Below are 72089 nucleotides of genomic sequence, written 5' to 3'. Positions count from 1 at the left end.
CTGGCTTGGGCAGAGTGGGCCTGCCTCTAACGAACAGTAATTTCTGAGTTGAGCATTTGTGTGTTTATTTGTTTACAAAATCTAGCCCCTTCTATATAACAAGTAACCTTTTGCTTCTGTTAGAAAACCAGAGGCACGTGGCGTGTTTATTCCCAGCTTCTTGCCTTTGATCATGGCTATTGTCCCCTCAGAAAGGCTCCCCCTCCTCCTTTTCTACCCACATGATTTTGTATTTTTCTTCTTTATATTCTACATTTTCAAAATGTCTATATTGTGTATCACTTGCTTTTAATAATTTTTGAAAGAGGTAGTGTTTGTTTTTTAATGTTACACTGTTTTTTCAAGCCTGGCTCCTGGAAGTCTTTGCTGACCCCTGGAGTCCACACCTTCATTTTCCTGATCTTCGCTCCAGAGACAGGAGCTTCTGGTCAGTTCTGCCTATAATTAGAGGCTGCCCTTCATTGTCCTCCAGTGTAGGGATGTTCAGGCCCCTCATCTCCACTGTAAACTCCTTGTGATGATTTTAAAATATATCCACAAATTCTCAGTGAAGCCTAATTCTCCTTTCCTTGAATGTGGGCTGTACTTAGTAATTCGTTTTTGATGAAGAGAATGTGACAACAGTGATGTCATGTAACTTCCAAGACTAGGTCATAAAGGCACAGCAGCTTCTTTTTGCTCTCTCTCTCTCTCTCTGTGGGAAGCAGCTGCCATGACATGAAGACACTCAAGCAGCCCTATGGAGAGGCCCACATAGTGAGGAACTGAGGTCTCCTGCTGATAACCAGCAAGAAACTGAGGTTTGCCAACAACTCCATGAGTCATTTACTAGAGAATGAAAGAAATTTCAGAATAGGGTTTTCTGATGCTAAATTCTAAACTTTCTTCCATCTTAAAAGTGGATCCTCCAGCCCTAGTCAAGCCTTCAGATAACTTTCGTCCAGCTGACATCTTGACTGCAGCCTCATGAGAGACCCTGAGCCAGAACCTCTTATCAATACTTGCTAAATAGCAACTGACCCATAGAAACTGTGTGAGATCAGAAAATATATATTGTTGTGAGGTGCTGAGTTCTAGGGTTGCACCATAGATACTAATAGGCTCCGTGAGGACCATTTTGGGGCATCTTTCACAATGTCTTTCACAGCGTGGTCTCCTAGTAGGTATATATTAAAATATTAAACATTTTTCAGCAAATTGCTTTGACCAGGAAGGACTGCCTGATCCTCCAGGGCATAGGAAAGTTTGGAGAAATCTATAATTTGGAACTTTAGGGCAGCAAAGAGAATATAAAATGGTGAAATAAGGACATGGCATGATTTAGCAGTTTACTAGTTTCCTATGGCCACTCTAACAACTTATTGCAAACTTTGTGGCTTAAAACAAATTTATTCTCTCATAATTCTGAAGACCAGAAGTTGAAAATCTGTTTCACTGAAGTCAAGGTGTCAGGAGATCTGGTTCCTTCTGGAGGTTCTAAGGGAGAATCCATTTCCTAGCTTTTCAAACTTCTAGAGTTGCATTTCTTGCATTCCTTGGCCCACAGCCACTTCCTCCATCTTCAAAGCCATCAGGAAAGCATCTTCAAACCTCTCTCTGCTACAGCCTTCACATCACCTTCTCTCTACAAAGACACTTGTGACTACATCTGTCCACTGAAAAAAAAAATGCAGTGCACAACCTAAAAGTTGAGAATCATGTTTTATTCGGCAGACGTACTGAGGACTTAAGCCAGGGAGACAGCCTCTCAGATAGCTCTGAGGGACTGCTCTGAAGTGGTCAGGGAGGAACCAGGATATATAGGGGTCCTTGTAAAGTAATCCAGGTAGTCAGAACATGGAAAGATTACTGTTAAGTAAATAAAGCCAGACATCTCAAGTTAATGAATTTAGTGCTTTTCTATGTATTGGAAGATACAAGAGTTTGGGCTCATTGAAATCATTCCTTTGATATGCACCTTAACTATCTAGGACCAGCATCCAGTTTTTCACCATCCTGAATCCCCTCAGGGTGCGCTGCAGCTGGGGTGGCTGCAGTGGCTGATGCATTGATGGCCACAACATCCTTTGTTTTCCGATATGGCAGGCGACATTCTTCATCCACACATCTGTCCCACCTGGGTAATCCAGAATAACTGCCCCATCTCAAGATCTGCAACTTACTCATATTTGCAAAGTCCCTTTTGCCATATAAGGTGACACTCATATTCTGGGGATTAGGATCATTAGGACCATCTGGGGCTGACGACAAGCAGAAATACCCTACTTCTAAGGTCACACAGATTCAAATTCAAATCCTCTGAGTATCAATTGTATGATGTTGAACAAAAACAGTTAACTAAGCCTACGTTTTCCTCATCTCTATAATGCAGACAATAAAGCTTATTAAATGAATAAGATATGTCAAAGCACCTGGCACTTGGTGGTTTCTAAATAAGTGCTGGCTTTTCTCTTCCTCCCTTTTATTGAGTATCAAGGAAGAATAGCACTGGGCCAAGAAAGAAGAGGACTCAGAGACCATAGGACTTGTAACTAGTTTTGTTGGCACTTACTATTTACAAGGCAGTTTTATACCTACTATCTCATTTGACTATCTCTTCCACTTTACCAAATAAAGAAAACAGAGGCTCAAAGGAGTTAAGTGATTTTCCCAAAATCAGCCAGCTAGTAAGTGTCATCACTGGGTTTTCTGATACTAACTTCTTAACTTTTTCCTTTATACCCCAATGCATTTGAGTAGGGCCTGCAAAAATCAGAACAGCTACCCAACAAAGTATGAAATGAGGAAAGAAGGACAGCAAGGTAGCGTGTTACCGCGAATGCTCGGAGGGGTAGTACGTAAAATCTTGGAGAGGACAGAAGGGAAGAGCGATCCTGAGAAGATAGTGTTCTCCGAAGGCTGGCTCTTGGTAAGCAGGAAGATACAATCCACTCTCATTCTTTTCCTCTGACAAAGGCCCAGAAGAGCACTGGTAAGCGTTATCTCAGACCCTTGGTAATAACCTTCAGATGTGGCTGATCTGTGTGGCTTATCTCGAGAGTCAAAGGCCAATCCGGGGACAATTCCATGGTTCCTGGAGGGAATGACGTGGGATTGCACTTTGGTGGAGCCAGACCCAGAAGGTGGGAGAGCTGCTCTGCCCGGGTGAGGACTTACACTGAGAGGAGAGGGTGGCTTGTGACCCCCTAGGGTGACAATAACAAAATAAAATTAATAACAGAAACACTTCACACTTAGCCCTCAACATTGACAAAGCACTTTAACCTACATTTTCTCACTTGGCCTCACAAAATCATGCTCAGAGAAAGAAATGGATATGATGAAAGAGCTATCACTTATTGAGGGCTTAATATGGGCTGATCACAGGATCAGGAGCCCTACAAGCATCACACAAACATAATCATCTCGCGTTCTCCATGAGGCAGGTCTTCTTATCTCCAGACCCGAAGCTCAGAGAGGTTAAGTGGCTTGCCCAAGACCACAGCTCCCAGGAATCAGAATTCAAACAGGACAAGGTGCTTGCTAGCAGAGGATTTTAAAGGAGCACGTGCCTGGCACCAGTAAACACTCTGTGAGCAGCAAGTGTTATTTGCTGCTGTCAGTATTCTTAGGAAGGCTTTGGCCCATCCCCTGTCTAAGGATCACTCTTCCACAGGCTCCTCTGGGAGGAGACCAGTCCTCCACTGGGACCAACTCTTTGTTCTGGAGTTAGGTCCAGTTACCCATTACTGGCTTCAGGCCCTTCTCCATTAAAAAGTGCCCACTAGGAAAATGAATGTACTGAGTTCCTACCTGTCATCACACTTCTGTGTAAACCATTTACCAGAAGGAATACCCCATAGGAAGGCTAGAAGGAAGCATTCCTCTCCAGCCAGCAGAGGATTTAATGAGAGAAAAGAGAGAACCCGAGGGGCCAGCACAGTGCATTATACAGCGTCTGCTTACAGGAGCCCTAGTTGTGGTCTGGAGGGCCCCATGTGACCATCACTCCCCCAGAGGCCACCCCAGCAGAGGGCACCATGGCTACCCCTCTAGTGTAGCTGCAGCTGCCTTTGGAGCTTACTCAGGAGCCTGGTTGGCCACTGATTGAACAAATGGACACAAACCCACCACTAGTCTCCCAGCTAGGCCAACTCCAGTGCAACCAGCAGGGGTCACATCTTTCTGCCTTGTTTCTCCAGAGAAGGATGAAATCCTCGGGCTGCTGCTGAGGGACCCCACCCAGCCCCACCTCCCTCAATAATCAATCCTACTTCCTGAGGGACCACCACTTGGTCCTTATCCCTGGCTCTGCCCCAGGGCAAAGCGTGGAAAGGTCAATTTAAAGACAGGAGGTGGAGTCGGAAGAGCTAGGCTTTGGGGCAGAGTGAATCAAATCCAGGCCCCACTTACAGGCTTTAATTCAATTAATGAATAAATTCATTTGCTTCATTCATTTCTTTACGCCTCCCTTTCTTCCTCTGTAAAGTGAGGATAAGACTTCTGATCTCCACCTCAGAAGTCTTTTGTGAAGGCTGGTAGAGTTTATGAATGCATGGAGAACAGACAGCGGAGGGCCTGTCACATAAGTGTCCAGTAAAGATACTTGCCCACTTCCCCTTTCCTCTGAGCAGGGCCCCAGGTAAAGGGCGGGGACCCCAGCCTCAGAGCGCTTGCTGCCAGCCCTAATGGTACCTGACACACTTCAGTTGAGCCTCTCACTTGAGGAGGGGTGATCCACAGTGGGATAGGACAGAGCCCCAAACCCTGAGACAAGGACAGTCTGGACAGAAGCTGGACATATGCTGGGCTCTCACTCACTACAGGGTCCCTGGACGCCAACCAGGGAAGCATCCATAGGCACCCACATTTGCATAGCATATCATAAATCTCAAAGCATCTTCACCTACATCATCAGCTTTGGCTTAATACCAGATACAGCATAGTATTAAGCAGATATAGAGCAAGTATGTCTTTTATCTTTCTCATTTTACAGATGAGAAACCCAAGGTTTCACCAGTTTATATAAATTACCTGAGGTCATGGAGCTAATGAGATGCAGAGTTGGGGTTCAAACCCACTTCATATGGTCCCCAGCTCAGTCCACCACACCCTGTCAATGAGCATCTTTCTGCCAAAGCTGCACCTGAGGCTGAGAAGGAAGCGACAGGAACCTGTTCAAGGTTAACCATGGCCTCTGGGCTGGAAGGGCTTGTCTGGGGGCTGACCCCTCCAGAGTGGTTTGTTAATTTAGTGCTAGCTCGACCCCTTCCATTAGCTGCTGGACAGAGCCAGGCCCAGGGGAGATGGACAGCAGGGCTTAATGGAAATGGGGATGCTGGTGACGATATGAACAATCTGAATTATGGTCTCAATTTGCACAGAGCCTGATGGATTTGCAATAATTCCAAACCAGGTCAAGTGTCTGTGTCTCCTCTTTTGCTGATCTCACACAAAGTCCCTCCATTTGTCAGGCTCCGACTCGATCTCTCTGGGTAGCTGCCTGCCCCTCCCTCCCTTTGTTAGCCGTGCTCTCCACAGCTCCCTCCACAGTACGCTGACCCGAGGTCACCTCTGCAGCTGGGCCCCGAGGGACTGGGGCTGCAATTAGCAGGGCTTAGGGACCAGGGAGCTTGGGGATCATCCACAGAGACTGACTGCACTCCTTCCCAGGACCGCATCCTGTGGTAGTTTTGAAGACAAAGGGACAGCATGATTTGGTATCTTAGGGGTTCATTGTGTGTAGGTGAAATATGGTTATAGTTAATGGAGTCTGGGATATGGCTGAGGCCTCCTGGCAGTGGGAACTTGGACGGCAGAAGCCTGGAGCAGATGCCGGAACTTCCTCCTGGCCAAGCCAGGACTAATTGACATATTCTATAGTTACAAGAATTCTTGAAAACTTGAACGATCTTATGACATCTTCCATCTTCCTGCACTCCTGCAGCAGGGGCCTTTGAACAGGAGGAGGGAGGGTGGTGGGGTTGGGTGGAGGACAGAGGCCGGGCCGGCAGGCTTGCTGCTCTCAGTCTCGCATGTCTGGTACGAGCCTGGCTAAAGTGGTGGAGGAAAGCCCTCAGGTCATCTTGACCAACCACCTAGCAGGTTTGCAAATTTTCTCCGCAGTTTCCCTAGCAAGCAGCCATTCGGGCTTGCGGCTGAGGGCTTTGGTACCAGGGAGCTCTATGGGGTAACCCAGGCCAGCTCTAACTGTTCAAATAGTTCTCCTTCTATTAAGGAAAAAATCTCCCTTTGGCTTCCACCTTTTCTTATCTATAGCAAGGGTGAAAACGTGGCTAATAAGGTACTTATTAATAATTTTCTTCTGGTGTGCTTTGCTTAGTGATAGTAAGATAGCCTCCTCGGGCTTCCCTGGTGGCGTAGTGGTTGAGAATCTGCCTGCTAATGCAGGGGACACGGGTTCGAGCCCTGGTCTGGGAGGATCCCACATGCCGCGGAACAACTGGGCCCGTGAGCCACAACTACTGAGCCTGCGTGTCTGGAACCTGTGCTCCGCAACAAGAGAGGCTGTAATAGTGAGAGGCCTGCGCACCGCGATGAAGAGTGGCCCCCGCTTGCCACAACTAGAGAAAGCCCTCGCACAGAAACGAAGACCCAACACAGCCAAAAATAAATTAATTAATTAATTAAAACAAAAAAAGATAGCCTCCTCCCTTTCTTCTCCCAGGAGCACTTCCTTGGTCTACTTAACATCGTGGGAAATGGGAAAGAGCTCTAGACTAGCATTCAGAAGACCTGGGCACTGACCCCAGCTAAACTATGTATAATGTTTGGCAAATCTGTTCATGGGTCTGTCCTTGCCCTCTTAACTCTTTTTTTTTTCAGGGGCTTACCTCTTTATTTTTTTAAATTGAAGTATAGTTTATTTACAATGTTGTGTTAGTTTCAGGTTTATAGCAAAGTGATTCAGTTATTCTTTTTCAGATTTGCCCTCTGAACTCTTGATATAAATTCATGGATTTCTGGATGAGCCACAATTGCTGGATAAGCACCTACTATACACTTGACTCTAGTATGTGTGTTGTAGAAGAGACAGGACTTAAAAAAATAACAACAGTTATTATTACTATCATTTAATGAACATTTATTATATGCTAGGAATTTTGCTAAACACACTACATACATTATCTCTTCCTTTCTCGTGTTTCCACCCTCACAGGTAAAATCCATTATTATCTCCACTTCATAGATGAAGAACAGAGGTCCAGAGAAGTTAAGTAACTTGCTAAACATGACATAACTGATGAGTGGTAGAGGTGCAATTTGAGCTCAAGTTTGTCTGGTTCCCAAAATATGCTCTTAACCACTATGCAAAGATACCATCCCATCCTCATGGAGCCTAAAATCTAGCAGGGGAGAAAAAACTAAACCGCAAAAAACACTAAGATATATATCTAGACATATATAGAGAGAGATATATGTATACACACACAAATATTGAATCATTATGTTGTACACCTTAAACTAGTGTAATGTTATGCATCAATTACATCTCAATGAAAAATTTTTAAGTAAAAAGTTTTTTAAAAACCACTAAAGGCAACAAAAGGTAATGAAAAGAGAAAGTAGAATTAAAGTTGAGGTTAAACTTCAGTCTAATAAGTGTGCTGTGCTAAAAACCAGTAGCAAATATATATAATAATATACATGCATATATATACACATACATATACAATAAATTGATATATGTACAAAAAATTGATATATATGTATACACACACACACAGTGAATGAATGACTCTCTAGGCAGAGCAAGGCCAAAAATCCCAAAGAAAACACAGGATTTGAGAAATTTCCAGGGTACTATTTCCAGGGGATTAAAAAGAACCAAAATGGGAACTCCTGTGCAGAAAGCACACTAAAGAAAAGATGAAGTTTTCACTACCCATTCATCCATTTATTTACTCAACAAATGTTCTGAGCACCTCTATGTGATAGGCATTGTGTTAATAATACTGTAACATTCAGTCCTTGCCCTTCAAGGAACTAGCTTAGAAAGAAAGTCAGACACTCAGGGCAGTGGAGTAAAAAAAAGAAAAAAAAACCCACTAGGTTAATGAAGCAAAACAGCAAAGAAGATGCTACTCTGTGCTGTGCAGACAATAAATGCTTTGGCCTTGAGAGAGAAGAGAGGGCGGCATGGGCCGAATGAACAAAGGAAGACTTTTTGGAGTAAGCTTTGAAGGAGAAGGAGAGAGCGAGGCAGGAAAAGGACATGCATTTAGTGAACAGTGAGTAGAGCAGAGAAGCCAAAACAGGGACTTAGTGTGTGGTGGGCAAAAGGCATAGAGAGAATGTATCGAGCCACATCGTGAAGGACTTTGGATGCTGGGGTAAGGGATAGAAATGTATCTCCTGGGCATTGTGGATGAAGAGCTATCCAGCTGGAGAAAGGCTGGAGGCAGGACGGCATGATGGTGTGTGGAGCAGAGAGCCCCTGCCCCACCTGCAGAACACAGCCTCCTTGACACTCAGCTCTGGCACTGAGCACCCACCGCAGTAGAATCTGTGAGACAGGGTGTGGATACTCCTTGAATAAGGAGATCCATTAGACCAGCTCATCTTCTGGCTGACAGAAGGTTAAGAGAGAGAATGAAAAGGACAGAGAGCCAGGGGAGGGTGGGACAGAAGGCAGTAAGGCATGGCACAAGCCAAGCTCTGTGCCCTGGGAAGGCTGGGGGAGACCACAGCCATGAAGACTCTGGGTACCAAATGTAAAATAGATAGCTAGTGGGAAGCAGCCACATAACACAGGGAGATCAGCTCGGTGCTTTGTGACCACCTAGAGGGTTGGGATAGGGAGGGTGGGAGGGAGATGCAAAAGGGAGGAGGTATGGGGATATATGTATATTTATAGCTGACTCACTTTGTTATACAGCAGAAACTAACATACCACTGTAAAGCAATTATACTCCAATAAAGAGGTTTAAAAAATTAAAAGAAAAAAAAGAACCAGACCTAGGATTTAATTGTCAAAAAAAAAAAAAGACTCTGGGTAGCCACAGGTGAGTTCACCAGAAACATCCTGGGGTCCAAATGCTCCCAAGCTGAGGAAGCCAGGGAAACTGCTTTGTACAGCATCATGCCCCAGCGCATTCCTGAGCAGTGGGCATTGGGCAGGTGCTCTATAAGAGCTGAGAGGCTCTCCTCCCATCTAAGATGGGGAACAGCCAAGCCAACTGGAGCATCTGTGCAGACACTGCAAAGGGCAAGGCTGGTTCCAGTTCTCTTCCAGCAGGGCTGAGGGTGGCAGGGGCGAGCTGAGCAGCCGGTCTGGTGGCTGTTCCAGACTGTCAGCCTCGACAAACCAAACAGGAAATATCACCCTCTGGTTCGAGATCACAGTTCTGACCCAATCGCTAGTGAGCCCCACATTCTATCTGTCCTGCCAGACGGAAACTGTGCCTGATGGACCAGAAACAGCTGACATGTTTGTTCGCTATGGGAACACGTAGGACCTGGGAGGTGGAGGAGAGAAGAGATCACAGGACTTCGGCAAAGCCCCAGCCCAGCAGAGGTCAAGCACTGGGGAAAGGCACTCTTTAAATCATTCCTTGGAGGGATCTGAATGTCACTGGTTACTTCCTGACAAGAAGAGCTCCATGAAACCCTTGTAAATCATTTGTTCAGTGCTTTACAATTTACAAAGGTCTTTCATTGATGTTTTCCCACTTAATCACCACCTTAGCCCTTTGAAGTAGATTAAACAGATAATATTCTGCATTTCACAGATGAGAAAATGGAGAGTCAGAGAGGGCTGTGTCTTGCCCAAGGTTACACAACTCATGAGTGGCAGTGCTGGGCTTTGATCGTGGCTTCTTCATTCACAGCCCTTGTTTGTCTATTAAACCATGTAATCTATCCTACAGTGACTGTTGGATTGGAGGAGGCAAGACAAAACCTAAAAATAAGAACCCCAACTAGTCACTTTGGGGACACACTAACCTTCCATGAGAAATAGTTTAAGCAGTTTTAGGGTCACCCACTTATATCCCATAAAGGAAAAGACTCAGATCTGAAGGTGAGCTGAGAGCCATGAAATATATTGAGTGGGCTGGGCACAGTATGTATCTTTATGTAACATTCGTTGTATATTCATCCATGCATTCTACAGTGTTTCTAAAAGTCAGGCACTGTACCAGGCAGAGGGGCATGATGAGAAAGAGAAGAGAAGACAAGGTTCCTGCTCTCAGAATTTAAATTCTAGTAAAGATTATGGAAAATAAACAAACAATCAAAAAACCCATCTGCATTATGCTAAGTACAACGAAGTAAAGAAATAAAGGACTAAGGTAGATAATGAGCAGGAAGGTGGGCATGTTCCTTAGATACCGCAGTTGAAGGAGACCTCTGTGAGGAGGTCTCATTGGAAAGATGAGAAGAAAGCAACTATGTGAAGAGACCATGGAGATAATTTGAGGCTCACAGTCTGGGGCAGCTGGCCGCACCAGAGGAGGGAGACTTGGCAGAATGTTTAAATGAAGCCAGATTTGCTAGAATGAAGAGAATGGGAGGTGGGGCAGATTGCATAGGGTTAGCTTAGCCAAGGAAAAGAGTTTGGATTTAGTCTCAGTGCAGTGTATTGAAGGGTATTACACAGGTAGAAGGCGTGATCTAATATATATTTTATAAAAGTCATTCTTGTTGCTTTGCGGGGACTAAAGAGGGTAAAGTTGAAACGGGAAGCCTAATTAGAATGGTAATTCAATAATTCTCTTGGGAAGTGATGACAGTGGGGATTGGGAAGGCAATGGAAAAGAGGTAAATGAATGCAGAATATATATTGGAGGTATAATTGACAGAATTTGTCATTGGATTGGGTAGATGGGGGTTAGAGTAGGGAAAGACTCAAGAAAGATTTCTAGAATTCTATTTTAGGTAATTGGATGGGTGGCAGTGATGTATACTGAGATGGAGAAGAGAGGTTGAAAGCAAGTTTGAGTGACGAGGTGGAAGTGAAGTGTTCTCTTAGACATGTTAACTGTGAGACGTGAGTGGGACACTTGGGAGAATATGGGAAGTAGGGATTTGGATATGCAAGTCTAGAGTTCAGATGATAGGGCTGGGCTGGAGATAAAAATATGGTAATTTGATAATTATCAGAAGATATGTGGCATTTTACAATCATGGGGATGAGAGCATCTAGAAGGAGAATGAAGAGAGGGGAAAGAGGGGATCCATGATCCAGCCCTAAGGAAGTCCAGCATTGAGAATTCCAGCAGAAGAGGAAAATCCAGCAAAGGAAACTAGAAGGAGTGGACAGTGGTGTAGGAAGGAAACTAGGAGCTAAAAATCACAGCGTTCACAAAAAGTTGCATGTTTCAAGAAGGAGGTGTAATCAACGGTGCCAAATTCTGCTGGAAGTTCAAGGTGAAGATTAATGTGGCCACATAAAAACCATCAGGTGACCTTGAGAAGAGGAGTTTCGGTAGTGTGGAAGCAGAAGCCAGATGGGAAAGGGTTGAGTAGTAAATATAAGGTGTGAGACTAAAACAAACAACTCCTCCCCCCAGCAAAACAAAACAAACAAAAACCAAAAGACAAACAAACAAACAAAAATCAGGTTGGTAGGATCAAGGAAGGTCATTATCATTTTTATGTTTTGTAAGTTGGGAACATGTCTTACATGATACGAATGATTTGGTAGAGTGGGAGAAAATAATGATGCAGTAGAGACAGAGGATAGATAACCAAAGAAATACAATCTTTGAAAAAGTGAAGGAAGACAGAACCAAAATATCTGAGGAATTGGCCTTTAATAGGGAAGAGATATTTTCTCCATTGCAGTACGAGGGAAGGAGAAAGTTGTTGCTGCTGCAGGTGGATTTTCAGGTTCAATAGGGAGTTAACATCCAGTAGTTTCTATTTCCTCAACAAGATTGAGGTCTTCAACTGAGAATGGGTGTGGAGTAAGGGAATGGGTTGTTGGGAGAGAGAAGAAAAGGCGTGAAATGATTATCTTCAGAAATGGAGAGTAAGTTTACCAGGACAGTGTAGGATTGCCAGGCAGCAATGGGTGCCCAATTGAAATATATCATCATGAATTTAATTAAAAATCAGTTTGTTTTGTGACTTTCTCCATTACTAGTCAGCTGCTCGGGAGCAGGCACAGAGAAGGCACAGTATTTAGAAGTCCAGTAAAGGAATTTTGTAAGACAAGTTCAGTGGAGGGAGAGAGGAGCAAAGGGGTTGAGAGTATTTGTCAAGAAATTATGATGATGGACCATAGAATCTAGGCTGGACAAGAAAGGATGTAAAGCTAGGCAGGTACTAATAGAAAATAGGAAATGAATGTGGTCAAACGATTAAGGGTCTCCTTGAAGTCAAAGATTCATGATAGAGGAGGTATCTAGAAAGATGGAGCGAGAGGAGATGGATTGGAGAATGGTGTGTTTGATATCGAGATTTGAGAAGTGGTATAGTTCCTGTTAATTGCAAGGCCCAGAGTATGGTCATAGGAGTGGGGGTGGGCCGAGGAAGAATAGAAGAAAACGTGGCTGGACATGAGAAGGTCAAGGAGCACAGAGGTCAGAGTTTTGAATGGCTCATCCCTCTGCTGAAGTTTGCTTATGCTTTGTTTAGAGGCAAATGGAAGATGTTTACAAATACATACCTTGAAAAGGACCCACCATCTTTCCAAGATGTAAATGTCCCATTTGAGTTAAGAAGCACATGTATGATCTCCTCCAGTGTTGATCAAGCTTGTCCTTTACGGCTATACAACTATCAGTTGTGGTGCTCTTTACGGAACATCATGAAATATGGACATATTAAACTTAAAAATAGCTCAACATAAAATGTTCACAATATCAGACACCATCTAATGCTAGATTCTAGTTTAGATAAGTGGAGTAACTGGTGTCAAAGGCTTAAGAGAATGAAATTTAAAGTAGAGAAAATTCTATCCATTAACTTAATTTTTTCCACATATTGGGAAAAGACACCCATCCCGCATTGCTCCTTTTTAGCTTGAGAATAGTGTATACCTGATGCTCTTCCCAAAGTGTCTCCAGGACTCAGAGAGGAAAAGGAGGGACCCCACGGCCTAGAAAGGGGGAGCACTCTGAGAAGCTACCCCCCGCCAAGGATTTAGTGATAAAGGGAGATAGAGCTTCTTCCTCTGGGTCCTCTGAGAAGGGAGTCTAAGGAGGGGTTCTGGAAAACAACAGGCTATCCATTTACATTTCTACACAGATCGAGGAATAACAGAGCAGAACTTCAGAAAATTGCCTGAATCTTTACACCTGGCACATGTTTGTAGGTTTTATTACCCAAATTCTTTTTTTCCATTAACTAGTGTTTTAAAATCCCTTAAAGTGAGAAACATTGTGTATATGCTTCTGAAACTGAGGAAATAATCTTAGAGGGAGCTGGAGAATGACTTTGGTGGGCTAACTTCAGTCATTTATAGCCTGTTTCTATTCTCCTCGGTCCACTCAAAGGGCTTATCTGACTCAAACACTCTGTAACATGAGGCAATTAAAAATGGAAAAGAAGCCTATTTGTTGCATGCATGGGCAAAAGGAAAAGACAGAAAAGGCACCAGTCTCCCAGTTCTCCTTGTCTATTCTGAGCCCCTGGGTAAATAAAAGACTCACAGATCTAGGCTTACAACAGACCTGACGGAAGAGGCTGATGAGAACCAGAGGAGAAGTGTGGAATCTCAAACCCTCATCCTGACAGGAGGGGTCCAATGCCACCCCCAGCACCCAAGGACATGACCAGAGCTCAGACCTTCTCTCCGCCCCTTCCTCAAACCCAGACTCTTATTTGACTTCTGGAGATGTTCAATAAACCAAAACATTCTTCTGTTAGTCATATGGACCACAGAAAATTGCTTTCAGCTCATACCTTGGGAGCTACCACGTGAACCTTGGACAGCGGAATGGCCTTGACTTCTGTCTTTTCCCAAGAGGGGAAATATCTATGGTAGAGATCCCCATGTAGAGAATTCACGGGTGAAACTTCTTCAGCTTGTTCCTCTTAACCCCCAAGGTAAGATGATCACAACAATAATTAGATTTCTAAAAGAGATCGTCTACTCAAGAAAGAAAACCCTGAGAGGGAGAATAGGCTGTGGCAGCTGTGAAAAGGAACAAAAAGCCAGCTGAACCCTGGAGTCTGTGAGAAGAAAGGGTAGCCAGTCTGAAATGAAGCTTCACCAGCAGAAGGCTTCTTGAAGTTCTGCTGACAATAATGATGATGGTAATTTGTGGAATGTATAAATCTGAGACTTGGGGAAATAGCAGGTAGCAAATTTGAAAAGAAATGCTTTTCCAACCCCTCTAAAAAAAGGATATTATCACTTGATGATTTGCATTGTCTAAAATGCTCCTTGGAGGAGCTAAAGGAATTGAATATCTAAAACTTGAAGAAAGGGGTAGAAATGTAGAAAACTCTTGGAAGGTGATGAGAGTTGAGATAAATGAGGAAGGCGCTCTTCGTCCTTCTCCCAGTCAATCAGAGTTCACTGCTACCGTGACCACCAGAAAGAAAGGGGGTCACCTCGTCCTTTGCAACTCTATTTCTGGGTTCCTGGCTTCTTGCTTCAAACTTTTTCTCAGCCCCTCATCCAAGCTGCTTCCCGTGTTCCGGTCCAGGTTGGACACTAATTGTGTGACTGATCTTACTACAAGATGAGAGTATTATAGTCATATTCAGGTCATATGGGTTTAGATAGATTCACTTCACAATCTGCTCAGGCCACCAATAGCTCAGGTTTTAAATTAACATTAAGACTCATACACATTGTAGGAGTACAAACCCCGTACAGGCTTTTTAGAGGGTAGCTTGTCAGTCTGTACCGAAAAACTCTTGAAGTGACTGCATTCTCTTGGAACCAGCAAGTTGTGTTCCAGGAATTCATAGAAAGGAAGTAATCAGCACGTGCCAAGAGATCACATAGCAAGGTTGTTCCTCTCAGCACTGTTTATAATCGTGAAAACTTGGAAATAGATTTAGTATCCAGCAAAAAGGGATTGGTCAAATAAATTGTTCACATTCAAAAATGGAGTGTTAGGCAACCATTAAAAATAATATTGAAGGGAAATACTTATTAACTTAGAAATTGCTTCATTAATTGTGTTAAATGGAAAAAAATCACAAAATGTTATTTACAAAACATACCATTTTGGTAATCTCTACTTAGATGAGTAGAAAAAGATAAACACTAAGATTTTAACAGAATGATTGCTGGGTGGTGAGATTCTGAATGTTTACAGTTTCTGTTTCCTGCTTTATCCGTATTTTCTAACTTTTCTGCAGTGAACAAGTATTGCTTTCATAATAAGGAAAAAATATTTATCTTAATAAGGTTTTCCTTAAAAATTTAAAAGCACTTTCTAAGGCAAATCTCCCTTCCATCCTCCCCCCTCACTCCCATTTCCCATCCCCAGAAGCAACCTCTGTTACTAGTCTCTTGGGTAACTTCTCAATGATACTCTGTGCACATAGAAGCAGGAAAAAAAAAGTGTTTTTCAAAACCACACTAAATTAAACCTTAACCCAGGGAGTCAGGAAAGACTGGTTTCTGAGAAAGGAAATGCAGCTCAGGTTACTCTTCAAACACCTCTGACAAGCAGGGCTGAGACCAGGGTGAATAGAGTAAGGAGCGTGCGTAAGATGCAAAATTAAAGAGAGTTACCAAATCCTCAGTAATCAAGATAAAGAATACGCTGATGCAATATTTTAAACGTCAGAATCAATGCAAGAAATCCATGAAGAACAAAATAAAGACAGGACCAATATTACTATTTTTCCCTTTTGCCTCAGGCTCCAATATGGCTCCATCTGGCGCTGTTCCTGTCAGTGACACAGGAAGGAGAGAGAGTAGGAGAGAATGTTGGGGGACGGGAGGGAGGAAGGTGGGAAAGAGACCACCTACACTGAGGATTCACTCTGGGTCAGACACTGCGGCTGCCACTTTCTGTCCCTTATTTTAGGGGGTGGAACGATCTCAGCTCCCCCAGGAGCACTCTGGCCTTCCTGCCCCATCTCTCACTCTTCCAACAGGGAGACACCTAGCTGGTGGGTTTGGGAGAAGAACTGTGCCCACATAACTAGCCTCTCCTTGTGGGCCATTCCTCCTTGCAGTAAGTTTTCAGGTGCTGGGCACAAATACCTCACTTTCTCAGGGAATTACCTCCCTCTGTGAAGAGGGAAGGTCCCTGGCAGCCGTGTTCATATAGTATGGCTTCACCTCCTGGTCAAAGCAGATTCAACCGCAGAGGAGACCTGACCTCACTGCGTTAGTCAGAGTCTCTGTAGACATTGGAGGTAAGATCCAAAGTGACCTAGTTGGTCTGTGTGAATTAGGACAGAGGGAGAGCCAGTTCAGTCTGTGTGGCTGGCTGGACCCGTAACAGTGAATCCAGGGGTCCGGAGAACCTTCCATTCACCATGCAGGGTACTTAGCAGGTGAAGCTGGTCTGCAACAATGCAAACATGAAGAGAGCTGCAGGGGCAAGTGACAGGTTCCTTGTGATTTCCAGACCCTTTGGAAGCCCAGCTATGTTTCTGCCCTTGTCCTCCATGAGATGTTCCTGTGTACTTAAAATAAATGTCCCTTTTCAAAGTTGAAGCTAGCTCAAATTGTTGCCTGTTAACTTGCACCTGAAGAGTCCTGACTAATACAATGTCCAGTGTTAATATCATGATTATTCATATTTGCAGTCGTATCATGGCCAAGACCCTGCATACTTACCTGTCTGCCAGATTGCTTTCCTGTGTTCCACAATTACACTTCCCATCCACAGAGTTTTTCATCCTCTACTTCTTTTCAGTTATAAATTCATACCTTATGAATTAAGTAGGACTGCTTTGCATTGATTATTTCCAAGGTGTATTAGTCCCCATAAGCAGCACTGGCCACTGCAACAAACAACTCAAATCCGAGTGGCTTAACACAGTTAAAGTTTATTTCTCATTTGCACAAAATCTAGTGTGGATATTCCTAGTTGGGGATCTGTCCTAGGTGGCTCTTGGCCAAACGGTGTTTCAGAGATCTGGGCTTCTTCCAATATGCAATTCCTCCATCTTCTAGAGCTCCATACCATTCACTTCTGCCATGCGGTTGGGGACAGGGTAGAGACCATAGAGGATTACACTGAGTGTGCTATGGTAAGAAGGTCTAGAATCGGCACACATCATTTATACTCATATTCCATCCACCAAAGTCAATCCCATGGATTACGCAGATGCAAAGGGAGCTGTGGGATGCAGTGTAGCTGTGTGTCTAGGAGGGAGAGGACAGCAGATTCTCTACCGCAGGGAAGAGGACAATGTCTAACTCTAGGGGAAAATGTGCTGTTTCTGGTTCTATGACCCTGGGAAGGTCATAGCCTCTCATTTTCCTTATCCTGTAAAATTAGGGAGTATACATCCGTTGTTCAAACTATGTCCTTTGGAACCCTAGACTTCAAAACAGGTGCCCTACAAGGAGTGGTGTGATGGAGCCAGCTGGTACTGGCTTCTAACATGGATTGCTAAGTTCTATGAAATTTTGTTAGCATGTTGTTAAATGAAGCCATTATTAACATTAAATCACAGGTGTACAAACTTATAATTCTATTTCAAGCAAAGGTAATAAATATTCAGAATTTATCACTCAATTATTTTATCACATCGTATTACTATCTTTGTTCTTGAGGTTGTTTACATCATTTTTATGTTTATGGTGAAAATACTACACAATGATGTGCTTCTGAGCAATGCTCCCAACTTCACATCCAGTGACATCACACTGGTAGCTTGAAATCAGTGCAAGTATTTACACCATGGAAATCTGAAAATGCTACAAATCAGGGCTCCCCCTCTGCAGAACCAGTTGGAATCTACCTACTAGTAATCACTGCCCAAGGCCACAGAGGGTGGGGAGCTGGACAAAGCTGTGAAAGAGAAACAGGGCCAGAAGTACCCAGGGCCGTGCCCCCTCCCACCCACTGCAATCAGAGCCAATGTGGTTCTGTTAGCTTTACATACTGGGCTCCCATGTAAGCTTTTGTCTGATAAGAGTATCCTACTGCTTAAAAAAAAAAATCTTTCTAAGTTCCTGGCTACAAGATTTAAAGGTCCCTTCTTGCTCATTCATTCTTTCCTTCATGCATTCATTCAGTTAAGCATCATTTACTGATGCTTAACTTTTACACTGTACACAAGGGAACAACTTATTTGAAGTCAGTTATGATATTAACGTTCCACTCTGTTCCCAGGAAAGGGGGGAAAAAAAGTAGAATTAACATACACTGCATGCCTATAGTTTAGATGCAATCTCAAGTCACTCTCATCATACCTACAGAAAAGGAAAAGGAAACCTAAAAAGTTAAGTGACCCAGCCAAGGTATCCATAAGGAGCAAGCAGCAGAAAAGACCCCAGGGTTAGTTACTGCAGAACGAGCCCTGGGTCTGGAGCCCAGACTACCTGACCCCTCTCCAATGCTCCCTCTCCATTTTCCCCGGGACTTTTTTGAGAAGTGGGGCCAGGGATCAGGGGCTGGACAGCAAATCCAGGAGCATCGAGAACTCTGCTCTGCACCCACTCTGAGCCTCCAGCCAGCTCCAGAAGCTTTCCCCAGTCTCTGTTGCTCTTGTCCTCTTTCACCCCAGGCCCACCACCCACCCTAATCTGGGGACCCCGGACAGCCAGTGTAGGGTGTGGTTCTGCCCTCCAGGCATTCCAAGTTCCTTAGGTGACTGTTTTTGCATTTTTAGGAGAGGGAAGTTTTGTAATGAATCCACTCATGCACATCCAACTCACATTACCCCCTTCCCAAAGATACAACCTGTGGAAGAGGATGCATCTCCTATCTCTCTCTATATATAGAGAGAGCCTATATATATATAGAGAGAGAGAGAGAGAGAGAGAGAGATTGGTTTCTTTTAAGGAATTGGCTCACACGACAGGGAAGAAGGGGCTGCAAAGTCCAAAATCTGTAGGGTTGTTTGGCAGCCTACAGATTCAGGTAAGAGCTGGTGCTGCAGCTCGAGTCCAGATTTCTCAGGGTAGCAGACTGGAAACTCATCCAGGGTTTCTATGTTGCAGTCTTGAGGCCCAATTTCTTCTACTTCTGGAAACCTCAGTCTTTGCTCTTAAGGCTTTCAGTTGATCAGATAAGACCCACCCACATTATGGGGGTCATCTGCTTCACTCAAAGTCTACTGATTTTAATGTTAATCACATCTAAAAGCTACCTTCACAGCAACATCTAGACTGGTATTTGACTAAACGATGGAGCACCAGAGCCCAGCCAAGTTGACCATCACAGGGGGGTTTCCACCTCAGAGCCCCTCTGCCCTTTGCCTCTTACAGTGGGGTAATATGGACTTCTCCACCCTAAGATTTGGAAGAAGGCATTTGAGAACAATACCCTTAATTATCATTGAATATAAAGGAGCTTTGCAACTAGTCTAGAATAGGAGGGGGAAATTTTCCACAAGAAATAGAGATGAAATTAAGTTGCTAAAAAGAAATGAGTGTTGTTGGAAGGAAATTAACCTCTATGAATTAGGACATTAGGGGCAAAACAAACCATTGCTCCAAATGGGTCTTGCCTCTAACCCCTGCCATCCCCTCCCCCTGTTCCCCATTCATGGAACAAGAATTCACCCTTTCCTCCCCACCCACCCCTGTGGAGCCAGCAGTCACTGAGGCCACAGTCCACCACAGGCAGCCTGCAGAAAATAGGCCAAAAGAACACAGCTATCTAGCTGCATGGTCACCCAAGACTTAAACCCCGCCAGGGAAAGGAAATGCCGAATTCACACGGGCTTTGTTTTCTCTGTAAAAAGGGGGAAATGTCCAGGGAAAAAGAGGTGGAGCCAGGACACCAGAGGAAGAAAAGATTAAAAGAAAATGGTGGGGAGGGAGAAATGTCATGGTCCAAGCTGGAAATCCACCCACAGCCCAGGAGCGTCCGTATGGAGGATGGATGACATCGTCAAGAGTTCAGCTGCAAGGATTAGCCCCAAGTGTGGGGGAGGGGCAACAAACGAGGGTTACAGCCCCCCATTCCTCAGTAAAAATCTGCTAAATCTGCCTCCTGGCCAGCAGGGGGTACTCTTTAGGAACAACGAGGGAGGGATATTTAAAACAGGCAGCAGAGAGATGGCACCGTCCTTTCTTCCTTCCGGGGGAGCAGAGCAGCAGCTCCCCTGGGCAGAGACAAGCACAACCTGTAGCAAACAGCTCAGCTGGAGAAACGACAAAGCTCATCACCCAGCTTCCCCCTCCATGGAGATTGAGGCCAGACAGACACAGAGGGACAGAGACAAATGGAGAGCACCGCATAGATTACAAATGCAGCTGGCCAGTGGCCATCACCAAAAGAGCCTCTAGATCAGTCAGGATCCCAATAGAAAATGCAGAGCACACTCAAATCAGGAAGATTCAAGGAGGGTTTAACAAAAGACTATCTACAAAAATGTAGGCAGGAAACAGAGGAAAGAGAAAACGCAGTAACCCGGAGGAATAAGGGAAGGGGCAGTGCCCATAACCTGGAAGGAACAAACCAGCAGAGAGGGCTGCCTTGATATGGGCAGTGGTCTAGGAACGTGGCCAGCCCAAGGCAACCCTGCAGGAAAGAGGCCAGTGATAAATGCTCTGACCTTACACTCTCCTTTCCCTCCCATCAACCACTGGGGCTCCCCAATGGCCAAACTCAACGGAAAGCTAGAGGGCAGGGAGCACATTGATGCTGTCCATCAGGTCGGCCCCAGGGCATGAGAGCAGCGCAGAGAGCTGGGGAGAGAATCTGGAGAGCAAATGGAAAGTATCTCACTGTCACCAGCATCCATGAGGGATCCCTGTGTGTTAGGGATGCTGTGAGAGGCAACCAGTACACAACAACAGATAACTGGTCCACAGTCCTTTCTGCCTTCTACTGATCTCAAAAACCCCTACATACATGTGTAAGTGTGCCACATGCACACACATACACACATGCACACACAAACATACACACATGCACACACATATATGCACAGAGACACATACGCATATGCACACACGTACACACACATACACACGTGCACACATGCACATTCCACAGTCACTCACAGCCTGCAGAGGCCCCTTCAGCTCAAAAATTACAGGAGATAAAACCAATGGAATTTAAATTTAGGCAAGGAAAAGAAAACAGGAATGATGGGCAGACTTCTCTAATTGTTACTATTTTTAGAAAGCGGACAGTAAATGACAGGAAAGAGAAAAGCATGCCCCCTAAGAGCAGGGAAGCTGACCAAAGAGGTCACTTCATTGTTGGAAACAGAAGGGAAAGAGGCTGAGGAGGGGTATTGGGAAGTTGGGACCAGGGAGGCTGCACTTCCCCAGGGAGGGTGAGGGCAGTCCTGCCCCTCCTCCTTTTCCCCTCCTGCCCTCTCCTGCCTTCCCCACCCATCTTCCTCTCCCATCCCAGAAACTAAGTATGGGCCGGGAGGAAAGCGCGCTGGGCCAGATGGTGGAAGTTGGCCTGGATTTCCACTCTGACCACACAACTTTCTAGCTGTGTGACCTTGGATGTATTCCTGAGGGCCAGCTCCAGACTACAGGGTGTCTCTCTGCAGATTAGAAGACATTCCCTTCAGGCAGGTAAATAAGTGAACTTTCTCTGGTTGGACAGAGTACCTCAGGGTTCCTGACGCGGCAAATGGTGCGCAGCTGGATTTCCACCCGCTACCCTTTCTCAACAGGGCACAGCTGCCCACTGAACGCGGCAGACAAGTGTCTCTCCACAGCTGTGCACCTCAGCTTGTCTTCTCCATATGTGGGAATAACATCTACAGAAAAGTGAGACCCAGTGCAAGACATGAGGTGAGAAACAAGGGTTTAGAAGTAATTCAGGGCCTGAGGGTACGGCCTACCCAAGACAGAGACCGGGAGGAGCGCTGGGTTCTCTGTCTTACGTGAAAGGCCAATGAAGGCCAAGTTCACTGAAATCCTAAAGGAAGAAGTTGGAGGATTTAGGGATATCCAGTGACTGAATTCTAGGCTACATCATAATCATCATCGTTATTGTTATTATCATTAATTTCTTGATATAGAAGCAGAGCTGCTCCCAGCACTTCCTAATCATTGCGAGTGGAGGCCAGAAGATCTGGGGTCCTAGCCCTGCCAATTACTAACTGATCTGGGGTAACTATACTTCCCATTTCCTTATTCTGAAGAAATAGGTAAGTAGAGTACCTTTTTCACAGAGGAAGTATAAGAATAAAGTGAAAGAATACGTATGAAAATGTTTTGTGACTCACATAGCATTACAAGGCTTCTTGTAGTTGCTGAATGATAAAACGCTATTTTCGATGACACCTGGGCTTTGTTCCAACCTCCACCTGGGTCTCTTGCTCAGTTTTTTAGGCACTTCACTGTCAGCTTAGGAAGTGGGTTTCCATTGTCTGCCTTGAGCTGGTCCAGGAAAAAGAAGGCTTATGTTCCAGCGGGAAAACTTTAGGGTAGACTTAAGGGAGAACTTCCTCACCGTGCAGCAGGTGAGTAAATGAGAGAGTGGACTTTCTGGGAGAGAGGGGAAGGGTCTTTCAGAGCAGCAGTGAGCCCCTCATCTGCTGAGGAATGTGATTTAGTAGTCTGTTTGGATTGACTCCGGGGACACCCTGAGCCATGGAGATAAGAGCCATACTTACGCACCCCTTCTAGGCTCCTCTCCAGGCTCCAGAGGTTAATGTTTCTATTTAAATGGAAATTGAGTGCAAAATTATTAGCAACTCTTCAAAAAGAACCAAATTACAAGGGACTGTTCTTTGTACAGTACAAACAGAGCTGCGACGGATATTCTGCACCTTAAATACTAAGGTGATTCCCACTGAAGGTCACTCCTCCATCTGCTGATTAACTGAACCCCAGGAGATGTTTTATTTGGAACACACAGACTGTACAGCCAGGAAACTCCCCTCAAGCCATCAGATTCTGGTGGGCCAAGAAGGAAGGTCAAATGCAGACCCTCCAAGAATATCTGCAGAGCACGGGTCACCCCAGCCTCACCTCCCAGGGCAGTGCCTGGCACTGCAAGTCAATCCTCACTATTTGCAGATTCCGCATTGTCAAATTTGCCTACTTGCTAAATTTTTCTGTCATCTCCTAATTGAGACTCATGGCACATCCACGGCCACTCCCGGACACGCACGCAGGGAGCAGTGACAAATCTGAGTGACCTGGCGCACACAGTCCCAGCTGAGGTGGCACCAGGAGAGGCTCGGCGTCCGCGCTGAGCTCATACTGCAAACAAATGTCCTTTTCATGGTCTATTTAGTGCCACATTTTCATATTTTTGTGCTTTTGCCCGTGTGTGTGTGTGTGTGTGTGTGAAGTCACCATTCAAATGGCACCGAGCCTCGTGCTGAAGTGCCATCTAGGTTCCCACGAGCAAGGAGGCTGAGCGTGCCCCACGGAGAAAGTCCCCATATCAGACGAGCTCCGTTGAGCGTGAGTGATCATGCTGTTGGCCGTGAGTTCAGCATTAGTGAATCAAAAAATATATTAAATAAGGTGTCTTTAGAAACACACAGAAAACAAGGGTGTGTATTGAATGGTGGACAACAGAGTGGTGACCAGAGGCTGGGAGGAAGCGAACCCGGTACTTACGCAGGAACTGCAGTTCATCACTCGCTAGTTCAACATCGTGGAGACTTTACAGACCCCGAGACTGCAAAGAACAAGAACCGACTATAGTAGGTGCTCCTTAGTAGGAATTATATCTTCACAGGGTGGTCTTGGGACTCAAACGTGGAGGTGCTGTTCTCAATAAAAGGCAACCCTTGCTGGTGGGTTTAAAAGACCTCCCCACCCATAAAGAGGCCTTGCTTCTCAGCCCATTTTTTTCCCCCAGGCTCAGATCTGCACAGCCCAGTACAAAGTATGAGGCCCAACAGGATCCACAGTGGGTTATGTCTTGAAGGCTTGGCCACGCAATCTCCTCTTCGTATGCATGCGGGTGTCCAGGGCACTGATGGAGAAGGGGTTCCATGATCAGTAACTAGGGCAGAATCCTCGCCTCTGTGGCTGCAGGGACCTCCCCAAAACCCAAAGAGTGGCCACAGCATTGAACTCTGTAAGAACCCAAAGTTCAAAACCCCAGGAAGGGAGGGTGTCACCAAAATCAAAGTGCTGTAGGGTAAAGTCCAGTCCTCAAGGGGCCCGGAGCCATGACTGTGCTCGTGGGAATGAGGGCAGGAGCCAGGGAGTGGCCTGCAGGTGGCAAGGGGACTGCAGATGGAGAGGGCCGAGAGCAGGCAGGAGTGGGAGCCTGCCGTTATGAACCCTGAACTGAGAGCTGGCGAGGGGAAGCTCCCAGAAGGGTGGGGAAGAACAGGAGTTGACCTTTTTTTTTTTTAAACTTTGGGTTTATTTATTTATTTATGGCTGTGTTGGGTCTTCGTTTCTGTGCAAGGGCTTTCTCTAGTTGCGGCAAGTGGGGGCCACTCTTCATCGCGGTGGGCGGGCCTCTCATTATCGCGGCCTCTCTTGTTGCGGAGCACAGGCTCCAGACGCGCAGGCTCAGTAATTGTGGCTCACGGGCCCAGTTGCTCCGCGGCATGTGGGATCTTCCCAGACCAGGGCTTGAATCCGTGTCCCCTGCATTGGCAGGCAGATTCTCAACCACTGCGCCACCAGGGAAGCCCCTGACCTTTTTAATAAAAGCAATGTGCTCCTATAAATGCCATCGGAGAAGGAGGGCTGTGGACACGGAAACCCGAGGCTTTAGAGGAGACTACGCTTGAGAGGGGGAGAAGCAGAGAAGGAGGAAATCCTTGCCAGCTCTCATCTCCCTGAGCAATTGCTCTCACACCACACACAGTACCCCCATCCTTAAAACAAGATTCCCATGTTAATTAGACCCACCCTCCTTAAAAGACAGTTTAGCGGGCTTCCCTGGTGGCGCAGTGGTTAAGAATATGCCTGCCAATGCAGGAGACACGGGTTCAAGCCCTGGTCCAGGAAGATCCCACATGCCGCGGAGCAACTAAGCCCGTGCGCCACAACTACTAAGCCTGCGCTCTAGAGCCCACGAGCCACAACTACTGAGCCCACGTGCCACAACTACTGAAGCCCGCGTGCCTAGAGCCCGTGCTCCGCCACAAGAGAAACCACTGCAATGAGAAGCCCACGCACCGCAACGAAGAGTAGCCCCCGCTCGCTGCAACTAGACAAAGCCCGCGCGCAACAACAAAGACCCAATGCAGCCAAAAATAAATAAATTAAAAAAAAATAAAAAGACAGTTTAGCAAGTGTTTTTGTTGATCAAGCTTGCCCTTTGAAGGAGTCTCACCATTGACCTCCAAGAAGTTTATCAAAACATTTCTAATAAGTTCATGGAATAGTCTTCTTGAGAGATGTTTTCTCCAACTTATCACGTTTTTGGTGATGTTTTCACGCTCTTTAGAGACTGTGGTCCAGGAAATGGCCCAACTGGCCCGGCTTTCTCAGGGTCTGGCAGCAGGGCCCATAGAGCTAGGGGAGGGCCTGGATTGCTCACTCAAAAAGCCCCGTCCACATCGGCTTCTAGATTCAACCATATACATCGTCAGGCTGGTTGCCAGGTGCTAACTCCAGATGAGGGCGCATTAGTGTGTGACTTAAGGCCTGAGGAGTTGCCTTCTCAATGTGAGTGTCTTAGCAAATGTATCCTTTCCCAACCAGGACAATCATTATCTAGATGATCCTTCAGTGGCTTACCAGCTAATCAGAATCACAGGGACTGGGGCCCAGGATTCAGCTTCTAGAAACATTTGGATGGCTGGTGGTTTGTAGTCCAGACACTCTCACCATTGGCCTGGCCCTAAGTTGTCTGCTCCTGTATCCCTAAGGCCCTTCCTGCCAGGCTCTCTGCAGGGCGGCTCTACTCCAGGAAGCCCTTGAGAAGCGTCTCTCAATGAGAACTTGCCTATCTGCTGAGGATTAGAGCTCAATTCTGGGACAATGGCTTTTCCACAGAGAGTTCCAGGAACCAGAAAGCTAATTAGAAGCATAAATATGCTTGGATATTTTTTAAAGAAAAAAAACATTTCCACAACCATTCCTACTAAAACCTATTTGAGGTAAAATCAGAAATTAGGACCATTGGAGAGAGTCCAGCAATTCAGTTTGTGATGGACCTGTGTGTAGAGAGGGAATGACACGCAGCCTCTCTTCCCTCTTTTCCGTTCTTTCTTCCTGATTCTTCCCCTTCCCCTCCTCCTCCTGCTCATCAACCTTTTCCTTCTCCTTCTCCTTCTCCTTCTTCTCTGTTTCCTCCTCCTCCTCCTCCTCCTTCTACTTCTTAGTCTTCCTCTTCTTCTTTCCTACCTCTCCCCATCTCTCTGTGGTTTGGAGGAATTAAAGTGTAAAACTGTGGGCACTCAGCTGGCTGCCCGCCTCCCATGGCCTGTCTTCTCTCCCTTGACGGCAGATCATGAGGCTGCAGTCGCTTTCTGAAAACTCTAGCGACACCCTCTCCAATTTCGGGAAATTTTGCTGGCTCCACTTTCCACCTTTCACTTTAAAAGTTTCTTATTTTCATGTAATTTCCCATTTTCTGCCCAGCAGCCTTTTATCTGGATTTGCCATCTCTTTCCAGCTCTTTTGGGTTCATGGCTTGGCTGGGTGACCTTGGCTCTGATTTCTGTTCCTTTCCCATTGGATCTTCTTGGGTCACTTTCCCTCATCTCTACTGTGCCTGGATCCAGGGCTGTGTCACAGTACAGGCATCAAGGTGTGTGGTGGCCTCAGGAAAGCGCATATGTGAAGATGGCCCAAATACTCGAACTTTGTAAGGCTGGTGGGACACACATAAGATGAGGACTGGGGTTGGGAGAGAAAGGTTTGCCAGGCTAATGTTTTGAGCCCTGAATTAATATTGTTTTAAACTAACTCAATGTAGGGATCGTCAATCCACACGGCACAGGCGTGAGGGATAAGAGAAGGAGAAGGGAAATCATGTGAGCTGGGCTGAAGAAGTAGTTTGGGATTCGGGGTGTCAGAGGCAGCTGTGGGGAGTGAGACAACTGAAGAGGAGAACAGGGGACTTCTGAGGATGATTCCTGTGGGTTGTGAGACAGATCCCTCAACATTCCTTATGAGATCTAAGTCAAGATTTTAATTATTGTTTGGCGGTTGGAACACCCTTCTCTAAATGCAACTCTATATAGAAACTAATCCACACGGGACCATGGCTTTTTTTCAGGTTGTATCAGGATGGAGTCTAAACTCCTTAACATGGTTAACCAGGCCTTACACAGCCTTAACTCTCCCGAGTCACCTGTCACCTTTATTCCAGTCATAGTTTACATCCAGCCAGATGCAACTTATTTCAGCTCCTTTAACAGGCCAGGCTTTTTCTCCCCGGATCTGAAACCATCTTCCCCTGGCCAATTCCTATGCAAGGTTTTAGCTTAGGTGCCACTTCCCAGCTCCCCAAACCTGGGTTCCATGCCTTTCCTGTGTCCCCCATAGCACCCTGTACCTCTCCAACATAGTTTTCTCACATTACGTGATAATTGTGGGTTGTCTTCTCCACCTGATTACCAACACCATGAGGGCAGGGATTGTCTGTCTCGCTCATCTCTCAGTCCTCTGTGGTTAGTAGGGTCTGATACATAATAAATGCTCAATAAATAGCTACTGAATGAAGGACTCTAATGCAAAGCTTCTTCCAAGATATTGCGCTAACTCTTGACATTCTACAATCCCCCACCCCCGTTGCCACTTCTGTCTCTTTCCTGACAGTTTTCAGTCTCTAGAGTATAGAGTTCACCCCCTCCTTCTGCTGGAACAGCAAAAATGTCACCCTGGGGTCTCCATCAGCCTGAGCAGCCTCAGTGGAATGAGGGGGTGTTACACAGTGGCAGCATCCTCTAACAGGCAGGACGTCACCAGCCAGGTGTTCACATCTCCGGGACTGCCTCTGCCTAGACTAGAGGCAGAACTTAACTTCAAAGAGGATTTTTTTCCCTTTTTCTAGGATTTCCTTTCTCAGGCTGGATCTTCCTTCAGTTCCCCCAAATCCTTGCTGTGCCTAGGATAGGATTCATTCATTCATCTCAGTAAACAAACATGTATAGAGCACTTATTGCATGCCGGGCCCTTTGTCTCGAGTGACTTGCAGTCTACTAGGAGAGGCAACCACCTAGAGACACAATTAGAAAACATATGAGCTGCAACTTAGGAGCCCTCCTGCCGCAACTAAGACCTGGCGCAACCAAATAAATAAATATCAAAAAAAAAAAAATACATGGAAAGTAGGGGGTGCAGAGGAAGAAGCCTAATACAGCCTGAGGGTGTTCCTCCAGCCTCCTGAGACTTCCCTGGGTGATGTTCATTTTATTCTTTCCCAATCAAGCCTCTTCTCTCCATTCATTTCCTTTTTGGTGATTCCTCACATTTCCTTCTGCCCTGGACACCTGGGCCCTCCTGCCCACCAGCTTCCTGGTTCTTCTCTAAATAGTAAGGGCCTCAAATATGTCAAAGTCCTCCTAGAAGACATTGTCTTCAGTCTCAGCTCCTCTATGCCCCGGTCATCCTTTGCTCACAAATGAGTGACTTAGTTGAGCTCCAAATTTAAGCATCTGAGGATGATGTGCTGTGTGACCTAGGAAGGGGCTGCCACCCTGTCACTTGGATCTTCTATTTGTATGCAAGACCTAACACAGATATCTCTACAGCAGAGTTTTCCTAATCCTGATGTAGACTGAACCCTTGAAGAGAGAAGGAGACTCCAAGGCTCATGTTTGAGGTGTCAAAATACTTTCTAGGGCAAGATCCTGGTGAGGGAGTTTAGCTGCATAGACTTTGAGGTCAGGCTGCTGAGCTTTAAATCCCAGCTCTGCTGCTGAGTGGCTAACCATTGGCTGAGCTACTGATCCTCTTTAAGCCTGAGTTTCCTCAACTGTAGAGTAAGGGTAATAATAGCTCATCCTTCATGGTGTTTCTGTGAGGATTAATTGAGATAATTTATGTAAAGCCCTCTGTACAGTGCCTGACACATAGCATCAATAAATATCAGCTTTAGTCTCAGAAGCTTCTTTCAGATGTTGGGTAGCACAGTTCCCAAGCAAAACTCTGTAGGAGCTACATCTTGATGGGAGAGCCCAGAAGGTATTTTTTAAGAGAGATGACATTGATGGATTCAGTCCCACTTTGGGACTCCATGTGCTGCCCTCCTCCTTTGATTTCTTGCAGGTGAGTCTTAGCTGGTGGCCCAGCATTTTACATCAAACAGCTCTAGGGGAGACACAGTCTAGAAAGTCTTCTATTCCAGCCTAGAAACCTGGGGCTGAAGGGCAAGGACCATCCAAGAGTGACCAGCTGTGAATCCCACCATCTGTCCCAGGAGACAAACAGGTAAGACCCTGGACATTGTTGCTGCAACCTCCCCTGCAGCAACTGTCCTCCCATCACTGCCACCAGGAACTTGTGTTTCCCACTTAAAACTTGGCCCTGGAGGCCTCACCTCCTCCATGTCCTACTCCCTGCTCCTCCCGCCTGCTTCCCCCAAAACAGTCAATGCATCAACCCCCTTAGGCAGCACCCTTGAGTAAAACGGAAACTGCTCTCCCACAAAGGTGTGGGTGCACACCTTAGACAGGGGGTGATGTGGGCAGTTGCCAAGGTTTCTGTCTGCCCGGCACCTTCTGAACACCCTTTTTACATTTGAGGAATTTCCTACCCTATGGATTCTGCCTCCCAAAGGTAGAAACTAGAGCAGTCAACCTCAGCCTCCTTTGTAGCTAAGACACAGCAGGTGACTAAGGGGCAACAGGGATGGCCAAGGTCACATTCCTGGGCCAGATGTGGCATTGACACCGAAGGCAGCAGTGGTGGCGATAATTAGCTTCCTGGCAGTGATGCAAATTGCAGCATCCAGTTGGCAGCAGCAGCAGTAACAGCAGTTTTCTCATTAGGCCAGTTCCAGAGCCTGTAATGGAACATTGTTCTGGAAGTGTAGCCTCAGGCCTGGTTCTCCAGGCTCCACTGATTCTGTGAGACACCCAATATCCTTGTACCAAACCTTTCCTGCTTAATCAGCCAGAATTGGCTTCTATTGCTTGCAATGAAGAACCTCGATTCTTACAGGTGAACATCACATGATGACAGTTTAGAAGTTGAGTTTTACTGAGATCTCTTAATAAATCTGTTCAGTTCCTTTAAATTCCTTGTGCCCCTGGCACTGCCCCAAAGGAAAAAGACTCAGACTCAAGTGGTTTCTAGGCAAGAAGAGCAGGCTGTGGGCCTGCACTGTGGTCTGAGAAGGAATGAACAGCATCAGAGCATTTGTCAAAACAGCTTCTTCCACGGCAGGGGGCTGGGCTGCCTTGGTTGAGGTGGTTCCAAAAGCAGCCCCCAGGGGCCACAGCTACAGGCTGAGACCAAAGGTCTCTCCCAGGCAGCGGACACACACCAAGGAAAGGGACAACGGTCACACCTGAGTCCAGAGCTTAAGGGGTCTGGGACACCAGGCCGAGGTGAGGCTGGAAGAGTGGTGGGAAAGACTGAGAAGCTCAGGCCAACACAGCGGGATGTGTTTGTGATTCCTTGCCTGCAACTCCTCCTGGCCAGAGCTTGGAAGCTGCCACCACTTTAAGCCCTTAAAGGGTCCTGGCACTGCTAACAGAAATGCTGGCAGCGTGCCTGGTTGAGCATAGACAAATTAACCTTCCCAGACTCCTGGGGAGCTGAAGAAGAAAGGCATGGCAGGCCCTGGGGCATGTGTCTACAAGCTCCCTGCTAAGGGCCTTCCTGTTTCCTGAAGACCCTCTGATCAGGACAACTGTCTCAGAGAGAGCTGGCTTCTAGGCTTAAGGACAGAGGGGAGATGAAGACACGGGGCGGCTGAAATGTGAACTGTGGGTTTGGAGCCCCCTGAACAATCTCTCCCAGGCAACCGCCTGGCTGATGTGCAAAAAGAATCAAAGCCAAGCCGAGAGAGGGAGAGGGATGAGAGCCCCGATGGCAAAGCGTGAGGCCGTGCACCCTCTGTGCCAGATCTCCTCTGGTTTCAGGAGCCGAGAAGCGTCCTTTGCTGTTAAAGCTAGTTTCATAGAATCTTATACATGTTTCAAGTTCTGCATATGCTCACCACTGATGTTAGTGGGGATGAGCCATCATTTCGTGAAAGTTGGGCCATTGTACTTCTTCTGGCTAGAGAGGCATCTCTTGTTCATGCTTTACCTATGAGCACCTCGCAAAAGAGCCAACACAATCCAAACACCTACAAAAATACCAGCCTAAGGTCATGCAGCGAGTCTCAGCCTCTTGGAGAAATTGCAGCATTAAGTCTGCAGAAGGCTCCAGTCTAATTCCGTGTAGATTTAGTCAGAGAAAAGATCCAGGCCTCTTCCTCCCCTCTGGCCCTTGCCCTTGACCCTGGGAATCCCAGATTGCCAGGCTTGTCTCAGAAGATGCAGGCAACTGGCTGACTGCCCCTACCAAGTCCAGCACTGCAGCAGTCACATCAAATGAGGCCCCCGCCATCGAATTTTCCTGGCTCCCTCCCACCTTGGACCATCCATTTTCAGGGCTCAGCTCCAAGCTGAGCCACACTCCCCGCTTTCTTTCCTTGGGATGCTGGCACAGAGCTCCAGGCCTTAGCCCAGCAACAACCTCGGCTTTGTTATCCTGGGGCATGGAAATTTCCCTCCCTGAGAGCATAAATCATCCGACTCATTAACACACAGACCACCACAGTGCTGTGTCCTCTACTGCGGTCCTTGACAAGCCCCTGGAGGGTCTTCCCTGACTCCCCAAAGACTCATAGGGTCAGAAGGGAGGTCATCCAGTCCAACCTCCTACCCAGGACCCACCTTCTGCGACCCTGACAGCTCCCAGCCTATGAGGGAGTCACTTCCCCAGAGGCAGCTGTTCCACTGCTGGCTTTTCAGCTGTTAGAAAGTTCTTTCTCCCATTGAGCTATAATTGATCTCTCGTCCACCCCATTTCCTTTTCTGTCTCATCAGAGATGTAATTCATTCTCGTATCTATGGGACAGCCCTGAATTTATATGAAAATAGATTTTTGTTTCCTTAAAAAAAAATTCTCCACCAGCTGAGCAACCCATTTCCCCTCCTATTCCTTATGGTTTTCAGACCCATAGCCATTCTATTCACTCTTGCCTGGATACTTTCCAGTTTATACACACTGGACTTAGTTGTAGCATCAGAACCAGGAACTACTCCAGGTGAGATATTTAAAAAGTAAGATCCACATTAGTTAATTACATTTTGATCCTTCTCTATCTCCCTCATTGGCAGAACTCTAGAGCTTGAAGAGTTGGTGAGGCAGAAATGGCTAGTTGCCTCCAAATATCTTTTTCCCCTTCTTTAACTTAACAGAACCTAATTTTTTTTTTTTTTTTGCTAGGCACATTGCAACCCAGGTAAAATATTTCAATTGCAATCATCCATTGAAGCTGTGTCACCATGAAACTACTTTCTAACCAAAGAGATGTAAGCAGAAATTACATAAGAAATTTCCTTGGAGCCTCCCTAAGAGTGAGAGGGCAGACTCTTCTTTCTGCCTTCTTCTCCATTTTGTTTCTAGAACTCAGAAGCGATACCTGGAACTCTAGTCTAGTGGTCATCTTGGATCATGAGGACGAAAACCTCACATAGGAGCAACTAGATAGAAGGAGCCTCGGCTCCTGACAACCCTGTGGAGCTGTCACACCAGGACTGCCCAACTCCAGATTCATTTTATGCAAGAAAGAAACTTCTCTCTAGCGAAATATGCGAGGATTTTCTTAAATATGCATTCAGACTTAATCCTCAATTTATCACCTTAAAATCACTATAATGGGTTATATATTTACCCCAAGGGACTTCTCAACTAGATAATTCTGAGAGCAGGAAACTTAAGCTCTCATCATAAATTCTTTTATTTTTTTAATTTTGTCTTTTCTTTTTTTTTACACTTTGCTGAACACTCAGGGATAACATAAAGAGATTAGAACAAGAAAGACCTTAAACCAGTTTTTGTTTCCTAGGACTTTGGTAACAAGGTACTACAAACTTGGTGGCCTGAAACAATAGAAATTTGTTCTCTCACAGTTCTGGAGGCCAGAAGACTGAAATCAGTATCACGCAGTTGAGATCAAGGTGTCAACAGGAACTTCCTTGCTCCCTCCAGAGGCTCTAGGGGGGATCTTTCCCTGGCCTCCTTCAGCTTCTGGTGGCTGCCAGCATTCCTTGGCTGTGGCCCCATCACTCAAATCTCTGCCTCTGCGTCAAACCTCCCTCTGCTTTTCCCTTACAAAGATATGTGCGATCGCATGTCAGGCTCACACAAATAATCCAGGGTAATCTCGTCATCTCAAGGTCCTTAATCAGTATGCAAAGTCCTTTTTTTGCCTTATCAAGTAACATTCCACAGGTTCCAGGGATTAGGACGTGGGTATCTTGGGGGCCATCATTTTAGCCTTCCACACCTGGATATTAAGCATGGCTCCTCTCAGAGCTTAAGATCTATGACCACAGTGATGCCTTACAGAGGTGTCCGTCCCCCAGCCATTAGCCTGCTTCTACGCTGCAGAAACAAGCTTACCATCCTGCACAGTGTCCTGGAGCACATCTCCCACAGCCAGGGTGTGAGTTCCCAACTCCTCCAGGCCCAGAGAGAGGAATGTGTCCCCCATGCTTGCCCCTGCCCGCTGCCTCATACCCTACTGCTAAGTCAGAAGCCCACCCACCCCACTGTCATCTCCTGTACCAGGATTGGCCTCTTCCTTGGATGATTGACAGTGAGGTTACCCAAAGCAATGTGGTCCAGTCCTAAGGCTCTAAAAGTAAACCAGTCACCTTGGAACACAGTGCTGAAAGATTCACCTATTAATTTATTCAAAGAAAGTGGAAGCAGTTCGGTGGCAAGCCTAGACTGGATGTGGAATAATGTAGGTTTGAGCTATAACTTGGTCATTTGCCAGATACTTAACCTCTTGGTTTCCTCATCTGTAAAATGGAGATAGGAAGGATAATAACACCCACCTTGCGGGTTGTTGTGAGAATTTTTTGTAAATGTGTGTGAAGCATGTAGCACCATGCCTGGCTCCCGGGAGAAGCTCGAAAAATGGAGTTTATGCTTCTTTCATTCTGTTTTCCCTCCGATAGTTGACTGAACATCTTACTGATGTTGGAGATGCAGTCATGACCCAGACAGTCTTGCTCCGCGGGAGCTCATGCCCCAGGTCTGAGTCCCATACAATTCACCTACAAGGGCATGAGTGCTCCGTCGCAGATTAAACACAGTCATGGGGAGGAAACCATTTGCTCTTGAGGCACTTGGCTTTTCACCTTCTCAAAACAGGTAAGCAGGGCTTCCCTGGTGGCGCAGTGGTTGAGAGTCTGCCTGCCGATGCAGGGGACACGGGTTCGAGCCCTGGTCTGGGAGGATCCCACATGCTGCGGAGCAACTGGGCCCATGAGCCACAACTACTGAGCCTGCGCGCCTGGAGCCGTGCTCCACAGCGAGAGGCCGCGACAGTGAGAGGCCCGCGCACCGCGATGAAGAGTGGCCCCCGCTCGCCGCAACTGGAGAAAGCCCTCGCACAGAAACGAAGACCCAACACAGCCAAAAATAAATAAATAAATTTATAGAAAAAAAAAAAACAGGGAAGCACAGAAAAATTTACAGAAAGTGCATTTGTGTACATGGCCCCCCAGTGCAGTAAGATGTCCTGGAGCTGCTAGAACGGGCACCCGACCTTCACAGGATGGACCCCAGGCCACTGCATATTGCACTGACCCTCTACTCATTATTCATACGAGGAAAGAAGCCCCCAGTTTAGGAATTTTAGTTAAATGCTAAAAATTAGAAGTAAATTAATTAAGATATAACTTAAAAACACAAGCCTTCCCTCATCAACAGTTCCTAAGACAGGATAGGCAGCATTAATTGTTGCAATTAATTAGGCATTAAACTGATAATGGGTACAGCTGCTAACAATTAACAGCTAATTATGTCAAGCACTTTAACCATTTCACAAAAGAAATGGAAATTGGCGGGAAGGGAGAGGGAGATGAAACAAGAGAAAGCAGTTACCTTGCAAACAAATGAGATGCAGTTAGCTCCAAATGCGGCTGGATCCTGCTGTAGAAATGACAGAAAAAGTTAATACCAGCCCTGTCCCCAGCGAGGCAGAGCTGCATGAAAGCCACACGTGAGTCTGCATTTGACCCGAGGAGACCTGAACCGAATTCATCTGAATAGTGAGCAGAGCGGGCCTGTGCCAAGCTGCCGCCTCAGTACTTGGCATATATTAACCATGTAATCCTCATAGAACTTCATGGTAGTTATAATTTTTATTCCCTTTTTATGGGTGAGGAAACTGAGGCCCTGAGAGATTAAGTGACTTGCCCAAAGTCACACATTTCTAAGCATTAGAGCCTGGATTCCCACCCAGGCACATTAGCTCCAGGGGATACTCCCCCCCCCCGAAAATGGACTTCACCAATTTGCTGAACTCTTAATCAAACCCAGAGAGCAATGTTTTGCTGAATCATGAGCGCAACCAGTTAATTTTCAGACAAAAGAAAAAGCACATTCTAAGCAGTTCAAACTGGAACTGAGCATTTTTGAAGTGTTAAAGCTGACAGAAATTCATAAAGTCAATCATGTCCAATCCAAAGCAGTATTGCATTTGTGCTCTAAAATGTAAGGGCCTCTCTCCCTCTTCTCCATGAAACCTGTTATCCTGCCGGAATCAGCCAGGCAGCTCCTTGGAGGACCAAAAGATTCTCTTTCCCAGCGGATTTTGCCATAAACATCAGTGGTTGGTTTTTACTCTGGGCTTTTGTTTCCAACAAGCTTTATCTTTATCATCTCATGGGAGAGGAAAGGGAAGGGAATAGAAGGATCAGGCCAAGCTAGCCACCCACCCATACACACACACAGAGCTTATTTATTTATGTATTTTTTAATATAAATTTATTTATTTATTATTTTTGGCTGCGTTGGGTCTTCGTTGTTACGCGTGGGCTTTCTCTAGTTGTGGCGAGCGGGGGCTGCCCTTCGTTGCGGTGCACGGGCTTCTCATTGCGGTGGCTTCTCTTGTTGTGGAGCACAGGCTCTAGGGGCGCGGGCTTCAGTAGTTGTAGCTCACGGGATCAAGAGCGTAGGCTCAGTAGTTGTGGCACGTGGGCTCAGTAGTTGTGGCTCGCGGGCTCTAGAGCACAGGCTCAGTAGTTGTGGCACACGGGCTTAGTTGCTCCGCGGCATGTGGGATCTTCCCGGACCAGGGCTTGAACCTGTGCCCCCCTGCATTGGCAGGCGGATTCTTAACCATTGCACCACCAGAGGAAGCCACTATTTATGTATTTTTTAACTTTTTATTTTACATTGGAGTATAGTTAATTAACAACGTTGTGTTAGTTTCAGGTGTACAGCAAAGTGATTCAGTTACACATATACATGTATCTATTCTTTTTCAAATTCTTTTCCCATTTAGGTTGTTACATAATATTAAGCAGAATTCCCTGTGCTATACAGTAGGTCTTTGTTGGTTATCCATTTTAAATATAGCAGCACACACCTTATTTAGATGATATACTTAAAGAGGAGAGAGTTGCAGCAAAAAGGGTCAAGTCTCCTTCTCCTTACTTAAAGCCAAGAAAGATAAGGGGCCTTACATGGTGTCTCACAGGATGGCAGATAAAGTCAGGACTGAAAACTTACAACCCCATGCTCTATCGGTCCTCAAATTTAAGCCTGTGTAAGAATCACCTGCAGAACTTGTTGAAACACAGATGCCTGGGTTTCTTCCCCAGAGATTCCAGTTCAGTAGATTTGGGTGAGGCCCAAGAAATTGCATTTCTGTGAATTGGGCGATTGGGATTGACATGTATACACTGATGTGTATAAAATTGATGACTAATAAGAACCTGCAGTATAAACAAACAAACAAAACAACTAATACTAAACTTTCATTGGGTTATTTGTATGGAAATATGTTAATATAAATGTTTCAGACATTACATGAAATTTCTAAAAATCTTGTATGTTCTGGTATAATGTTATAAGTCATAATCCTAGTTATTACTTTAAAATGTATATCTCAGAAATAACTAATTTTCTTGTCAACTGCATTATTATGAACTTTCATCAAATCTTTAACCGTGGTCATTTTTAAGTCTTTTGTCATTTACAGACAGTTCTGGGTGTACTCTGATGCTTTTGTAAATATGTTCCTATAAAAGGGTTTCATCTTCAGGAAATTCATGGAAAAGACTCTGACAAGTACAGGTTTCTGGTACCTGACTGTACTGCTGAACTGAATGAATAAGCATTTTCAGAACTCTAATGAAAAACTGATGAGCTCATAAAAGTGCTAACAAAAGATCAAGATGAAAAAAAAAAATTAATTACATGGGACTGAGTGAACTGATGAGGATGAGTATAATTTTTGTGACTTTCTGGTTGAATTTAAAAAAAAGAAAAAATCCCACAAGAACTCAGAGGCAAAGAATATACAAATCAATTTTCACTGCAAAGTAAAGGAGCTGTTGCAGTGGAGGATTACTGGACTGAATGTCAATATTATGACATAGTATGAGTGTGTTTCATGTTTGGTAATTGCAATCATTGTTGCTTTTGTTGTGGTCATCCATGTACAATGCTTGGTGTCAGTCTATTTATCTCTTGTAAAAATAAAATACAGTGTGTGTGAAAAAAAAAAAAAAAAGAAATTGCATTTCTGATAAGCTCCCAGATGCTGATCAGCTGGCCCACAGACCACACTGTGAGAACCACTGCTCTATCCTACCCCATTTCTGGCCACCAGTCCTTATCACAAGCCGTCAGACCACATCAAGGCTCACTAACTGTCCCCAGAGTGCGATCCTTTGCCCAGTTTGGGCCAACAGGCACAAGAGTTTGCGTTGGTCTCATTGATTTGGAAGTTCAAATTATGGTACTTGATTGTGCTTGACCAGGACCTGTTTTTAAACAGAACCCAGGAAAATGAGACAAACAGGCCTCCTGTTCCCACTCCCCAGCCCCACCTCCTGTCGCATGTAGCTTGAGGGTGGGAGGAGTTTTCTGTTTTCTGGGAGTGAAAAGGAAACAATGCCACGTTAGAGCGTTACCAGGAGGACTTCGGAGGCCACAGGCAGCCCTGCCCTTAGTGATCCCGTCCTTGTCTCCCTCACCGGGACTCCCAAGGGGGCTGAGACCTGCCTTCTCTCTCCCTGAGGCAAGCCCTTCAGGTCCACCAACAATCCTCAGGACCTTCTCTGGTCCTCCCCACCCATCATCTTTCTGGAGCTGGGATTAGGGGCTACCAGAGCCCCAAGACTAAAACCAGAGCTCTGGGGGCCACCTCCAGGGTCAGGAGCAGTCTTTCCAGAACACAATGTGGGCAGGAGGCTGGAGGCTGGCAGAGTGTATCATCTTTGTGCTGGCTGGTTTCAGGCTGCACTTTGGGGCTATGGCAGATGAGTTGCCTGAAAACATAGACACAGCTGAGGTAAAATCACCAGTCTTCTGCACCCCCAGTTCCCCCTCTTTTAGAATTTGCACCCTCTCCCTCAAAGGGGCTCAGAGCTCCAGTCTTGTTGTGGTAAAGGGAAGTTTCTGATAAAACTCAGACAATGGACATTGTGAACTTCATGTGTGATCTTTGCTAGGGTTACTTAAAAAGATTACAGGTGTACCTTCATACACTTTCAGGAGAAGTAGAAATTGTTCCCTTCTCTCTGAAGAGAAACATGACAAAGTGTTTAAAAGACCTTTAAATGCGTAATTCTGCTGCTAGGAATCTACTCTCAGGAAATAATTGGACAAAGTCTCCAAGATGACTGTGCAAGGACATTCATTGCAGCATTATTTATAACACCAAAAAATGTAAACAACTTAAAGGCGTGAATAAAAATAGGAGTTTGGTTAAATGAGCCATAGGAAATATACTTTCTGAAATATTATGCAACTAATAATGATGTTGTAGAAGAATCCTTATAACACAAGAAAATGTTCATCATAATGCTGAATTATAAAATGCAGCCTATAAAACAGTATGTATAGAATACTCTTTTTGTAAAACAGTATGTGACTCTGTGTGTGTGTGATTGTATGATTTCTGGAGGGAAAAAAAAAAACACTGAAAGGGCCTATACCAAGAGGCTAATAAGCGGTTATTTAACATGATGAGTATATAGGAAATATCTGGATTTTCTTCTGTACTTTTCAGACTCTGTTGAACATACAACAAAGTCTTAAAAAAATCATAGAATCAATAAAATAATTACTAGTGATATAATTTCAGGTGACCTTAATGGGCCATGATAAATATTTTGGGGTAGAACCTTCCTCTTGTTTCTGAAACCTATTCCCATACAATTAACTTAAAAGAATAATTATAAATACACAATGATTTTTTTTAAATCTGCATGCACAAGCCAATGTGCTAGTGTAAGTATAAGAAAACACATCTTCCGTACATAATATACATATTCATTGGTCCCTACACCCCTTCCATCCCCCACTCAGGCAAAACAGATTTTTTTTTCCTCCGAAATGTCTCCTAGCAGCCAAACACAGGCACTGCTAATGAATATTAATTGACCTAACATCTTGTCGTGATGAAACTGTGCACATTTCCCTGTCTCATTTGGTTGCTAGGGAACCATGTGAGACAGCCATGGGGCCCTGGGACCTAGACCTGTTAAGTGCAAGGCAGGGTTAAACAACAAATCAGAAATACTCCGCCTGATTAATTGTGTATGCCAGCAATGCTTTGTGTGTATGTGGTGCTGTCAAAGAAACAAGAAACAAATAAATATCAATAGGCAGTTTGGCAGTGGGCTGGCAATCTGGTGGAGATGGGGGTAGACTCTTGACATACTGCAGCCCCCTCCTCAGGGGTCCCCTGGAAATATCCTTTCTTCTTGAGTCCCCTTCCTAGGGATCCACTGGCACCACTGTCCCTCCCTCACCATTCTTCAAGGTCTAGAGTGGAACCATGCAATTGGTGCTGGAGACAACACCTGGGAAGCGGAAGGAGGGAGTGTGGTCGTTGGATGTAATGACCCTGAAATTGTAGGCATCATTTCCCACCATCCCAGGGATCATATCAGATGCAAATAAGCTGCTGAGTGAACCTGGCCTGCTTACAATTTTCCTTCCGCACCTGCCTCTGGCTCTTCTTCTTTCCTCCTCTCTGTCTCTCTTCCCTTCTGCCCATTCAACTAGTAGAGAACTTCTCCTTACTGGTGTTAGTCCCTGATCTGACCACCTCGTCCCCCTGTGCTGCACACAAAGCACACTTCATTGCCCTGGCTTCTGGAAGACAAGCCTCACGGAGCCTCCCTCACTCCCTAACTCTCCTACTTCTCCTTCTTCCTCTAGTCTTATCCTTGGAAGCCCTTACTTTGCACCAATTTTCCTGACCATTCTTCCTTTCCTTTTGACTAGACATCCTCCCTAGAAATAAAGAAGTCCTTGTGCTTGGGTCCCTTCCTGTGATATGTCCACAGGCATGTCAAAGGCTTTCGCTGTTCTGTTTGGCAGGCTCCCTAAGGGGAGGGTTGGGTTCCAGGCTCAGCATCTGCAGGCTTGGCTGGGAAATGGAAGGGTGAGCTCTGGTCCCTTGGAAGTGGAAGGGAGTGAGGCTGGGGATGGTGGGGACTCTTATTGGGGTTTCATCTGGTTTTCACTCAAGTCCCTGAAACCAAATACAACTATGACGATTAATTTCCTTCCAAAGACTGTTCTGCAGTCCATATAAATAGTTATTTAAAATATGTCCAGGGACTTCTCTGGTGGCGCAGTGGTTAAGAATCCACCTGCCAATGCAGGGGACATGGGTTCGATCCCTGGTCCAGGAAGATCCCACATGCCGCGGAGCAACTAAGCCCGTGTGCAACAACTACTGAGCCCGCAAGCCACAACTACTGAAGCCCGCACGCCTAGAGCCCATGCTCCACTACAAGAGAAGCCATCTCAGTAAGAAGCTGCACACTGCAATGAAGAGTGGCCCCTGCTCACCACAACTAGAGAGAAAAGCCCACGCGCAGCAAACAAGACCCAACACAGCCAATAAATAAATAAATAAATATATTTTAAAAAATATGTCCATATAAAAATTATGTTTTTTCTTTCTATTTCCATCCATTTATTCATTTCACAAACATTAATTGACCACTTACTCTCTGTCCAGAATTTTCTCTGGGCCCTGAGTGGATTCCATGGTGAATCCAAACAGACACAGTCCCAGTTGTTATGGAGCTTAAAATATTTTGAGGAAGCAAAAAAGCAATCAAATACCCTCATATATGGATATAAAATCACAGCTGAGGTAAGCATGATAAGGAGAGGCATGTGGAGCACGGAGGGAAGGGCTGCTCACCTCATCTTGGGGACCAGGGACGGTCCTGAGGACATTGACTCCATTTCTTGAGCAATATTAACCTCACCATCACTACCCTCCCTGACCTCATCATGTTTCTTCTTCCTGGGTGGAGAGGAGGATGTGGGGTTGGAAAGAGGCTCTTAGCCCTTCTAAATCAGAGAGAAAAATGAACTCACTTGTTTTCTTCCTCTCCTTCTCTCCTCTCTCTCTTCTATAGTTGAAAATGTTGAATTCTCACAAAGATTCCAAAGGAAAATCCACGTCATTAAACACACAGACCACTTTCTACAGAATGGATCCTGGTGGCTGCAGGTTTCTTTATTGGTGAAGGGCGTGTGGAGCAGAGGTGATGGGTGTGTGTGTTCAAGATTAGAGAAGCCAAGAAGTCAAACGGCTCTGTCCCAAAAGGAGAAGGGTAGAGAGGGATCCTGAAGGAAGGAGGGAAGATCCCAGAGCGAAAACACAGGGACGGAGAAACCAACAAGAGGCCAGATGCTGGTGGCCAACAGGGGAGACCAGGGAGAGGACATCAAAGGAGAACTTGGGGGACAGAGCAGCTGCTGCCTTCTCCAGTTTCTACTACAACATCTTAAGCACAATCTATGTTTCCCAAATACCTTCTGGAACAAATTTGGGAGGAAGAGTTGAGTCTACTTTAAGGTTAGTTTGGAAGGGCAGAAGCTGCCCTCTGCTGCAGCTGGATAACCTCAGTATTGAAAGGGATCCAAAGAGGATCCAAGTCTTCGCCAGGAATCCTCTCCCCTATTTCTCTGGATAGACAGCTGGCTTCTGTTTGAACACAAAGTGACTGGGCAATCACTCCTTCCTAAGGCAGCAGTTCTAATGCTGAGGATGCTTTCCTTATAGTGAGAGCCAATCTACCTATGACATCCATCCCCTGGGCCATGGTCTTCACTGGGAAGTTACATAGACTAGATTGGTTCCTCATCATGTGAGAACCCACTAGATCCATAAAGACAGTCTTCTCATGCATATCACTGCCCTCATTCATCCATGTATGCATTCCCTCTCCAAATGCTCCCTGCAAGCCTGCTCTGTGATGTGCAGTGACTGGGCCTTGGCAAGACAGCCGTAAAGAAAGCCAGACTTGCCCCCAGCAGCCCAGAATTTCCTGTGGGAGTCAGAGAGTGCGTGGACAATGTCAACACACATTAGAAACTGAGAGAAGGGCCCATCCTTCTAGGGCATTTTAAGAATCCACTAAAATGAAGTTAGCTGTATTTTTATGAAGTTATTTTTAGTGTACAAGGTTCTAGCTGTAGCTTTTCCATCCCAGGCCGTGATCCAGAGGGGAGCATTGTAAATGAGAACAAGAGGGTCCAGCTGGCTAGAAGGAGGAATGCCAAGCTGGTGGATAGATTCTGCCATCTAGATCCAACCACCCCACACACAGCTGTTAAGAGGCAATCCCTTGAGTTGTTACCTCAAGAGATTAAGTCTCCAAAGAGGAGTTGGGGAGAAGGGAGGGAAAATAGCTCCCTGGCCCTCTGGTCAAGTCAACAAGGAAGATGGCATCTCTTCAGTCCATGTCCTGAGTTCCCCCCTGGCCCCTCAGGACCTCTGATTCTTACAACAGAAGCATCCCACCAGGCACCAAGGAGCAGGACGTAACAGCTGGGATTTTTCTACGCTGGAGACACTTGGGGGCTTTGAATTGGTTCTCTCTCAGCTCTACCTCAGGAATTTGAGGCACAAGCTTCTTGGCTGGCCAGGTTGCAGAACTGGTAGTCAGCAAAATAAGAAATGCCTGGAAAATGACCTTGATTAGACACAGGTTTACTAAACTCTTGCCAAGTGGTTCAAGCCTCCCTCAGTTTGTCCGACTGGCAGGGTTCTGAAGGCCCAATAACCTTCAACCTAGTGAAGCAGGCACTTGGTTCTGTAGGCAGCAGAAGTGCCAAGCGTGGACCAACCTAGCCACCAGCAGAGACCCATGGCCCGCGGAGGCTAGACCACTGCCCCCAACCACTGCTGCCCTTTGTTGTCTTAGAAGTTGGAATCTAGGACAACAACATACTCAAACATTTCTGTTGATTCCATTATTTGTTTTGGCTTTGGGAATCAACCATTAATTATAGAGTCCTGGGGCCCAAAGTGATTTTGAGATAGCATCTTGTCTTTACGTCCTTACCGAGCCATCTTAAACAGGGGAGGATCTGTCCTCCACTAGCATAAAAGCAAACAAATGTGGGAATGTAAAACAGTGTGGCCACTTTGCAAACCAGTTTGGCAGTTCCTCACAGTAATAAACATAGAGTTTTGACCCATCTATTACACTCCTAGATAACTACCCAAGAGAAATGAAAACATATGTCCACAGAAAAACTTATATGTGAATGTTCATAGCAGCATTACTCATAAGAGCCAAAAATGGAACCAACCCAAATATCCATCATCTGATGAATGGATAAACAAAATGTGGTATATCTATCCAAATAAGGGAATATTATTCATCAATAATAGGAATGAAATACTGTTACATGCTACAACCTAGGTAAACCTTGGAAACATTACGCTAAGCAAAAGAAGCCACTCACAAAAGGTCACATATTGTATGATTTCATTTATGTGAAATGTCTAGAATAGGCAAATCTATAAAGAAAGAAAATAGAGTAGTGATTGCCTATGGCTGGGAGGCAGGGAAAGCAGGGGTTGGGTGCAGAGTAAATGCTAGTAAGTATTCTTTGGGAGGTGATAAAATATTCTAAAATTGGGTTATGGTAATGATTGTACAACTCTGTAAACTAAAAACCATTGAACTATGTACTTTAAACAGGTTTACTTTATGATATGTAAATTATATATCAAGAAAACTGTACAAGAAGGAGGAGGGGGACAGGGTGGGGGGAGGAGGAAGAGAAGAAGAACAAGGAGAAAATTTTAAAGCCACAGAGGATAGTTTTCTGATGCCAGGGGCAATATACTCTAGTCCCCAGATAGTGCATGCCTCCGTGTGTGTGCGTGTGTGTGTGTGTGTGTGTGTGTATGTACTCCCTAGGCCCAGTCAGGAACACTCCCAGTATAGTAGACTGTTATTATTTTGGTGGCCACCAATAAGCCATGCCTTCTTGTCATCACACCCTCTTTGTGTAGTCCCCTCCCACAGGAACTCTGGGCTCAGCCATTGTCTTGCTTTGATCAATTGGACATTAGCAAGAATGACTCAAACAGGCTGAATTAGTGCTTGCACACTGAGGCTTGTCCTCTTGGAATGCTCTCACTTGGATCCCTGAGCCACTATAAGAATAGGTCCAGCAACACAGAAAGACCACATGGAAAGAGAGAGAATGCCCCAGCCAGCCCCCAACCACTCCAGCTACCCCAGCTGAGGGGGGAAGCCATGGAGTGAAGAATTCATCTTGGGTAGTCTAGACCCAGCAGCCATTCATGGAACCAAACAACCACCCAGCGAAACTCAGCCCCAAGTGCAGAATCATGAAAAACAAAACATCGTCATTGTGTAAGCTATTAAGTTTTGCTGTGGTTTCTTATGCAATAAATATCAAAGTACCCAGAAAGACCTGTCAACCTCCACTCTGTCACTCACTGATTTGATGATGGACTTCACTCTGATGCCCTTGAATTCTATGATGGATCTAAGGAGAAGCACAGTTTTAATGTATGTGCAACGTGCCATTTGTCACTGTTGTTTAGTGCAATTTAACACAATATTTGTCTGATTGGCGTATCAGTTACTTTGCATCACTGAGAACTGGCTGTACCGGGATTCTGTGCTTGGCAATGAGAAGATTGATTATGGTTATTATACTAATGGCTGGAAAAATGAATTTCATCAGGAAAGTTGTTTTGTAGCTGCAGTGACGGGCCTTGTGTGTTTACTCATGAAACACCATACTGCACACTGAGTGCCAGTCCTAGAGGACCCTGGGTCTGGGATGCTGGAGCTGATTAGACACACCTGCGATGAGGGATTAAAGTGCCACCAAGAGACAGAAACACTATTTTAAACCTTTTCTCCAGAGTCTTCTCACTTTTCCCATTGACTGGATCATCTTAACAAGCAGAGTGTTTGGGAAAAAAATTTCATCTATCTCCACTGCTGGGTGGCCCTACCCTCAAAAGACGACATGGGTAGGAACTTCCAGAAACATGTGACTTTCCTAACAGTCCCGAGTCATCTGTTTGCCTGTCCTGTGATTGCTGCAGTATGTGTCTGTTTTGAAAATATGAGCAGTACACATGTTTTCTTGTGTAATGAAACATTTTGACAGTTAATACTGTGCCAGATAAAGGGTTTGGTTTGGAGTCTATTTGAAAGGTTGGAATTTAGATGGATATTTTAAAAGGTAAACCTGGAAAATCTGAAGCTACAAACAGTGTTTTCTCTCCCTAGCAGGTCCTCATCACCCAATTCAATTAACTGCCTCATTTCCCACTTTATCTCATCACAGTTAACAGTTTTGCACCAGAAGTGCAGGGTCTCGGTAGAAGGGAGATTATCTTTGTGCTAAATTGAAGGCTTGTTTCGAATTCTTGACCAGCAGTCGGAGGAACTGCTGGTCCTCCTTGGACCCAGCTTCTCCTCGGCCTCATTAGACTACCCGAGACCTCCCAGGACCTTTACCACTGAAGAGAGAAAATGAGATTTGCCGGATGGTTCTTTGCAGCGGCCGAGCTCTCACGATAACACAACATTAATGAAATTCACCTTCCCAGCTCTTTAATTGTTTCTAGTAGCACTTCACTTACAATCAATGTTCTTCTGTCCCCACTGCAATTTTCTTGTTTTGAAAAATAATAGTGTGACACATGCTTCTATTAGAAGACATAGGACTGGCCGCACTCCTTAGCACCCCGTGGATCGGCCCCACCTGAAAATGCGCACACACCAATGATCAACAAATGGAAAGGACATAACAGCTGAGGAGTCTCTGTAACTGAGTTGCATAATGAGAGGAAACAGAAGAAGAGCTTCTGTTAATAATGACACAGTAATTGGAGGTCACCCAGAGAGAGCCCTGCAACACTCAACATTCACATTAGCTTTGCACAAAAACCATTGTAGATCTTTCTAAAGGACTAATGTGGGCAGTAGTGAGGTTGTTTATCAGATTTATCTGGTACCAGCAGAACGTCCTTCCACCCTGGGGTGAACTGGGCCAGCCTAAGGCACTTCACCATGAGAGAAAAATTTTTGATTGGAGTCAGGGGGTAATTAATGCAAAGTCCAATTGTACACCATGAACTCCAGAGCCATTTTTTAGGCATTTTCTTCTATACAAAATATATGCAAGTGGTTCCCTCCTAAGGAACAGGGAGCATTATATCCAAGCCAAGGGCGGGACTGACAGGCCTGGGGGGAAGGTGGGGTGCAGCGGGCAGATTCTAGGAAGTGTGTCCAATTGGATATATGGGTCTCATCAATCCCATTTGAAAAAATAATCCTAAGCTCTTTCCCTCCGCCCACCCCTATCCCCTGGGCTGGACTGAGGGAAATTCATTATTGTTTAATGAGTCAATATCAAATTCTAATAAAAAGATAATTTTTTAAATCCCATTGTGTGGATGACTCATTATCACATCCAGATAACTCTTGAGTATATTAAAATTGTTCATTGCCATAAATTATAATGGTATCAAAATAGATTTCTTTTGCAAAGGAACGTCCATTAATATGATTTATATAACCACCACAAAATGAGATTTGCACAGGGATAATGTGGAGGTGATGTTATTAACACCTCGTGTAGGTCAGATTTTTAGGCTCCTTTAAGCATCCAGGCTAAGAAGACACTCTTCCAACTAAGGGTGTGGCTGCAGATGGGACTCTGCACATTGCAGGCTTGTTCTCGAAGCTTCCTGGTTCCACTGCTGTCTCTGATTTCCTCCCCCATGTGCCTACCCGAACTCCATAAATTAGAAACACAAGACAGTTCTGACTCATTATCACCTTCACAAAGGAAAACTGAAATTCAGACCTAGCCACATGTGAGATTGCAAGGAGCTTAAGGTCAAAGGCTGTGTCTCTTGTGTCCCTGGTTCCAGCTACAGCCTTGGGCATGGTAGATCCTGGGAAACTTTCTAAAATGAGTTAAGTGAATAAGGTGAAAATATAAGATCTTTATTTCTACTTGCATTAAACCAGTAGGTAAGGGGCTCCTCCAAGTCAGGGACTATACTGGGTTGAATAGTGCCCCCTCCAAATTCATGCCCAATGGAATCTGTGAATGTGACCTTATTTGGAAATAGGGTCTTTGTAGATGTAATCAAGTCAAGATGAGGCCATACTAGATGAGAATGGGCTCTAAATCCAATATGATTGATGTCCGTACAAAAAGAGAGATATTTGGACACAGAGGGATATTGCACACGGCTGAAAAGACCATGCGAAAACAAAGACAGAGATTGGAGTGATGCATCTACAAACCAAGGAATGCCAAGGATTGCCCACATCCAGCAGAAGCTAGAAGAAGCAAGGAAGGATTCTTCCCAAAATCTTCAGAGGAATCATGGCCCTGTCAACATTTTGATTTTGGACTTCTAGACAACAGAATTGTGAGAGAATAAGTTTCTGCCATTTGAAGACACCCAATTTGTGACACTTTGTTACAGCAGCCCTAGGAAACTAACACAGGGACCTTTGGGGGAAGGTATTTGATGCCTCCCTCAGGGTCCAGAGCCAATCCCAGAAGAACTCGGTGAGAAAGCAGACAAGTGTAGACCACGTTCTAGGAGGCTCGTGTAAGAAGGAAGGGCCGTGTTGGCACCATCTGCTGGTTCTGCCCTCACCCCTTTTCTTCCAGTCGACAGAAAGAAGAAAAGAGACACAGGTCACCCGTGGTGACTCACCAAACGTTCTTGCTTCACAGTGCTTTGACCTCCATCATCCCCATGGCCTTTACCCCCAAACACACCAGGCTCCACACCCCTAACTCCATGCTTCCTGTCTAAAAAGCCTAATACTACTCCTCTGTGCTTAGCCTCCCACCCTGACAGCCATCTCACTACAGTAATCACATGTATTCATCCATTTGTTCAATCCATCAATCTAGAATTGGGCACCAAGACAATTCAAGTATGACTTGGCATAAATTTGGTCCCCTCTGAGGTCACCCTGCAGGTGTGAGTTGCTGTCGGTTCTTCCGAGGGTTGTAAGCAACGCTGTCCCATGTAACTTTCTGTAATGATAGAAATGTTCCACGTTTGTGCTGTCCACTCCCAAGTGCTAAGAAACTGAATTTTTATTTTAACATATAAGTCTTTTCTCATCTTTTTTTTTTTAATTTTTTTTTAAATTTTATTTATTTATTTATTTATGGCTGTGTTGGGTCTTCGTTTCTGTGCGAGGGCTTTCTCTAGTTGCGGCGAGCGGGGGCCACTCTTCATCGCCGTGCGCGGGCCTCTCACTGTCGCGGCCTCTTCCATTGCGGAGCACAGGCTCCAGACGCGCAGGCTCAGTAGTTGTGGCTCACGGGCCTAGTTGCTCCGCGGCATGTGGGATCTTCCCAGACCAGGGCTCGAACCCGTGTCCCCTGCATTGGCAGGCAGATTCTTAACCACTGTGCCACCAGGGAAGCCCAGAAACTGAATTTTTAATCACATTTAATTTTAACTTTAATTAAATTAAATTTAAATAGGTATTATATGTGGTTCATGGCTACCGTAGTAGATTGTTCAGGTCTAGAAGCAATTTTTTAATCAGACACAAACACACAGACACAAAGAGCCCTAGAGATATCACACACACACACTCACACACACCTCCCAAGGATGAACATTAATTCTCAGAGCATAAGAAGGAAAAGAAATCTTACCAACTATTCCATAATTTGCAAGGCCAGCTCAGCCCACAATGGAGTTAATAAACTACATCACTATGAGCACCAGTATTAGTTTAATTCTTCTCTCCCAATCCCCAAACTCGTTTCAAATTGTACCCCTTTGCGCCACTGAGAATAAAAAATGGACCTATTACTAACCTCCCACTCCTTAATGGCTGTTCCTTTAGCTACATAAAGACCCTGCTGATGATGTGAAATCACCATTTACAAGGGCTTGATTAAGGAAGTTCTTAAACAAGGTGCCATTCTTTTTCCCAGTCTGGGGGAAGGATAATTGGAGGAGGGGAGATTGTTCCTCCAGTTGCTGTGATTCCATCAATAATCCCCTCAGCTTTATCCCTAGCCACTCTCTTTCTAGAGCTTTCACCTCAGCAGCATAAAGTGGTGGGTTTGAATCTCACCTCTGCTATTTTCCTGGATCTGATTCCAACCTCTGTTCCTCACAAGCATGTGAGTTTCATCAGTTCTCAGAGCATTCACAGCAGGGGGTCAAATTCACACTATCTGTGCAGCGTAAATGGAGAAAGGAATATGAAATGCCTGGTCAAAATCCCTATTTCTCTCTCTCTCCTTTCCTAAGTAGGCCTTCTTTAAGAGAAATCTGCATCCTCTCTATGCACTGAGATTGAGAAGTCGGGAGACATCGTCCATAAAGCACGTGCAGGAAGCAACAGCCCCATGCTGGCTCGATGAGGACTCACCACACAGCGCTGAACACCCAGATGCCGGCGGCTCTCCAAATGGCTGACGTTTCCCCCCATATCGCCAAGGGAGGAAGCATGGTCTGGGAAGAGTTGTGTGTGTGGTTTGCTCTGATCACAGTAATGAAAGCATTACAGCGTGGAGTGGAAGCTACACAGACTTCCTGGTCCAGCGCAGTCAGATAGAAAGGTTTTCAGCTTCTGTCTCCACACCGGCAGGCCTCTGGTCCTGAAATAAGCTCAGGGCTTGTTTCTCTGACTTGAATCATAGCCAAGGAAGCCTTTTAAGATTTTTCACATCTCAGGGCGGCTCTCTGTAGAGCCCTGTTTGATCAATAATAAAGCAGCCATCCAGACACTCTGGCTGAGCACAAAATGGAGCTTGATTTTCTGAGAGACGCCAACGTGGAGGATGATTCCTGGAGGCACGCCACTTCATGCAGATGCAGGGCTGAGCTCTGGGTCTGGTGACACCTCAGCTAAGTCCCCTGATGGGAGCACGAGTGACTGTGACAATGGAAATGCCTGGGTTGCCTGCTGGTGATTTCACCCTTCACGTGGTTCGTGGGCTGCAAGGATGGCGGGAGTCTCTGTACTTTCTGCCTGTGCACAGGGCAAAGTTGGACCAAGGCTGTGTTCAGTGGTGCCCCTTTGCCATCCCCCATTGTCACCCTCACCCTCCCTCCTCCCTACCCCTAACCCAAGAGAATATGTGTTAAAAAAAGAAAAAATTGCATTTCAATGCGTATGAAAAATACATAAATATGTCAGATACACTTTCTCCTTTTTTAAATGCTTATTAATTTATTCAACAAATATTTACTGAGTTTACTGAATCTGTATTAGACCTGGGGATACAAGAGGGAGACAGACATCAAAACAAGTCTTTGCCGTGAGTGTTAAGATAGATGCTAGGCGGTGAAGTGTGATCTTTGGAATCAGACGTGGGTGTGAAGGCCAGCACTCCAGGGCACCAGTCTCCAGGCTCCCAGTCCTGTCCCACTGGCCATTCTCTTTTTGTATTTTTTTGCTGGTTCCTCACTATCTTCCCCACCCTTAAGCAGAGAAGGGGTCCCAGGCTGCAGCCTTCTCTCTTCCAGCTATACACACTCCTTAGGTAATCCCTGAGGGCTTCAGATATTATCTCTATGTTATGACTCTCACTTGTTCCTTGAGGTTTGAGAAATTGATTTCTCATGCCCCGACCTGTTCTCAAAACTCCAGACTCATATATCCAACTGCCTACTTGCCATCCCCCTTCATCTCCTCGTCTGCTGGAGATCTCAAACTCGAACGGCTCCCAAACTGAACCCCGTCTTTCCTGACTAAGCCTGCTCCTCCCACTCTTCCCATCTCAGCTGATGGCAGCTGCACCCTTCTAATTGCTCAGGCCAGGACCCTTGGAGTCATCCTTGACTCCGGCCCTCCCCCACACCCTGCATCCAATCCATCAGCAAATCCTTTTAGCTCTGCCTCCAAGACCTATCTGTCACTGTTACGGCCCTAGCCTAAGGCCTCACTGTCTCTCTCCCAGATTATTGCAATAACTTTGTAACTGGGCTCTATGCTTCTGGCTCTGCCTGCCCACTTTATTCTCAATAAGTGTCCAGACTTATCCTTTTAAGACCTAGACAGATAACATCACTGCTCTGCTCCAATCCCTCCAATGGCTTCCCATCGATCTAAGGATATGACCCAGGGCCCTCACTCCTGCACCTACCCTCTCACCATGCTCCATGCACATTGCCTTCCTGCCTTGTCCTTGAACATGCTGTGTAGGGTCTTCTCCTGCCGTAGGGTCTTCTCTTCCCCCAGGTATCTTCAGGGCTCTCACCCTCACCATCTTCTAGTCTCCGCTAAATGTCAGTGAGGTGCTCCCCTCACCACCCTCTAAAATAGCACCCCACCTCCCACGCACTCTCTGTAAACTTAACTTGCCTTGTTTTGCTTCACAGTCCTATCCCTTATGGCACAGGTATGGCACAGGTAGACTTATTTGTTTATTGCCTTTTTTCCCTTGCTAGCATCCACTCCATAAGATCTTGTGTTACCCAAGACTGTATTCCCAGAGCCTAGAAGAGTGCCACCACGTAGCCGGAGTTCAATAGAGGTCTGTTGAATAGATGAACAAGTAAAATAACTTTTATTTAATAATAATGGAGAAGAATCTAAGATGCCAGGTGCCTGCCCAGCCCAGGGTCCACTTCTGAGCAAAGGAGCCACAAGCAGGTCCTTCCACATGGTTTGCCATGTTCTGGATCATGTGACCCTGTGACCCTGGCCACTGCTGATTGAACCAGAGATCTGCAATGCTGGCGAGGGCTGCTCCTGCCTCTCTCCGCTGCAGCCCTGCCTCTCCCCACTGCAGCCCTGCCTCTCCCCACCTCCCTTCTCCCTATTCCCCAGACAGCTGACACATTTGAACTAAAATGATGCTGCTCAATAGAAATATCACGGGAGCCATATATGTAATTTTAAATTATCTAGTAACCATGTTTTTAAAATGGAACAAGAGACAAGTGACATTAATTTTAATAATATATTTTATTTTACCTAATATATCTAAAATATTATCATTTAAACAAATAAGCAATATACAAAATATTAATAAGGTACATTACATTCTTTTGTACTAAGTCTTCAAAATCAAGTTTGTATTATACACTTGACGAGACATCTCACTTCACACTTGCCATGTCTTCGAGTGTTCAGTAGCTACATGTGGCTAGTGGCTCCCATGTTAGACAGTGAGGCTCTAAGAGGGTCACATTTCATGGTCAGGATCAATGTTTGTCTTCTTCGCTTCTGCTTCCTTTCTTCCAACTAGTTGGTTCCATAAGCAGGTCTAGCTTCTCAGATGATACTGGATGTTTCCCACCTGGCAGGGCTCATGCCCTTGAGTCAGGCCTGGCTTCCCTCCTCCATCCTCCATTCCAGCCTCTCCACCTGAGAAGACTGGGTGGACAGACTCGGGGGAAGAAGCTGGAAGCCTCACTGAACATCCTCAGCTTCAGCCACATTTTCCAAGGCAATTTTTACCATCGTGTGGTAGACAAGGTAATGCTTAATACAAATAGTGCTTTGTTTTCCATTTGGCTCTTTTCCTTTCCGGTATCTTCCCTTAGCAGGGAAACCCTGAGTAGAGAAGGAATGAATGGTAGGATTCAGACGCCAAAATCCCATCTGCAAGACCAAACAGGTTTCTGACTCATAACATGACATGACTCAGCAGGAAGATAATGACCAAAGAAGGTTCCATCCTGCACGATGATTCAACTGGCCCAAGGAGGTCCTCTGAGATAAGCTGTTGGGAAGGCAGGAGTGGAGAAACTTCCGATGGAAAGAAGAAAGCAGTATCCATGGGATTTGAAGTTATGAGTGAAGGCAGCCCTGAGGGGTAGAGAAGCTGAGTAGAGGGAGGGAGGTTTATCATGCTCTTTGAAGAATAAGCTGTTAAAAGATAGCAGAAGCTGAACCACAAGGAAAGGAGAACCTGCTGGAGTGGCTGTTTCTTCTGGACAACATTCCTGGTCTTCAGGAAGTCTGCCTGCAGTGTTTTCTGTGGTCCCCCACTTGCCCCTGTGTCCTGCAACACATCACCAGCATCTGGGGCACCCCAAATGCACCTCTATTCTTTATCACCCAGAAAGGCTTACTCTTCCCTTTTCCCCACAAATGGCTAAGGCTCTGTTGGTGGGACAAAATTGTTTCTGGCTCCTGTATTCCTTGACCTTATTCTATCCCAGAGCTCCTCAGCTATTCAGAGAAACAGCATTCCAGAGACCCATTCTCTCTTTGTATTCAAAAATATCTGGACATGCCTGAATGCCAGGGGTGGACACTTAAATTCAGGCTGGGAACTCCCCCCCACATACTGGTAAGTGGAGGGATGGGTATGGGAGCAGAAAACCCAGCTCTGGCTCTGGCCTGGTAGATGGCGCCATGCTGTCCACCCCATCACCCAGCAGGGCCCTGGACCAGGCTGCTCAGACGCCACCACCACCACTAGTGCCCTTTATAGTCAATGACTTAGCAGCACTTGGCTCCTTTCTTTGCAGACCTCATTATGGAACACTTGTTAAGCCGTTGTTATTTAAAGTTCTCTGCTGGGTTTTATAACAAGGGCAGGTAGGTTAGTTTATGTGGATGTGGTGCTTTGCCCTCTGGGAGCTTGAAATCTTATTTTGAAGAGAAAATAAGAAAATTTTACCTGGGAAAGATGAGATGATATCATTCCCCATGGTTTAGACTTTGGTCTCTGAGAGCCTCTGTTGCCTGTATTAATGTTCTGGTTAACACCATAACTGCTGCCAATTGGAGTATACTCTGTATTGTCAACACTTTCCTTGTGGATAATCTGTGCTAAGCCACCCTTTAAAGTTTTCTTTGCTATTATTGCCTCCTCCCCTTAATTAATTCCTTTGTTTAACGTCCATGCAATATTATCAACATGTTTCATTTTATTCCTAAATGCAGCCTGCAATCCAACAAGAGATGGAAAAAAAGAAAACAAAACACCTAATTACCTTTAAACAGTTTGTCAGTTAGCTCTTCAGCACTTGCAGCCCTCTTCTACCTCGTTTTTTGTCACCGCCACCCCAGCACTCACCTCTGACAAAGAAAACAAAAGGGAATGAATAGAACGATCTCAACAAGAAGACAGCCTCTCTGGTTTATACATGGCTGGAGTGAGAGAGATGTTGTCTGCACTCCATGCCAGAGGCAAAGGGAATGAGGAAGAACTGAGCAGTGCCGACGGAGGTATGCCACGAAGAGGGACCCAGACATTGACCTACCCCAAGTTGAATAGTCACAAGTTGATTTTGTTTTTTAGATATTTTTCAAATGATGATACAAAATTCTAAAACATCAAAAATCAAAACTACTCTTACGATTCTATTTTGGATTTTCATGCTTCAGTTTCTACCTTCACTCCACATCACTATCATTAATGAATGGATGTAATATGCTCTTAAACCAGTGTTCCTCTTTATTTGTAGCAAAGAGCCCTTACCGGAGAGCAAGTTATATGCCAGGAAATCTCCTAGTTTCTCAAAGTGCATTGTGAAAGTCTTTTAAAAAATCTATACCCAATTCATTTTAGTGCTTTTTTTGTTAAAAAATTACTATCCACCTCTCAGTTATTTTTGGAGAACATAAGGAGTGACAGGAATTCTGAAATCAGGGAACAATAGCCATGCTTCAAAGGACTCAATCTGGTGGCCAATACAACAATCACGATAATAATAATAATGGCTCTATCTATTAGGAATTGTGTTCAGCTGCTACAAACAGAGACCAGACCACAGTGCCTTGAATACACATGGGTTTACTCGTGTAAAAGAAATGTGGAGGCTGGTAGGGTGCCTCCCTCATTATCAAGACACAGAAGTCTTTTATCTTTCTACTTAGCCATCTTTTTTTTTAAATATTTATTTGTTTGTTTGCACTGGGTCTTAGTTGCGGCAGGTAGGCTCCTTAGTTGCGGCTTGCTGTCTACTTAGTTGCAGCACGTGGGCTCCTTTCTACTCAGCCATCTTTGTTTCATGGCTTCCATTTTTAAGATTCCAGTACATCTATTGGTGTCCCAGCCATCATGTCCATATTTCAGACAGGAAGGATAAAGAAGGAGGAAAGGGGGAAAAGGCACGTGCTAGCTGTATATCCCATCCTTAAGGGGCTGTTCCAAATCTATTGCTTTATTTCTTTCCCCCACAAAATCATTTTGCATCCCATCAACCTTATATAAAGATTTACTTTTCTAGTATATTCATCTTAACCCGAAAGTTTCCTGTAGAGACTCATGTTGTCTTTGCCGTTGTTGGTTGTCCAATAATATCCAATCTCCTTCTCCTTTTGGAGGACTCCCCTCCTCATCATTGTGTGTCCTCTTATCAGGAACAGGGCCCTGCTTCCCACTACAAAACCCAAAGGAACCATATCCTTCCTTCCCTGCCTTTTGATAATTGTGAAAACATGGGACCCACCCAGTCAGTCATGACAATCAGACACTACTATTCAGTAGCTTCAGTCTTAGAGAAATGACACATGAAAAAGGAATGAAGAGAACTGCATCACAAAGGCGGCAGCAGCATCTAGCAGTGGAGTCCAGTGGTGGCACAAAGTGTCCAGCAGCAAGAGTGGAAGTGCTCTGGCCAGACAAGTCCTGCTAAACGCAGTTGTTGAGCTTCCTATTCTTGGTCCTCCAGTGCTGCTCAGTTCCTGTCTGTCTGCCATACCTGATCCTCTAGCCACTTGATGGTTCTGGGCTCCCTTTGTCTTTTCAGTACACCCTGTTTTGCTTAAGATAGCCAGAGCAGGTTTAGTTTACATGCAGCCAAAAGCACCCAAACTGATAGAATTAAGGATATAGGTACTATTATTCTAGTCCATGCGCTTTGGTTACCAGAAATAGAAGCCCATGCAACTTACCTCAGATGGATGCAAGGCCTAAGATCACAGACACAGAGACTGAGGCACTGTGGGAGAAGATACTGGGAAATTGCTAGGAACAAAAGCTGACCCTCAGAGGCCACATGGACACTCAACTCTTTCAGTCTTTTTGCATAAAATCTCTTTTCCTCTGCTTTATTGGTCAGCTTCCTTTGTTTACTCACAGTTTCTTTATCTCCATAACTTTTACTTCCTCTTTCTGGATTCTTACATGGAATCTATATGACCTTTTACAGATATGCTATGATTGAAGCATTTCAGTTTCAAGCTCCATATCTCTTTATCTAAAATCTTGACAGAAGAACTGATGAGGGATTAGATAGGGATATACCCCAGTCAACTCAGCTATAATAGGGAAATGGGGCTCATGACTGGGTATATGCCTTCAGTGGGGACTCCCAGATTAGGTCTGTGATCAGGGAAGGCAGTAGAACCTTTCAAATACAGGGATGCATTGTGATGTGATGTACATGATGTTGTGCTATGCTGTGATATGAAGGCCTAGGTATGGCACAATTTTTGCAAGGTATACCTGAGATGCTCAATCAATTAAATATTTTGAGTACCCACCATGTTCAAGGTATAGGACTAGAAGCTGAGGAGATTATAAAGAAGATAATATGTGCCTTCCCTCAAGGACTTCACAACACACACACACACACACACACACACACACACACAAAATGTTAAGGAATGAATTAACATATACCTGGTTAACTGTTAAACTTGTATTACCCACAAAGTGGTGGAGGAATTCAAAAGAAAGAAAGGTCATATTGAGCTTTGGTGATAAGGGTAGCCTATATAGAGATGTTACCTTGAGGGAAGAGGTGGAGTTTATTGATAAGAGATAAGATTATTGATAAGAAGAAAAAAGGTGAAGTTGATTGATAAGAGGTGAGTGATAATGAATGGTAGGAGTGGGGTAGAAGTGTGGACATCTGAATGGGCTGAAAGACAAAATTTGAAGCAGTGAGACCCAGAAAATGAAGATCATCCATTTTAAGATTTTACCTGGTACAATCACAGTACTAAAGTAACCTGTAGGTTTATCAACGTATACAAGGGAAAAAGGGAAAGACATGCGAATTTAAATTTGAGAAGTGAAGATGGGAGACTTAAGATTCTGATAATGGCAAACTATATCATTAGAACCAAATATGATACTGAAAATCTGAGGAATATATGAGAACATCTGCTTGAAGCATCAGAGAACTAAACAAATAAACAAACAAAAAAATAGGGTAAAATTACTGCTCCAGGATTTGGGGGAAATGATGGAACCCCTGGGAGATGAACTGGCATTTAGGGCTGCTTTTCAAAACCCTTGGGATGTCTACTAACTCCAGAAAGGGTGACCTATAAGCTGATAAATGCCTCTAACTGTCTTGTGGGGTCAAAAAAAAAAAAAAGAGGTTACTAGTCTAGAGGTCAGCACAGGAAAAGTCCTGATGAATTCTCTTGGGTTGGGACTCAAAAGAATACAGACCTTCCTAGGGACTTCAAATAATTTCAGAACCTAAAATTGAACTGAGATTATCTCAAATTGTTAGTTCTCTCAAGTACCTAGCAGAAACAAAAATAAATCTTCTTTGGAAAGAGATAACATTTTCAACCTCAAAGTATTCCTACAAGCAATTTTGCAAAACAATACCCAGCACACAATCAAAAATAACCAGCCATATGAGGAAAAAAGACTACATGGACAACACTAGCAAGAGGACCAAGCAATAAAATCAGGCCCACAGGGGCTACAGATATTAGTTTTATCACACTTAAACTGCTAAACAATTGTGCTTCTTATGTTCAAGAATATAAAAGAGAAGATCAAAAATTTTGGCCAAGAACTAGAAACTTTAAGATGGAATTTCTGGAACAAAATACTATAATAATTGAAAGTTACAATCCAACCCAACTGAAAGTTAAACAGCATATTAGCAAAGATGAAAGGACAATTCATGAAGAAAATTTCCAGAAAGAAACAGGAAACAAAGGAATGAAAAATACAAAGGAAAGAATAAGAGATATAGAAGATATAATGAGAAGGTCTAATATGAATTTAATTAAAGTTCCAAAAGGAGAAGAGATGGAAAACAGGATAGAAGCAAAAGTTGAAAAGACAGTGGCTAAGAATTTTCCAAAACTGATGAAAGACATCAAAATCATGGGTTCAAGAATTCTCATTAAGGATAAATTCACAACTAGGCACAGCATTCATAAACTTCTGAAAATTAAACACACACAAAAATATCTTAATACCAGCCAGAGAAAATATCAGGTTACTTCCAAAGGGCCCCTTACTTAATATCTAAAGAATATCTACAAATCAATTAAAATTAAAAAGACAAACAACCCAATAGAATAAAGGACAAGAAATTTGAACAAGCACTTCACAAAATAGGATATCCAAAGGGCATAAACTTACAAAAACATGTTCGACTTCATTAATAACAAGAAAATATAAATTAAAATTATAATGATATTCCATAACACACTCACTAAAATGGCTTTTAAGTAGACAATATAAAGTGTTGATGAAGATGTGGAGCGAAGGGAACTCTCATACGCTTACGGTACAACAACTTTCAAAAACTGAAGTTGAACAAACCTACACTCTATGACTCAGTAATTTCAGGCATAAGCACCGAGAAACACATATAAGAAAATTCATGGCAGCACTATTTGTAACAGCTCCAAACTGGAAACTACATAAATGCCTATGGATAGCAGGATGGATAAAGATTGCAGTATATTCACACAAAAAAGCAATATACAACTTTATTGAAAAAAAAAAAGCTTTGCTAAAAATAAACTCACTGCAGCTACATGCAATAAAATGAATGAATCTCAAACAATGCTGAGCAAAATAGTCAGACACAAAAGAATGCATAATTTATTATATAAATTTCAAAAAGCATGTAAAACTAGTGTTTAGGAATGTATAAATAGTAGTAAAGTAATGATTTCCATAAAAGTCAAGGGATTAGTACCTTTGGGGACAAAGAAAGGTAATGATTATGGGGTACTTCTGAGGTGCTAGGCACCTTTTTTAACTCAAGTGTTGTTTTACATGTGTTCATTTTGTGATAAATAATTGATCTGGACACTTTTGTTCACTTTTCTATGTTAAATTTCACAGCAAAAAAATAAAAGTTTTAAAGAAAAGAAATAGGGTCAGGCTTTCTTATAACTGTTATATATTGCATACTTACTGTGTGTCAGGCACTCCGTTAAGCATTTTACATAAACTACTTCATATAATCATCCTAATGAGCCAGAGAGGTACATTTTATCTCTGCCCCTCTCCCCATTTACTGAGCCTTAATTTCCTTAACTGAAAGATGGGAATAATATTATCCCACCTCAAGAGGTTATTGTAGGAACTGAATGAGATATATGCAAAGAGCCTAAGTGTCTGACACATAGGAAGTTCTATTTAAGGGTTGAGCTATTATTTAATTAGCGTACTGAGACTCAATGAAACCAAGTAGCTTGCACAAGTCCACACAGATAATGAGAGAGAAGCTAGAATTTGAGCCAATGTCAGAGTCACAGCTGGTGCCCTTTCCTCTTCACCAGGGTAGTGCATCCCTCTGTGTGTTTTATGTCAGACACCAAAGCCATTCACTTGTAGAACTGGGGAGCTGAGACTCCAGCTGGCCTCAGCCTGTCCCTTCCTCTGGGATTTGTTCTCTAAGTGAACTGACATCACTTATTCACCTTCATTTTTTTAAGGAGTGCAGGTTGTCTCACTTCATATCCCAAGCTAACTTAGTAAAGGAAATGCTTTTTCAGTGTGGGCAGCCAGAGATGATGAGCTCTGTAATTGTGCTTTCCATGAGAGGAGGATCACAGCCAGCCGTGAGACTCCTCTGCAGCCCTTCTAAGCAACACTTGTGGGCTCAGAACCACTATACTGGCAACAAGCATCTGAAGATGGACAGCCTGAAAGAACCCAGGGCTGGTTGCTTAGCAGATGCCAGAGGATTGAGTTGCTGGAACTCAGAGAAGTGATTGATGGAATGGAGATGGGGAGAGAAAGCAGGGCAGGTGCACAAGGGGAAAGAATATTTCTCTTCATCTCAGTTTTCTCCTTTCTTTCTTCCTTTATGTTTATTTTTGCCATATCCCATTTGAATGAAATTATTTTTTATATATATATTTATTTATTTATTTATTTTTGGCTGCATTGGTTCTTTGCTGCTGTACGTGGCCCTCTCTAGTTGTGGCGAGCAGGGGCCACTCCTCGCCACGGTGTGCGGGTTGCTCATCGCGATGGTCCCTCTTGCTGCAGAGCTCAGGCTCCAGAGCGCAGGCTCAGCAGTTGTGGCACAGGGGCCGAGTTGCTCTGTGGCATGTGGGATCCTCCCGGACCAGGGCTTGAACCTGTGTCCCCTGCGTTGGCAGGCAGACTCCCAACCACTGCACTATCAGGGAAGCCCTGAAATTATGTTCTTGAAGCTGGTCATGGTTGTCTTTCCTTCTCTCTCCCACTTACTCTTAACCTAATCCCACTTGTTAAACCAACCAAGACCCTATAATATTTTACAGTTTACAAAGAGCTTTCACATGTATGATTTCTCATAAAAACTGTGTTGGAGACTTCCTGTTTAAGCTCTGCCATGTAAAAAGCTTGGAAGTCGTCCCTCACCTTTACAACAAGAAAACGCTGAACAAATGGAAAATCAATGTCTTTTCTTGGACGCATCTGAGGAACACAATTCTGTAATTCTATTGGGCATTATCTTTAGACTCGTAACCCTGTAAATATGATGGGGAAGAGAAAAGCAAAACAAACACACAAAACATTGGTTTCTATCTGACACCTGCTGTCTATTCAGAGGGTTCATATCTGATCAGAATTAATGTGGCAGGTGGAGCCAAATGAATAGTGACTGTTACCTTCCTGGAATTATTTCAGGTTATTCTGTATCTTCAACCATATATCAGGAAGAATAAAATGGGAAACACACATACAGAGTGTAATCATTTATGAAAAAAGATAACTTAGAGAAGTCATGACTATAGATCTAGCAGACCCAAAGCACCAGGCCCAGACTCTGACGAATTCTATGAAACATTTAAGAAAGAAATAACACCAATTTTCCACAATCTCTTCCAGAAAATGGAAGCAGAGGGAACACTCCCTAACTTATTCTATTAGGTTAGCATTACCCTAATGCTAAAACCAGTTAAAGACACTACAAGAAAGGAAAATTACGGCCAATGCCTCTGATGAACATAGCCACAAAAACCCTCAACAAAATATTAGCAAGTCAAATCCAACAATTTATAAAAAAAGAATTACACATCACAACCAAGTGAGATTTATTTCATGTATGCAAGGCTGGTTCAGAATTCAAAAATCAACCAATGTAACCCACCATATTAACAAGCTGAAGAAAAAAAAATCATATGATCACAACAATTGATGCAGAAAAGCATTTGACAAAATCCAACACCCAATCATGAAAAATCTCTCAGCAAACTAGAAATTAAGAGGAACTTCCTCAACTTTATAAAGAACACCTATAAAAACTTATAGCTAGGGGCTTCCCTGGTGGCACAGTGGTTGAGAATCCACCTGCCAATGCAGGGGACACGGGTTCGAGCCCTGGTCTGGGAAGATCCCACATGCTGTGGAGCAACTAAGCCTGTGAGCCACAACTACTGAGCCTGCGCATCTGGAGCCTGTGCTCCACAACAAGAGAGGCCACGACAGTGAGAGGCCCGCGCACCGCAATGAAGAGTGGCCCCCGCTCGCCGCAACTAGAGAAAGCCCTCGCACAGAAACGAAGACCCAACACACCCAAAAATAAATAAATAAATAAATAAATTTATTTTTTAAAAAAACAAAAAAACTTACAGCTACCCAGAGTTAATGGCAAAAGACTGAACACTTTCCCTCTAAAATTAGTAACAAGTGAAGGATGTCCTCTCTCACCACTCGTATTCAACATCATACTGGAAGTCTTAGCTAATACAATAAGATAAGAAAAGAAAACAAAAAGTATACAGATGTGAAAGAAAGAAAACTATCTTTATTCATAGGTAACATGATAGTCTATGTAGAAAATCTAAAAATCTACAAAACAAAAAATCTTGAACTAATAACAAGTACAGCAAGGTCTCAGGACACAGGTTCAATATACAAAAGTCAAATGCTTTCCTATATACTGGCAATGAACAATTGGAATTTGAATTTTTTTAAAATACCATTTACAGTAGCACTTAGGTATAAATCTAATGAAATAGGCATAGGATCTGTATGTGGAAAAATACAAAACATTGATGAAATAAACCAAAGAAGATCTAAATAAATGGAGAAATATTCCACGTTGATGAATTAAAAGACTCAGTATTGGTAAGATTTTGTAACAGGGAAGAACAAAATCTGACTCTGTGTTGGATCTGTTTCTTTTACTTTGACCTTTGCTTTCCACTGCTTTTATTCTGCCTGTAGCTATAGGCATACATAATGGCCTGCCTCGGGGAACCCTGCCCCTCTGCCTGAATGTTAACTAAAGTGTCTTTGTTCAGCTCACAGGGAAACACCCTGACCCTGCCCACCTGTGAATGGCTGCAGAAAAGAAGAAATTAACACATCCCCTCCCTGAGGCTGGCCAAAACCAGGAGCTATTTTGCAAGACTTATGGCCTTTTTACTTTACTTCCTCACCTCCTCCCCTTCTTTGTTCTATAAAAGAAACTAGCATCCAGACCCTGATAAGATGGTACTCTAGGACACTAGTCCACCATCTTCTCAGACGCCCGGCTTTCTGAATAAAGTCGCTATTCCTTGCCTCAACACGTTGTCTCCCGACTATTGGTCTGTTGTGCAGCAAACAGACTGAGCTTGGATTTGGTAACAATTTCAGTTCTTTCCAACTTGATCTCTAGATTCAATGTAATCCCAATCAAAATCCCAGCAAACTGTTTTGTAAATAGTAACAAACTGTTTGTAAAGTTTATGTGGTGCTGTGGACTGAATTGTGTCCCCTCAAAATTCATATGTTGAAGTCCCAAGCCCCAGTGTGACTCTATTTGGAGATAGGGCTTTTGTGAAAGTAATTAAGGTTAAAAAATGTCATCAGAGTAGGGCCCTGGTCTGACAGGATTAGTGTCCTTATAAGAAGAGACACCAGGTCTTGCCCTCTTCTACCATATGAGTACACAGTAAGAAGGAGGCGGTCTACAAACCAAGAAGAGAGCTCGCACTAGAACCCAGCCATGCTGGCACACTGATCTCAGACTTCCAGCATCCAGAACTGTGCGAAAATAAATTTCTGTTGTTTAAGCTACCCAGTCTGTGGTGTTTTGGCAGCCCAAGCAGACTAATTCCTATGGAAAAGCAAAAAACCTGGAGTATCCAAAACAATCCTGAAGAAGAACAACAAAGTTGGACGACTCACACTGCCTGATTTTAAGACTTACTACAAATCTACAGTAATCAACACAGCATGATATTGATGAAAGAACAGACACATAGATCAGTGGAACAGAAGCAAGAGCCCAGAGATAGATAGACCCACACAAATATAGTCAACTGAGTTTTGACAAAGGTGCAAAGGAATTCAATGGAGAAAGAAGTCTTTTCAATATAATGCAAAATATGAACACAGACACAGACCTTACACCTTACACAAAAATTAACTTGAAATGAATCATAGAACTAAATGTAAAATGCAAAACTATAAAACTTCTAAAAGAAAACATAGGAGAAAATCTACATAATATTGGGTTTGATGATGAGTTTTTAGATACGACATCAAAAGCACAATTTATGAAAGAAAAACAGTGATGCTGGACTCCATTAAAGTAAAAAAACTTCTGCTCTAAAAAAGACATTGTTAAGAGAATGGGGAAAAAAAACCCACAGACTTAGAGAAAATATTTGCAAAACATATATCACATAAATGACTTCTATCCAAAATATGCAAAGAACTCTTCAAATTCAACAATAAGTAAACAAACAATCCAGTTAAAACTAAAGGAACAGCCTAAGTGGCCAAAGCTGGAACTATTTAAGCAATAAAATAAGTCATGTAATATTGGATTAGAACCTAAAGTGTAAAATAAATATCCATGTGTTCATACTGATATAAATAAATGGCGGAAAAGAAACAAAATCCTTAGTGCAGAAGAATCCCAAGTAATTTATGTAGATACTCTGCCCTCAGGGAGACGCAACATCACCCCCCGCCCCTTAAGTGTGGGCTGTGCAGAGTAACTTCTTTCCAAAGTGTTTAGTATGGAAAGGGGTCAAGGGGTGTAAAGCAACTTATTTCTACAGGAGTAACTTCAGCCAAGTGATCAAGGTCAACATCAACAATGATAAGCCATGGTGATAGTACATATCCTGATATGATGTGATGAAAATGGTACTTTACCTATGTGGTCTTCCTCCCCAAAACCCATCAAGAGTAAACACCAGACAAATCCCAGTTGAGAGACATTCTACAAAATACCTCATCTATACTCATCAAAACTGTCAAGGTCATCAAAAACAAAGTCTGAGAAATTGTCACAGCCAAAATGAGACATGACAACCAAATGAAATATAGGATCAGAAATATGAAGAACAGAAAAAAAGACTTTAGATAAAGATTAAAGAAATCTAAATCAAGTATGAATTATGGTTAATAATATTATAGCAGTATTGGTTCATTAATTGTGACAAATGGATCATATAATGTAAGATACAGTAATAGGAGGAACTGGGTGCAGGATATTTGGGAACTGTGCTATCTTAGCAACATTTCCATGAATCTAAATATATTCTAATATAAAAAGTATATTTTTTTAAAAAATACTGGGCTGTGGTTTTTATTATTTTCCCCATTTTAAGATCAGGAAACCAAGGCTCTGAAAAGTTGAATGACCCTTTCCAGGTCCCAGGGCTAGCAGGCTGGCCCAGGAGGCCAAGTCTGTTGGACTCTAGATTCTGTGGTTTTCTTTTCCCTTGGGCTATCAAAAGTTCAGTTTTCTTATGCAATCATGACAAAAATAAAAGGGCGAGGCAGGGGACTCAAAACGAAAGAAAAAAAAGCAACGTTGCAGGTCACATTAAAAGGTAGCGCACAGTATTTACAATAGCCACGATATGGAAGCAACCTAAATGTCCATCGACAGATGAATGGATAAAGAAGATGTGGCACATACACACAATGGAATATTACTCAGCCATAAAAAGAAACGAAATTGAGTTATTTGTAGCGAGGTGGATGGACCTAGAGTCTGTCATACAGAGTGAAAGTAAGTCAGAAAGAGAAAGTAAGTCAGTAAGTCCATATATATGCGTTAGCACATATATATGGAATCAAAAAAAAAAAAAGGTTCTGAAGAACCTAGGGGCAGGACAGGAATAAAGACTGAGACGTAGAGAATGGACTTGAGGACACGGGGAGGGGGAAGGGTAAACTGGGACGAAGTGAGAGAGTGGCATGGACATATATACACTACCAAATGTAAAATAGCTAGTGGGAAGCAGCCGCATAGCACAGGGAGATCAGCTCAGCTCGGTGCTTTGTGTCCACCTAGAGGAGTGGGATAGGGAGGGTGGGAGGGAGACGCAAGAGGGAGGGGATATGGGGATATATGTATACGTATAGCTGATTAACTTTGTTACAAAGCAGAAAGTAACACACCATTGTAAAGCAATTATACTCCAATAAAGATGTGAAAAAAATAAAATTAAAAATTAGAAAAAATTTTAAAAATAAAAAAGGTAGTGCACGGGTTTTGAAGGTTACCTTAAAATTCTCATTTCCAGGTGGTAACGTGGCGACCCGCGCTGTGAGCCTCTCCTGGGACAGGTGGCCGGTTGGCTGCACTAGGGGACCTCCACCAACACACACGCACACCCCGGCCGGGAGGCAGCCCTGCGGCCCCGCCCTGCTCGCAGGCGACGACTCGCCTGACCCGGCCGCGGACTCGGGGTTCCGGGGGCCCTCCCCAAGCGCCGCCGCCGCCGCCGCCCCCTCCCGGCCGGCCGAGACCCTGCCCGCCGCGCGCCGCGGCCTCGGCCTCCCGCGGGGCGCGGGGGCGCTGCCTTCGCCCGGCAGGCGGCTCCCTTTGTCCTCCCGGAGCAGCAGCGGCGCGCAGGCTGAGCTGCCTTAAATCTCTGCACCGCTGACAGCTCTGTAATTGCGTCTGCCCTCAGTAGCTTGTCAGAGCCCTTCTGGTTTGCCCACCTTTTTTCCTTTAAACTCAAAAAATGCTCCCTCCCTTGCTAGCTCGCTCTTTGGTGGTTATCCAGGGTGTCCGTGAATGAAAGCGTTTCATGATCTCATGCTGATGTACCAACATCCCCGGGGACCTCCTGGGGCCTTAACCAGCTGGGTCTGAAAGCCAGCCGGGCTCCAGGACCACGTCTGCCACCGGCTGCCCCAGGGCCACGTGGATGCTCCCCTGCGACCGACCAGAGCCACCCACCGCCCAGGGCGGGGACGGGACACTTTTGCTTGTGCCCAGGCTGCCACTGGGCTTTCCTTGAAAAGTTGAAGTAGGTTCGCAGGTCCCATTCACCTCCTCCCGAGGTGACGCTGAGCTCACACCTGCCCTCGTTTTCTCACTGCCTGAAAGACACCTTCCTACCCATCAAAGCCAGGTTCTCAGGTCACCTCTGGGCAGCCTTCAGCACCCTGGCATCCTCATGGCTTCCCTCCTCTGCACTCCCACTCCCTGGGTTCATTCCGTGAACTTGTGTGTAACCCATGCTTCTCCCACGACCACCCAGCAGGCTTCCCTGGCTTGTTTCCCATCTGCCCCAAGTAAGGTCAGAGCCTTGAGTTTATTCCCAACCAGTGTCTGTGTGTGTCTGTGTCTGTGTGTGTGTGTGTGTGTGTGTGTGTGTGTGTGTTGGGGCACAGGGGGTGGGGGGAGCAGGGGGGGTGTGTTCCCAGCGCTGACTTCTGGTATCTTCCATTTTCCTCCTGCTCTGGCTCATGGTGGTGATGTCTCCTCTTGCTGGCAATACCCCCCAAGGCCACCCCTAGTCTGTGAAGCTACCAAAGCCAGTTGTCCTTCCACACGTCCCTGGTCCAGCCTGTCACCTCCCCCTGCAGGCCAGTGCTGCATGGAGGCAGGTCAGGATGGAGAGGACTGCACACCAGCTGGGGGAGCAGCTGCTCTTCCCCAGGTGGCTGTGGGTGGGAGTGGGGCACCGAGACTGAGCATCATGTGTTGGCAGAACACTGAAGGCCAAAGTCTAGGCCACGTGCATCCAAAGGACCAGGTGGAGACAAGAGACAAGGCCCGAGGGAAAGGGTGAGCGAAGGGTGTGGTGAAAACAGGCAGATTTAGAATGAGGCTATGAAGCATGAGCTTTAGGGCCTTCTCACTTGCCCGGGGCCCCTTCCCAGGCTCTGCACCTGACTCTGTATTCCAAGTGTGACATTTTTTTTCCGAAAGAGGGTCTAAAATTTTGTAAGCTTCAGGTCCCACAAAACCTGACTCTGTTCCAGGTAGAGAAAGTAGAAAGACTGGAGATGCAGAATAGTGGAGCAGAGGACGGACTACAAAGCAGCCAGTTGCAGATATGGAGCGAGGGTGCCTGGAGCGAGGGTGCCCACAGCGGGACATCAAGAACCAGTGAGTTCATTTAAAAAGCCTGGAGCAGAATTGACAGACCTAGACATACCTGAAAGCTGCCGGATCCATGGCCCAGGGCACTGCCCTTTCTGTGCTCCAGAGGCCGCTCCAAGTGAGGAAAATACTGGTAACTCCCTTTTGTGCCGCCACGTGAGTCAGGGCTGGAGTTAGCCTATAGTCGCCATCGCAGGAACTGGAAAAAGGCACTCCTTCCGCTGACACGTGCAGCCCTCACCAAGCTGCCTCTGGGAAGTGGAACTCAGTCTGGATTTCAGCACCTCTCACCCCCCATCTGAGTGCCCTTGTGCAGTAAACAACCTACGTAACCCTGCTGGGCAACCTAACTCAACATGGTTGAATTAAGCATCCATGTCCCAGAGATTTTAGCCAATGAATTCTTCCAGTTCTTACTCCCTCACTAGTTCAGCCCCCTCACCCCCTCCCGTGGAGCTCCAACATAAGCCCGTGTGAGCTAAATCAGAGGACAACCAGGATAAGGCACTGCTGATGGCAGCAGACAGACAGACAGCAATTCAAATCCCAATTCTGCCATTCACTGCTTGGTTAGCCTGAGGCAAGTCCTTCAACTCCTCGAACCTCTGTTTTTAGCTGTGCAATGAAGCCCATAATGTATTCATCTAAGAGCTGTGGAGAGGATGAAAGGAGATAATACGGACATGTCTAAGGTGTCCGGTCCGTAACAAGAACTCAATTAATAGCAGCTAATTGTTGAGTGATAGACACTTAAAATGATCCCCCACCTCCCGCCTAGGATGAAGCTGTCATACCTCCACTCTTGCCTGAGGGGGAGTCCCCCAACCTCATCAGTGCCTCATACAAAGAGATTCCTAAGGGTTTGTTTAGCAGGTCCTCCAAAACTGTCTAGACAAACTGAGACACCTACAAAACAAGTCTTAGTTAGCTGCATGAGCATTTATCTCACATGTTAGACTGTGTGTCCCTCAGTGACAGGAAATGGTCTTATTGATCTTTGTGTCACCGACTACACCTGATCATTAACGGCTGTTGCATTAAAGAATGGCCATCAACTCTGATGTCAATTGCCTTCTCATGCGAGGTGGTCCTTCTGGGCTGCTTCGTTTCTTCAGGTTCTGTCTGCAGTCAAAAGACAGTCCTTACAGAAAAGAGATTACTACTTTAAGACCCCGCAGTCATGCATGCTTTTATTTAAATAAACTTATCAGACTTAGATTCTTTATAGAGAACAAGTTTTAATGAAGGAAAAAGCCTGAAGAGTTTGAAGGTGGTTCTTAAATGTTTAAAGATCCAGTGAATATATTATAGATTTTTGTAGAGGGAAGCCCTGCTAGAAGTGTCCGTGACTAATGGCTCTAATGACAATATCAACAGATATTTTTTAATGCTTTCCATATGCCGACCACACAGTACTAAGTACTTTTATGTGCACTAACTTAGTCCTCCTAACCACCCTGTGAGGTGGATCCTATTATTTTAAGTTGAGAAACTGAGCCACGGAAAGGTTAAGTAAGGTTAAGTGTGTCCAAGGTCACACACATTGCTGTGTGTGTGACCATAAATGGTGGAGCTGGAATGTGAATCCAGCAATGTGGAGCCAGAGACCTTGCTGATTCCTCCTTCACTCTGCCACCTCTAACTAGAGGTTCAGAGGTCAAAGCTGCTGGCACAGATGTCTGACCATCCTCCAAGTCAGGCTGAAGAAACATCTCATAACAAGGCCCCTCTGAAACCACACGAAACAAGGTAAAAATTAGACAATAGGAGGGAAATTATTAGTATTTGCAGATATTGTGATTGTATGTCTGGAAAACTGAAGAGAATCAACTAAAAAAGTATACCAACAATAAGATTGAAATAACTTTATAAAATTAATTTTTAAAAAATCAATAGCTTTTCTAGAAACAACAGTCAACCAGAAGATTTAATGAAAGAAAAGATACCATTTAGAATTGTAATCCAAAGGAAAAAATTTCTAGTAAAAACTTAAGAAGCCATCTGTAAGATCCATATGAAGTAAACTTAAATAATCATCTAATGGCAAGTAAAAGGTTTAAATAAATAGAAAGATGTTCCCTTTTCTTGAATAGAAAGATTCCTTACAAAGATGTCCATCTTCCTGCTTTGATCTATAAATTTAACATGATCAATACCAAAAGAAGACAATTAGGGGAGGGGCAGAGGGAGGGCGGGACTCTAAAATTCATATCAAAAAATAAAATGCGAGAAAAGCCATGCTATGAATGATAAAGAAGAGTATGGGGGACGTATTAGCCATATCAGATATTAAAATATAAAGTCATTGTAATTAAAATAGTCTTACACTGGCTCAGAAATTAATAGCCAGATGAATGGAAGCAAATAGAAAAACCAGGAGTAAACCCAAACATATACAAAAATTTGGTTTATGTGGAGAGAGGTTTTCAATACAATAGGAAAAATATACATTATTCAATAAATGCTTTGGGATAACTGGCTGGGCCATCCATTTCTTCATGCCAAAATTAATTCCAGATGGATAAAATATCTAAATGTAAAAACTTAAACCATAAGAGAACTACGTAATTTTGCAAATTATAAACCATAAGAACAAATTACATAATTTTGTGGAAAGCCCTTCTTTAAGCAAATCACTAAACCCAGAACACATAAAAAAGTGAATAAATCTGGCTATACAAAATTTAAAACGTCTTCATGACAAAAATATCATAAATCAAGTTGAAAGCAAGCAATAAAAAAAGTATTGCAAAAACATGACAAAGAGTTAATTTCATCACATACATAAAGAGTTTTAAAGATATCAATCGGAAAAAGCCAAAAACCCCAAAAGAAACAAAATTTTTTGAAAACATCATTACAGGAAAAAAAAATACAATTGACTTTTAATCATGTGAAAGATATATGTCACTTATATTAGAAGAAATGCAAATTGAAATCACAATGAGATTTCGTTTGTTTGCCTATTAGATAGGCATAGAGCAATAGTTTGATAATGCATTGATTGGAGAAACAGGCACTCTAATGAATTATTGTTGGGAGTTCCAAACAGCACAACCTGTTAGGAGGGCAACTTGGCAGTATGTATCAAAATTTTAAATTCCACCTCTAAAAATGTATATGATAGATAGGATACACAAGGATGTTCACTGCAGTGCTATCTATAGTAGCAATAGAAAGAACGTCTAAATGTGCATCAGTGAGAAACTGATTGTGTAAATTCTGGTACAATGGACTATGAATATAGCCATTAAGAAGAACAGGCAAACCTATATGTATTATATATAACAATCTCCAAAATGTTTAGTGCAAAAGGCAAAATGCAGAACAGTCTGTATAATATTCTACAATTTGTGTTTTTTTAAAAAGTCAGTTATGTCAATACATACTTGTACATACAGTAAATACAAATTGGGTGGCAACCATTTGTAGGTTACAAAATCAATTTAGGGATTTGCAACGAGTGTTCTTTCATGCTTGCATGTTTCATTTGGGGTTTTTTAATGTTTTATTTAAATATTGATGAAATCATATTTGATATTCCTTATTATGTTTTTCTATATCATATATGGTAAAGGTAAAAATTGTTTTGTGCGACTTCGTTACAGTTATATAATTGTATAGTGGGTTATGATGGGAAGTATATGTCTTACTCCAGGTTATAGAGAAAAGATGTTTAAAATGCATTAGTATCAATTTTCTCTGGAAAGACAAGGAACCAATTGGTAAATAGTCTTTGGGGAGACTGACACTGGAGACTGTGGGGTCCGAAGTGGGAAGGAGAATGACTTTGCCTACATATCTTTGTACTATTTTTATTACCTATTCAGTTTCCTTTTTAAAAAAAGAGAATGAGATAAAAACAAAAAGAAAAAAAATTTTTTTTAATTATGTTTTTTGTAGTAAAGAAAACGCTTACTTACATTTCTTTTGAGTGCATGCCAGGAAAAATACAGAACTTTTGGACCTCACTGTTTTTACCCTATCTTTTGACCTATAGTTTTACCTCTGACTCCAGAGACATTTTTCTCCATGTTTACCAATACATATTATACATTTTACTCAGAATTATACCAACATTAATGTACTTCCTTCCAGAGAGCAAGTCTTTTCAGTTATGAACTCCACTGAGTTGATTTAAATTCTGTTTTATATACTGCTACCCTTAAATCATTTCCATTTTCCCCTGTTTCCTTTTAACAAAATTAATTTTTA

The 72089-nt window shown here is 44.2% G+C and overlaps 1 long non-coding RNA gene across 2 annotated transcripts; it reads right to left on the bottom strand.

Moving 5' to 3' along the window:
* Positions 1-52523: 52523 nt before the first annotated feature.
* LOC133099505 (uncharacterized) lies at positions 52524-67976 on the bottom strand. Of its 2 annotated transcripts, none has more exons than XR_009702344.1 (3): positions 67930-67976; positions 54363-54447; positions 52524-52971 (listed from the first exon to the last, which is right to left on the bottom strand). It is a non-coding gene; the product is annotated as an uncharacterized LOC133099505 (long non-coding RNA). The 2 variants fall into 2 exon arrangements; XR_009702343.1 differs by lacking the exon at positions 67930-67976 and adding an exon at positions 66041-66143.
* Positions 67977-72089: the final 4113 nt, after the last annotated feature.

Source organism: Eubalaena glacialis, chromosome 10 (assembly GCF_028564815.1).
Source record: "Eubalaena glacialis isolate mEubGla1 chromosome 10, mEubGla1.1.hap2.+ XY, whole genome shotgun sequence".
Taxonomy (NCBI): Eukaryota; Metazoa; Chordata; class Mammalia; order Artiodactyla; family Balaenidae; genus Eubalaena; species Eubalaena glacialis.
The sequence above is the reverse complement of the archived record's forward strand: the minus strand, read 5'-3'. Positions and strand labels throughout refer to the sequence as shown.